The following is a 72,089-nucleotide window of genomic DNA, read 5'->3' as shown; positions in this document are numbered from 1 at the left end:
CTTAAAAATTAGAAGCAGAAGAATTTTCATTTCAATTAAGACGAATACTTAATCACTAATTACTTAAAGACAATAGGGAGGCTTCCCAAAACAAGTCCAAGGACATGAGAAGTCCACCTGAAAATCAAAGAAATTTTTCAAAGTAGGCAGCAGAAGTCTGAAGAAAAAATTCCTTTCTCTGAAGACGGTAATCAATTAAATAATTACAAAAATTAAAGGATCAATTAATTAATTCATTCATTAAATAAGAACAAAGGATTATTAAACAATTTGATAATCAACCTAAGGAACGAAACAACAAGCAACATTTGAAAGAGAAGCTGTAAACAAGTTTTGATTAAAAAAAAAAATGGCGACGCTCCTCCAACTCCGGCTAATAGCTATGGAGAAAAAGGTAAAACATAAATAAATTCAAGACGAGACAAAATTAATTAAGGCCAGTCAAGAGAAAATAAACGTTATGCGTCACGCGAAAGCCAGCGACTGCAGGAAGAAAGAGCAAGAGCTACAGGGGAGGGGGGAAGCAAGGCAACCCGTCTTGCGAGCGACGTGGCACTAACACTCAAGTCTCACAAGAGAAGTTTGGAAAATATTGTATAAAACACACAAAAGCTCCGCGCTTTGGGAAAGAAAGAAACACAATCTAAGTATCTTAAGATTGAAAAGGGAGAATAAATGCAAGATATAAAGGCCAAATTACGATAAAACGCAATTTGGACGGTGCACTTTTAATATTTGAAAACGTCTGTACATGGTGGCAGGCGAGAGGAAATGGACGCCAATTTGCGCGATTATCTTGGGGGTAGTGCGTGCATAGGGCGATGCTGCGCGCGCAGGAAGAATTGTGCGCTTCTATTGGGTGTGCAAGTTAATAGTAATGAATTAGCAAATCAAAGCAATATATCCAAGTTATTGATGGTAAATAAGAACTTGCAAAAGTAGATGGATACATCATGATTATTGAAGAAAATCAATGATTTAAAAAAAATCATAGTGCTTTAAATCGCGATTTAAATCAACATGATTTTAATCCGCCAACCCTGCTTCAAAGACCCTGAATTTTATATACATTTCTTTTTTCTCCAGTCCAACAACCTCTGCTGGAAAATTAACAGTGGGCACCGTTAAAAAAATATATATTTTGTATACAAAATAAATAGTATGTGACATCACTTACATTCTCATTCGTGTTATTGGATTGTATATCACCCATGCTGTAAGTGTTTTTATGATTAAAAGTTTTAAATGCCAAAATTTTCTTACTGTACAAGTGATTTTGATGAAATTTTTTAGTGTTATGCTTGCTTGTTGTTTGAGTTTACATGACCTCTACCCAAGCTTTTTCATACCAAGTTTCATAGGGGGGGGGGTGGTGAGTGCATCAACATAACCTCTCCTTAAAATCTCAGCTAATCAACACAAAAATTTGCATGGATTTTGAGACAGGTGTCAAGGGTGTCACAATGTAGTTTAATCACCGATCAATGTTTGTAAAGTTGCATATACGCTGAATTATGCAAATGAGAAGCATGTATTTCAATTATTATTTCCCTAAAATTAGGTGTATTCTTTCCAAAACTTACTGGAAAGCATTTTCTACATTATAGATTCCGAGAAAAAAAACCCTTAAAATGAAAACCCAGTAGCGTATTGAAGAATCTTATTTGACAGAGAAAGAGAAAATAGGAAAAACATAGTTACAGAAATACAGAAAATTGAATGTTAGGATATACTTCAACTTGGAGAATCATGAACATTGCTCATGAAAATGTACAGAATACATGGAATACATGTAAGTCTTGAAAGTTGTTATAGAATCAAACAAAGTAGGCCTATTGCCAATTCCAGCATTTTATAAAAGATCCCATACAAAGGAAAAATAATACACAATCCATATTAGGAATATGATACCATTAGCACAGGGGAATTATGAGTACAGAACTGGAAATATTTGACACACTTGATGCCAATTTCATGTAGCCATAAAAGATGTAATGGATAGTTATTTGGGATACACTTTACACTTATTAATGCACTTATCATATTATCAAGATCTAAGATATCCATTTACAGATAAAGCAACCCTCATTTCATATGCAAGTGAGTGCGAATCTTTAGCCATAATCATTAGTACTTCAAATCCCCCAAAATTTTCTTTGAAAACCTTATGGGGAAAATATGAACAGCAAAGTAAAATATGACTGAACTTATGCATACCTGAAAATGATGATTATATAAAGCAGATAATAGCTATAAAAACAGAAGACTGAAACAAAATTTGAGATAAATTTCTATAATTTAGTTCAAAATAATATTCTTACTGATTATCTATATTTCATAGATTTTTTTATATAGATTTAAGATACAATTGATCAAAAAATTTTACCTGCATCTCCTTCAAATCCAAGCACTTTCCTGTGACCACCATGGCTTAGAACTCGTAATAATGTTTGCGCTGTGAATGCCACTTGGTCCTAAACAAATAAACAGAATATTACAAATATACAACAAAAAATGTTTAAAAAGGGCAAACTACATTTTGCAACCATGCTATAAATGCAGGCCTAACTTGAAATTATTTCTCATTATAAAAATATCTTCAATTATAAACTTTCCTGCACGCTATTACATGATTAACTTTTAATATTTGGCATAATGCTGTGATTGCATGACATTAACCCTAAAAAGACTGGGCTCTTTCAACACCTACATGTAAGAAGACGGGGGATGATTCGCCCCCCTAATGATCTTGGCTGTCTATCGCATCGAAAATCGGCATGCACATTGCCCATGGCATAATTCAATGCAATTTGGTTTATTATATGAAGACATTGTAAAAACAGTCCGAAGACTGACATATTGTGAAAATACTTACCGTTATTTTCTTATTTACGACATAACTGGATATATTCATTTGATTTGCTAGTTCATTACGATTAACTTGCACACCGAATAAAAGTACACAATATTTCCTACGCGCGCGCAGCATCTCCCTACGCACGCACTATCCCAAGATCATCACGCAAATAGGCGTCCATTTCCTCTTATGAGCCTAAACGCAAGACATGTTGCCACGCAAGGTGAGGGGCCGGTGGGAGGGTTCAAATGAATATATCCAGTTATCTCGTAAATAAGAAAATAGCGGTAAGTATTTTCATAATTTACTGTCAATAAGTGGGATATATATTCATTTGATTTGCTAGACCAACATGGATTCAATGCGAAGGGAGGCATGTCTAGACTAAAGAAAAGTGCGCAAAAAAAGGGAGATGAAGACACGAAGGCCGCTGCCTTAAAGACGGAGGAGGCAAATAAGGCCTCATCCGAAGGAATGTCCTCAAGTACAAGGAAGTGAAGGAATTAAGAGAGCGTCAAAGGCGGTCCTCAAGATGTCGTCTACAACGATTCCATTGAAAAGAGCCAAAGAAGTAGCGATACTTTTGGTATCGTGGGCCCTCGGCCTAGTGTCAGAAGGAAAACATCATCACCAGCTGACTTGATCGTTTCAACAATCCAGCGTGAAATGATGTCTCGAGAAACTGCCGTTGGGAATTGTCTAAAGAATGGAAAACAAAGACAAGGGTTGAAACAGGGAACCCACATTGTTTGATCGAAACACCGTTACAAGGACCCGGACACCAGATCCTATTATTACCAGGAGTTAAGGGATCTGGAGGGAGTTAAGGAACTCCAATGGAACAAGTGCAAACGACTGGGTCTAGATAACAAGGCGTGGAAGTCACGCCTAATCTACGCCAATCCCGTCAAATGTCCGGGAGCGATGCATAAGTATGCAAAGCTACGTACTGTATATGGTTACAGATAAACGGATACAAAGAGGGATCTCGACTGATAAACAGACGAAAGATACCCTGATTACCGACCCAAGAGGGAGTTAGTCAAGCGTCAAGAACGACCGACAGGCGCCATGACGGACTAAACCAAACGAGCTCGACGTTTGAGAAGAAACTCAAGAGTTTGTAAGATTTGGATTGAGGGTATTAATCATCCATAACCGGAGGGATGATAATCGCCGATGATCAAAAAACGATCCAAATTTGTTTTAAAAAATTCGACAAGAATCGTGATCGGAAGACTGAAACTTGTAAGGTTCAGTAAATGATCAATAATCAATCCGAGAAGGCAAAGGCGGGGCTAATAAAAGCCAAGGTCGAGTCACCGGCTTAATAAAATTAAGCCAAGCCGCATCAATGCAAACGTAAGGAATGCGAGATATCTCAGATGCCCCCGCGTGGGGGAAAGCGCCCAGAAGTCGATCTCTGTCTCAAATGCGTGAGGACAGAACATCTGCGGATTCTGATAGAGAGCTGTGGCAGGACGTTTCCAGCAGCCCGATAAGGAGATGGAACGACAGAGAGTAAAGGTTGAAGTAGACCACTCGTAAGGCAATGTGTCGAGAAAAACGACCGAGTGCCATCATGTCAATAAAGAAAACTGCCACGGACCTGCTGTCTATGCGGAATAGAACAGTCTGGTCAAACAGCTCAACTGGGTGTGTCAGAGAATAAACATGGCTGGCATCACAACATAAACATGTGTGATAGACCGAGAGGTCGAGAGAGGACCCCGGATGCCATCTCTCCCGTACTAAAAATAGCACCCGCGGCAGGAGAGGTGGGAGGTGCCACCATTGGCGTGAGGGCCCATAAGGCTAGGCTGGGATAGATGTCCGCTGGACGGAGCAATCCCTAGCAGCAGCAAGTGTACGTCAGAGGTGAGCTGGCAAAAAATGCCTCTGTCATGACCTCACGTGTATGTGACAATCAAGAGATGTCGGTCAAGAAGATGCTCTGAACCAACAGACATCGCCAGACATGATACCTCAACAGTTACGTTCCCGACGGGATCGAGTGAGGTAACAACGGCCCTGTCCTTTCAAGGTTAGGGACGGAAACTGGCTAAGAGTGTCCAAGTCCTCGCTTGAAGAAACAAGCGGAGGAGAATGACGACCTGAGGAAAATAATCACCAATATTTCCCTTAGTCTGCGAAGAGAACCAGTTGTTTACAAAAAACAACAGCCACAGGGCCTGGTTTCTCTGGTGATCGCAAGGGTGAGCACCCCCGGCGCCGGTTGCGGAAGCATGGAACAGTCCGATATCGGTAAGACAAAGCGTTCCGAAAGTTGCGGGGGGCGGCAAAACTTACGCCCTAAGCAACGGAGGATGAGAATCTAAGCTTCTAAAAAGAAGAGCTCCAGTGAAGTAAATCACTTTCATGGAGGGACTCATCCAGTCAGCCCAAGAGATAGCGGGTCGCGGTGATCGTGGGTAGACAGACGTAACTATACATACATACGTGTACACGCATACACATATAAAAATATATATCTATATATACATGTATATACATATGAATACATATACATACATACACATACATGCATATATACATACATCTATCCACGATCACATCATCCTCGGTCGCGCAGTGACCATGGCCACAAACAGCATGGATGGAGGATGAAAGCGGCCTGCGAGGCGACTCAAGTGTGCCGAGTAAAAAAGCTTCTAAATAATACAACTCGTCAAACAGGTACGGTGAATGCGTTGACCGTAACCCACTGCACACAAGGAGGAAGCGGCGGAGACGCCCCCAAGCTTGACCCACATAGAGGGCAGTCTATCAGATAGACTGTTTGAGCTCGACCGATGGCCTGGTGGCGGACAGTTTGGTGTGAACTCGCCGACCCGGCACGGTGGGTGCGCCCAGGAAGCAGGCATAGAAATGCCGACAAGAAAAGCCTGGGGCTTGGAACAAGCCTGAACGCACGTACACAGATGACAATCTAATGAGATATATGGCTGTTACTTTCCTCCGAGGTGATGCTTACCCGACCGGGAAAGACTCGGGGAACAAGCTGAATGTCAACAGGAGGGGTATCTAGCATATAAATAGCTGATCCCTCCGGGTGTTCGGTGCGAGTGCAGACAAGCAGGTTAATCATAACGCACCGGGCAGTGAAGGCATAGCAATTACTAAGTATAGGAGAACTATTAATCGCTGTGACATTCAGCTCCGATATTCGTGCTTATAAGCTCGGCAGAGCTACGAGAGAGTACGCCATACCGCTGAGCGGTAATGGTGCTAATATCGGAGTCGACCTCTCTACGGCGGTGATCACTGGAGAACGGGTGTCTGTACTAGCCCTGACTCTAACCTTACAAGGAAGAGTGGGAGTTAAAAGTAAAGACAGGGCACCCTTACTTTCATATAGAAAGTGAGGTTCAAACCAAGAGCTGACGGTCCCGTCGCCTGCGCTGACGGTCCCGTCGCCTGGGCGGACGGTCCGCGGGCGTGATAGGTTGCCCTCTCGAAAACAGCCCAAAATTCTCACGAGAGAAGGAAGGCATGCAGTATGTAAGAAATGTAAGGAATAAATGCAAAGATAAATATGTCAAAAAGGACACTTTAAAAGAGCAAAGTGGGAGTGTACTTAGCAACGTCTGATCACGGCGGCAGGCAAAATTAAAAGAGGAAATGGACGCCTATTTGCGTGATGATCTTGGGATAGTGCGCGCGTAGGGAGATGCTGCGCGCGCGCGCAGGAAAAATTGTGTGCTTTTATTCGGCATGCAAGTTAATCGTAATAAACTAGCATATCAAATGATTATATCCCAGTTATTGACAGTAAATACAAAGTTTACAGAGAAAGGAAAAATACATGAAAGGAATATATACCTACGAATTAAACAAAAGATCATGAAATAAGAACATAAGAGTAAGATTAAGTATTGCACTTAACACATTAAATAGGGGAGAATTATGCTATTAAAAAATAAGGTGAATATAGAAGGGCCCAAAAAAAATATTGGGATATGTTGACTGATTTCATTGTATATTGAAAAAAAATATTGTCAAACAGCAGAAATAGATTTATGCATGAAAAGAAAATGGTCAAGATTAAACAAAGGACAATTCTCGCTACCCCAAATAGCGATTTCGCCGAGATCCGGGAAAATCCCTGTAACGCGCATTGCATTATGGGATAGCTTTTCGGTATTACAACTTCCTGTTCGGAAGTCCAATTTATTGTTTTGCCATTCAGATCAACAGTGCCGTCATGCACAACAACACAATGTCGCTTTTGCTAGGAAAGTTCGTGATGACAACTCTCTCTTTCACGATACAGTTTAACGGCCTTTTCTGCTAAAGTCACTAATTCTGCCCGACGCTTTCCATTGCACGGTATTCCTCTGTCAGTTAAGATTTTTTTAAGTTCCGAAACTGATTTTTATCCATTTTGTGGTCGACGAAAAATTGAACGGAATGAATGCTGTATGTATTTAGCGTCTAGTCGAATACGATCGTGATGTCAGGCCGGTCGCTAAATGCAAAATTTTAAGATATTCATTTTTTGTTTAATTTTTTTATTTTCCGAATAAAAACATGAATAAAAATTATTTTCACGTGAAATATATATTTTATTTTTATTTATAATTCAAATGGAATCAAAACTGAAAAAATTAAATAAAAAGTATTATAATCTGTACATATTACGCTGATTTCAGCTGGCATCGATTTCAGCGTGGTGGAAAACTCAGTATCGCAAACCTCGCGCGAGCATATGACTCTGAACCGGAAGTGGCGATGACGACCCGATGGAGTGAAAATTATCTCGTCTCGCGCATTATGAGATTTTTGTTCCTATTTGGGGTAGCGAGAATTGAAAATTACATTGAGAGTCAGCAACCACACCTGATCAAACACTCGCGGCCAGAACAATAAAGTCACTGGACCATTACATTGTTCTGGCTCTGAGTGCACATTCGAGCCCAATCAACTGTCAAACAATGAATGCTGGCTAGAATGGTAGAGTATAACATTAAACAGAAAATATATAAATAAAAAAAAATCACTAGAAACCATTAATTAACCATATGAATTTAAATGTTAAAAGTTAAGAGAGAGAGGAGAGTGGGAGGGAAGAATAATGAAATGTAAAGAGAGGCAGGAAGAGAGAGAGGAGTGAAGATAGTAGAAATAGGAATTTCAGTTGAATTTAACATACATTTCATAATTCAAATCAGCGGGTGGTCCTTAGTACATTAATTAGCAAACAAATTCAAGTTAATAATCTACAAAATAGTATGATCAGATTTCTCGAAAAATTTCATTTCTAATTCATTACGCTAATTATGTGTGAAATAAAAACTTCGGTCTAATTGACTAAAAAAAGTCCCCTAAAATGCTAATTTTTTTGTTCACAGATTCTGATCAAAGGTATATCATAATTATTTTCTTGTGTATTCTATTGTTTTTTTTAATTTCTTATGTATTTCTATTTCACTTATTGTTTTTTTTTTCATTGGAAATAGTCTGGGGCTTTATTCAGACCATAAACAAGATGAAATTTATTGAGTTTAATCAGTAAAAGGAGAAATAACTAGATTTTAATTCGTCATGAGGACGAATTAGGTGGTCTGTCGTAGAAAGATAAATACTAGTAGATAAACAGACATAATTATTTAAACAAATGAGTTGATATTAGATTGAAAGATAAATAGACAGTCAGATAGACATACATATTTAAACAGATACACATAAGAAAGATAGATAAATAGATAGATGGATGGATGGAGAGATAAATGATAAGTGGATAGATTAATAGAAGAAAGGTAGATAAATAATATCTTTAAATATAGATAGATCGATAAATAAATAGATAGAAAGATATGGAAAGATATATGAACAGATAAATACGTATTAGATAGATAGAAAGATAGACATTAGATATGTCATGTAGGTAGATAGATAGATAGACAGATAGATAGATAGATTTATAACATAGATAGCGGATAGATAAACGTATATCATTAGATAGATATAATATGAGAAAAGTAATTATAATCTGTTTTATTTTGCAATATTTTAAGTATTATTCATCGGTATTCTTATAAATTATCGTGCGCAAGATAGTAAAAAAAAAAAATCATGTTCACCCTCGGATTCGAACCCCTGCCCGCATGATTGAATGAGATGCAAGTCTGACGCCCAATATTTCCCATAGACTTTACACGTATGCAAAATACAAGAATCTCAAATCCAATTTTGCAAGTGAAATACGGGCATGATTCCGGCATCTGATCGGAAAATAAAGGCAACATTTCCGAAAGCTTAGAATCTCAGCTACAACATACTCAAAGCTCAGGGATAACTGACAAGAAAAAATGGAGATATGGCTCACTAAATAGAGGAATGTAGAATCTAGTTTTGAGAAAAAGTCATGTCCCATAGAGATTACACGCAAAATGAGTAAAAATGACATGCCTTTCTTATTTGCAATTTTTCAGGATGATCCGTTTATTAAAATGAAAAATAAAGGCAATAACTCAGAAAGAGTAAGACATAAGCTACATCATATCCATAGTTGGGCAAAAATTGACCAATATTCACGGAGTTAAGGCCAAATTTGCATAATTATTATGACGTCATAACACGCAAAATTGATATTTTGACTTCCGACGCTATTTTGATGACGTCATAATATACGTTAGGGTCCAATGAGACATGAAATCATATGTATGATTCATACTCTATCGAAAATATGCAAAAAAAATTGGGGGTCCCCGTTCGTTCTTTAGAGCTACAGTGAATTTTTAATAGGCATGTTTTTGCCCATATAGAGCCTATGGAGAGTGCTCGCGCGCATGCGTGCTGCAAATTTCAATGGGTGCTCATTCCCTCATTAATGATCGTAGAGAGCTGATCGAGGTATCAATTTGATCAGAATTATATCAATAATAGATACGCATAGAAAAAAGAGCAATTTTAGTCTGCGTTAAGGCTGTTATGCACGAAAGCGCGCGCACATAAGTGCGCACGCGCAAAATGTTGAAATGCTTAAAATGACCTGAAACGTACCCAAAAAATTTTATAAGCCATTTTGAGAATTTTTTAGCTTTGACGCACGCGTCATGACCTTTACATGACCTTTGATGACATTGACAGACGACCTTTGACCTAAAGTTTATTTGATGTAAATATGATTGATTATTGAAGATCCATTATGTTGATATGATCAAATTAAGAATTTTACAAAATGACGCGTAGATCACGTCATCATGACCAGATGACCTTCAAAAGCTTAGTATGCTGTCTCTATGATAGACTCTATATATGACAGAAAAATCAGCCAAATTGATTCAGCCAATTCGGAGAAAAGTTGGCGACAAATATAGGTGCTAAAAATAAATAAAGAAAGAAAGAAATATAGAAAATTCTGACGAAATTAGGAGGTAGCTATCGAAAATATCAATATCGACGAGCTTAGATTGCTGCTAAATGCACATTTTATGTCTATTTAATGCTTCTCCGGCCACACAGCCGTAACGGTTGCGCGAATTGCGATTGAAGCAGAAAGGCAATTACTGATAACTTAACAAGTGGAACGCCTCTGGCAGTCTCGCCTGCATTACGCGATTTTAATATCGCAGCAGTGCTAACTTTGAAAACTACTAGAAAATAATCATTCACAAAAACACCATTCATATAATGACATAATACCACGTTCATTGACCATAAATGACATTTGAACGGAGACTTGTCAACTACACCCATGTCCACATTTCATTCACTCTATCTATAAACTTGCAAATTTATGATGGCAATTCAACAATTACCCCAACATGGCCTAAGTTTATTGACCTTAACTGACCTTTGACCTTGGTTTTGTGACCTGAAACTCACAGGGGATGTTCAGTGATACTTGATTACTCTTATATCCCAAGTTTTTAAACTAGATCCATAAACTTTCAGAGTTACGATGGTAATTCAACAAATACCCCCAACACGGCCAAAGTTCATTGACCTTTAATGACCTTTGACCATGGTCATGCGACCTGAAACTCGCACAGGATATTCAGTGGGACTTAACCTAATATCCAAGTTTCATGAACTAGATCTATAACTTTTCAAAGTTATGATGGTAATTCAACAAATACCCCCAACTTGGCCAAAGTTCATTGACCCTTAATGACCTTTGACCTTGGTCATGTGACCTGAAACTCAGGCAGGATGTTCACTAATACTTGATTAACCTTATGTCCAAGTTTCATGAACTAGATCCATATACTTTCTAAGTTATGATGTCATTTCTAAAACTTAACCTTCGGTTAAGATTTGATGTTGACGCCGCCGCCGCCACCGCCGTCGGAAAAGCGGCGCCTATAGTCTCGCTCTGCTATGCAGGCGAGACAAAAATTGAAGTCAATCTCATTTTATACTTACAGTTTATAGATTATTTACATCGATAAATTAACTCCATACTTTCCAATGTTCAGATCGATATCGAGATCGATATCGCTACATCCTTAGAAAGTGCGATTAATTTTGTGAATGCGTGTTGTTTCTTATGTCAATGACCGACTGCATCTACGGACCGCATGCGTAGCCCTTTGAGCTTGCGCTGCGTCACGCCCTTACTAAATCCAAAGATTGTTCCGACTTTATACCTCGGTCACATTTGTTCTACGGCGGCCGTACGGCGAGTCGAAAACAGCAGTTTTAACATTTTTTGTACCAGCTGAATATAAGTGGTTTGAATAAAAATGAATAAAACGGCTGTTTTCGACTCGCCGTAGAGCAAATGTGACCGAGGTATTATTTGGAAGCCTCAGAAGTTTTCTTCCGAGGCTTCCAAATAATGGGCATTGGTATTCATGAGACGGGGTCCCCAACTTATATAATTTGCTTTTTTTTTTTTTTTGGTTTATTCGATACTCACTGAAACTATAACTCTCATAAGACTTCTGTTGATGATGTTTATACTAATAATTTCCAATCGAGATTCTTTTATCACTGTCAATTATTGCTGTGTTCATTTGTATTGTTCGTTACTCACCTATAAAATAATGAATGTGCTGTGCTCATCACGAGCGTGAGAAATATTTTTAGTCATTCATAATACTCTAATATTACGAATTTGTTGTTCTTAACTGCGAATTAAAATGTTTTGAAAGTATAGGTTAATTGACAGGAAATAAGATTTCTATTTTTACATAATACATTGTGTGAAAGAGAGGAAGAGGGGTGGGGTTGTAGGATGGTCGAAGGGAGAGAGCGATAGGGGAGGGGTCGTGGCGTGGACAATGACAAGGGGATGTTGAGATCATGTGTGTGGGATTGGTGAAGAAGTCAATATTCGAAGCGAATACATTTTTATAGACGTGTCTATACTTCTACCGATGATGACGCCCGAATAATCTTTCTTTACATGTATATTTTCCACCATGAGTGGGATGATCGAGGTACGTGATTCAATAAATTGCATCACAATATCACTATAGGTGTAGTTTGAAAATCACCAACAGTTTATTAAAAATGAATAAAAGAGAAAGATCTTCTTAATTTTATAGCCCCCATCCAGCGTAAACACCATGAAGAGTTTTTGAGGTCACGAAATCAGCTGATTCGCACTCAAACAACAGGTTAACAGGTCACACACGTGGGACACATTCCAAGGGCGGGAATTCGGGGAAACCCGTTTTCAAGCACAATGAGTGGCTCAACCCAGAAAGTGAATACTAATTAGATCACGTGTCATCGGCTTTGGGGCGTCTCGTTCACATTCCAACTCATTTCATAAATATCATCCACTCGCAGTATAATTAGGCTAACGACGTTGTCAAGATATAACTCATATATTAAAAGCACAATTCCAATATAAAACATAAAGACATAAGTGAACTTGAAAAATTCATCCAACGATACTCAAATTATACTAGCAACTCATTGTGGGCGTGAAAAAACGATATACATATCCGATATCCTCTAAAACGTTCACACATATCAACTTCAATAATTTGTACTTGAAACGAATATCTGTGAATGAATTGCCAATTCCACTTTGTTGAATGTGTACTTCTATCGAAATCTATTGAATCACGTACCCCTCCCGACCCAAGGTGGATTTTCCAATCGCCATAAAGATTATGCAGCCGCAATCACAGTAGACACATCCATAAATTAATATCAATTTCATTCGCTATGAACAATCCCCTCCCCACAAAGTCACAAACATCCCATCATTTTCATCTACATTGCCCACGGCCACCCCCCATTATTCTCTTTTTTTCCTTAACACAAATTAATTTCAAATGATATTTTATTTTAAATCGTAGTTAAGCAATTGTACAACAAATTCATGAAGCATTCACTGTGATGACTAAAAACATTTCTCAGGCCCGTGACAGGTGCGCTCATTATTTAATTGGCAGGCAAAGAGTAATAAAGAACAATACAAATGAAAATACACTGTAGGTTACGTATAACTCACATTCAAAAATGAGTCGTAATGATAAAAAAATGTGAATAATATTAATAAAGATTATTAATCATGAAAATTATAGCAGATTCAATGAATATATGAAAAAAATCAAATTAAGTTAGTTTTGGATCCCATCTAATTTTGGAAGACTATCGGATCCCCGGATCAAGGATTTTGATGCCATGTGCGATTTGTATTATGAATGTGACCGTTGCGAGCGCAAGTGCAGTGGCACAGAACTTGGTAGACACACCGTCGCGAAATTAATCAACAGTTTCAAATGATCGATGTAGAGATCAAGACTTTGGAAATAATGGAGTAAAATCGGAATTTAAATGTGAATAAATCATTTTGATGTAAGTAAATGAGTTGGACATTATATCAATCCATTCCATTGGCTTTGTCATTATTAACGTGATCTTTGAATAGTTTTCTCAATTCGCTCTACGGCAGTGTCATCAGAAATGCATTCAATGAATTTAGGGACAGTGATTTTCCGCGATCGCGGAAAACGGACGGAATTCACGGAAAGGGCCTTTTGAAACGGAAAGTGGCATTTCAAACGGAAAATCACGGAAAACGTATTTTCCCTCAAAATACACAGAATAGCAACAGAAATTACTCCAAAATCACAACAAAATGAGAATATTAAATGGCCACAAAACCCCATAAAACACGATCTAACTTCGCTACTATCATGACAATTCACACATCGTGACTGCACTCGACATCAGCACACTCGATTGTACCCCGCACCCGGGCCCGTACCCGGCGCGGCCGGCCGGGTTGGGCTTCATGCACACATATATATCGTTCAACTACACGGTCGTGTGTTGCTGCCCTCTACGTTTGAAGATGTAACAGCACGATATCGTGATCTTAAAATCCAAGATGGCAGATTGGCAAAAGCCGTTGACTGATGATAACGATGTCCAAAAAAACCCAAAATTATCGATGAAATATCATTTCACCGTGGAATAATGCTAATAATGTGAAAGGTGAGGATGTATGCATGCTAAATGGGTTTGTAAAAATATTTTATGCACCCGCATAGATCCGATTAGAACGGATTTTATTGTGTTGTTGGTACAGTAGCAGATACAAATTTTGACCAGTGCGATTCAATGTGTAAACGGAATTGTCACTTTTCCGTGTGTACAAAGTCTATGGGGAAACGGAATTTCCGTTTTCTGACATGCTGAAACGGAATTTGAGATTTTCTGAAACGGAAAAGGCAATTTTTTGAAACGGAAAATCACTGTCCCTATGAATTCATGTAGATGTAGCTATAAAGGCTGGGGCCTGGGACGAGATGAAACTATATTTTCGATCGAATTTTGATAGTAATTTTGACACACTTTATTTTTGACATAATAAGTGACAATATCAACTGAAATTCGTAATAATCTAAATTACATTGCCCAAGCCAGTAACCCACGATACCCCTCTCCCCTCACTTGTTTTTGAGCGTATTTACTACCATTTTAAAGATGTATATAATGTGAGCAATGCGATACGCAAATGCGAGGTAAACATCTTCGGGCTTCCCACAAAAGAGCTAGATTGGGCCTCGAGTCGAGGTCGTATCGTATATAGCGCACTAGTAGTAGTGAGTGAGTGAGTCAAAGAAATCCCGAGAAGAAATCGTGGACGAAATAATCGACAAGTTTATTTTAGGATCTGAAAAGCAGATTATTTCTTAACTATATTATTCAGTTTTTGTGTAGATCTAGGCCTGCTTTACAGTTGTCGGCCACGGTTGTCGGGGAAGTTCACGGTTGGCGGATTTGCCCTAAAAATGTTCAGGGTTGGCGGCGCCCACCAACCGTGACGCGTGGTAGCGAGAACGTTGGATCCACTGTCATTTCCTTTTTCCAATAGATTGGGCACAATTACACAAGAGTCCCATCATATGTAAAAGCAAATGGGGAACCATATCATTTTAATTGCAAATATTGTACTCATCATTAAGGCTCATTTTATTTTGAAGAGTTTTGTGAAACATACATGAAAGAGAAAATACAATGGAGCTAAGACGGATCAAATGGGCAGAAAATAACAAGAGAAAAGAAAATGTAATAATACTAGTGAAAAAAAAGGAAAATAGTAATACAAGAAAAGTAAGACAAGTACATGTAAAATAATAAAGAATAACAATGTACATGTATATTCACAACAGATGATAGAGAAAAGTAGTGCTGCAAGTCAGGTGGCATGTTCAGGTTCAGTTCGGTTTGGCTGAGTTTTGGAGAGAAAAAATTCCAAACTTGAGTTCGGTACGGTAACGTATGACTAAAAAAATTACAAAGACATTAAAAGAGGATCTCTAGCTCTGAACCATGTAACATTCATAATGACCAACGTCTGTCATATACTTGAAACAAATTTTTTTTTTTTAAAGAATCGTCGTTATACAATTAAAAATAGCTAAAGTCCTTTTTATTTTCATTGTTATATATTTAAGAAGAATTGTAAGAGAAATTGTCATTTTTTCTCTAAGGAAGTTCCTTGCATAATAATAAGAACATTCCAGAATGTCTCAGATAAACTTTGCTAGGCATGCATATTAAATGAGGCACTGCAATGTCTGGTATTTTTGTAATTTACAATTAGTCAGGGTTATAATTAAATAAGTAGGGACAGTGATTTTCCGTGATCGCGGAAAACGGACGGAATTCAAGGAATCGGCCTTTTGAAACGGAAAGTGGCTTTTCAAACTACACTCGAGTCCCTCCATCACACGATCGTATCTAAATTAGTTTACACTCACGTCCGCATATAAGGCAGAATACGGCCGTGTGTTGCTGCCCTCTGCGTTCGGTCATAATATAATGATCACGGTGATTCAACAAATCCAAAATGGCGGATAGGCGGAAGTCGTCGACTGCTCAAAACGATGTCCGAAAAGTCCCCAAATCAGCGATAAAATCCCATGTAACCATAAAATAATGGTAATAATATGAAAGGTGAGAATGTATTCATGTCGATTATGTTTCCCTAGTTTTTGAGCTCGAATCTCTTCGATTAAAAAGGATTTTAAAGCGATGTTAGTACATTGGTAGATGCAAATTTTGACCAGCGCTAGCATTTTGACATCGCTACTCATTGCATATTGGTTTTCTATGTAAACGGAATTGTCACTTTTTCATGTACACAAAGTCTATGGGGAAACGGAATTTCCGTTTTCAGACGTGCTGAAACGGAATTTGAGATTTTCTGAAACGGAAAAGGCAATTTTTAGAAACGGAAAATCACTGTCCCTAAGTAAGGTTCCACACAGAAAAGGAGAAATTTTCATATAGTGCTTCTAGACCAGTTTTTTATGCTGAATATGAATACATGAGATAACCAGGCTGTATCCTGAAAATTAACCTGTGAGGGCACTTTTTTCAAAATGGCCGCCAAATTTTCAGAACATTTGAATTTTCATACATAGATTTTGACATAAACATTCAATTGCCACAAAACTAGTGTCAGAATATGAAAGACAAATAAATTTCCTACATTTTGGTACTTTTTATAGGGGATAAGTAGGTCATTTGGATGAGATTTTAAGTGGAAAACTGCATATTTTGTGATTTTTTCCTAAAAATTGAAAATTTTGCAAATACATGATTTTACATAATTCTAAGAAAAAATAATCAATTACCGTGAAATGATCCAGAAAACTTTATTGATATACTATTATTATGTTGATGAAATTCCAACTCTGTATCATTCTTTTTAGCAAATTTATAAGGTATCAAACTTGAATACTCAAATTTCAGAAATTTCGCTTTTTGTATACTTTTCCATATAATACGTATATCATGTATAATGTATAGTTAAAAAATAAATGCAATTATCTCCGATTGTTAATCACTTAAGAATAGGGTTTTCTCTATCAGCTACAAGTACATAAAACTAAATGTTGGCACATCGAGGCCTAACCCTCTCAGGGGGTGGGGGTGTCGAAGTTACCCCCCCCCCCCGCCCTTGGCTATATCATTTCGTTGTATATTGTCTATTTATTGGAAAATCACTATTTTTTGGAGCACCCATTGAGGCAAGATGTAAATTCTGCTATACAAAAAAAAAAAATAAATAAAAAAAAATTCTGCTATACAGTACAGCCACTTTAATTACTTTGAAACCACTTGGAGAGGAAAAGAGTAGGCTTTCTTCTACCATTGGCAGCTACATCAAAAGAAGTGGCACATCGAAGCCTACCCCTCTCGGGGGGATGTGGAAGTCACCCCTTCCCCCCTTTGCTTATTGCCAATTCATTACACATTACTACACATTTATGTTGTTTACTCATTAATCAGTAATGAATATTCTAATACTTGATCTATTATTGGATTTTTGCTGACCTCCTGAATATGATTTTCCTTTATTTTGCATTTTTCTGTCTATTTATGCAATATTTGATTTAATGCGATTTATTATTTCACTTACACTTAGAACTCCTTTATGTAATTAGATCCGTCATAATGAAAATCTTTGTGTAATTTAATCTACTATGTATTGAATGAATTTTTTTTATCTATTCATGTACTCTTTGTAAAATATTTTTGTATGTTCTTATATTTTGTAAACATGTATATTTCAGCCGCTGGCTGCCAATCATGTATTGCCAATAAACCATTACTATACTATACTACAGTGCGTCCCCCCAAAAAACTATACACTTTTGAAATGGCTGCCAAATAAAAAATATATCTCTTTGGGGAAAAACACTTAAGGAAGCCAATTAAGTCATCTTTCAAATGACACCAAAAAGTTGGAAAACTATTCATGCTTGAGTGAGCACTGCCCACTGAAACAAAGGGTATGAAAATTAGGGTGGGCAGGAATTAGCCTTCCAATTTCTTTCAGTTTTTGAGATGCGAGTCCCTTGGAACTTGCAAAGTTGAGGGTGTTTTGATAAATCAATGATCAAGCATTATCAATTTAGGTTTTTAGAGCAAATTTCAAGAATGATTTAATTGAAATTTAATGCATGAGTGAACATGAAATACAATTTTTCACTTTTTCAAGTGGATCTCAGCAACGTGTTCATGGAAGTCAGAATAGGGATAGGACTTAGGTGGGGGAAGTAGGTTGACGGGATATGGGTCAACAGAACACTTAACCCCCCCCCTCTCTCTCTCTCTACCCCTTTCACCCCTCCTGAGAGACTTGCCTTTGCTAGGGTGAGCAGGAATTAGCCTTCCAGTGTTTTTTTTAGAGGTGAGTCCTTTGGAACTTGCAAAGTTAAGGGTGTTATGCTAAATTACTGATGAATTGAGATCAGTTTTGGTTTTTTAAGCAAATTTCCTGAGTTACTAAATTGAAACGTAATGCATGAGTAAACAGGAATTGGAATTTTAGTGTAGCATTTTTAGTTTATTATGCGGATCTTAGCAAGTGTGCTTGTCAATGTGAGAGTCAGAGTAATGTGATGGTACATATTACATGCAAGGGGTGAGATAGGGTAAGACTGGGTTAAAGGGGCATTCTCCTTTGTGTTCTCTCACAAATTACATGTCATGTACTCACCCCCCGCCCTCCACCCCCTTTCTTTCTCCTGGATGGTATTTTAAGCTTAACTTAAACTTAAGCTTTTGAAAAGGGTCAGAAAGACTGACTTATTTTGAATCAGCATAAAATTCTACACAAGATACACCTTACATGCTTTCCCATCTTATAAGGGAAGAAAATAATACACACTAAAGACCTCAAATTCCTTCCTAGTTAGAGCAGTTTATTACGCAAAACTGTGCAAATGGTCAGTAATGTCTAAAGTACTCAAAATGACCCTCATAGGTCAAAACTGACGGGATAAGTTACATGAGGTCAAAATACTTTTGAGGTGTTCAATTTAAAGAATTAAGAAACCAAAAATATTTAGTGTCACAGCACATCCTTGTAACAATTCTGGTAATCTTCGAAGTATTTATTGATAAATTGAACTGATGTTATTTGTCATTTTGAGGGCCATAAGTGGCCAAAATGACCATGAGCTGTTATATAGAGTCATTTACAGTGATACATTTGGAAACAGCATAAGATTCTACACAAGATGGACCTTTGAATTCATTCCCATTTAGAAGATATACGCTGAAGACCTAAAATTCCTGTGATTTGCAGTTTATTATGCAAAATTGCGCGAATGGTCAGTTATGTCTAAAGTAACCAATAGGACCCTCATAGGTCAAAACTGATGAAATGAGTTACATGAGGTCAAAATACTTTTGAGATGTTCAATTTAAAGGATTAATACACCAATGTTAGGTGTCACAGCACACCCTCGTAACGATTCTGGTAACATTTGAAGTATTTTTGGATAAATTTAACTTGTATTATTGGTCATTTTGAGGGACATAAATGACCAAAATGACCATAAGCTGTTGAATAGGGTCATTAAGACTGATATATTTGGAATCAGCATGAAATTCTACACAAGAAGGACCTTTGAATGTATTCCCATTTAAAAAGGGAAGAAGATAATACATGCTTAAGTCCTTAATTTCCTGCCTATTTGAACAGTTTATAATGCATATAAACTGCGCGAATGGTCAGTTTATGTCTTAAGTACCCAAAATGACCCCCATAGGTAAAAACTGACAGAATAAATTATATGAGGTTGATCGTGATGATCCAGTGCACATTTTGAAAAATAAATATGGATTTCTAAAGGCATCCAATGTTTGTTCTGATCAATACTTGTAAAACATTTCGGACAAAAAAATCATGAAAATTGTAATTTTTTGTCAAAATATGGCCAAAATGACCACTTCTACTGTGATTTGGCAGATGAAACCACTTGGAATCTGGGTGCATTTTTACTTAGGACAGACCCTTTTAATTGGATGTGGATACAAAAGCACTCTGTTAAGGCACCATTTTCCAAAGAGTGGTCAAAATTGTCATTTTTGGTCAAAAATTGCTAAAATGTCGTGAGAACGGTCAATAAGACTGACATTTTTGGAATCATGCAGCACACAATTTTACCCCGGACAAGCCTGTCAAACCTTCCCCACCAAAAATTCTGAATAAAGCCCCCTATCTCCTAGACCAGGGATTCTCAAATGGTGGCGCGCGCGCCACTTGTGGCGCACCGAGCCTTGCGGGGTGACGCTTGGGAGCTGGTATAAAAAATAAGGAAACATTGGGGAGAAAAAATGTATCTACCAGTAACCTGGAAATAAGGATTTGGTTATCATTTTAATACAAAGAAAAACAAAAACTCTTTACTTGACACTTAATTGCTAATTTATTTCCTCATTTTTTTCCCAATTTAGCACTCGATAACCCCCATTATAGAGGATCGATGGTGTTCTCCTTTTTATTCATTCTATGCTGTACAAAGTTTATGTGCCACACAAGTGATTTGAAAACCCCGTTTGTAGGATTTCTATTTCAACGGCGAGAAATTTTGCATTTCCAGAGTATACGTCTTGGTTAAGAGTTAAACATCAAATAATGTGATATTCAAAGAACATCCAGATCATAAAAAAAATTATGAATTTGAGACATAACAAGCAGAAACTTTGTTTCCGGAGCCGATTAAAATCTGAAGTTGTAAAAGTAAAATACTATGCTCAGATGTATTGCCTGCCGAGCTTGCCTGCATGCACATGGATGATAACTGCACGTGAGTTGTAGAGAGAAAGGGGCAGTTTGGAGCGCTAGTGCAGTGCAACGCCTAATTTTCAGCCCTTGCAAATCGGGGTATGTAACTTCAGCCACTGGCGTACAGATGGGGGTGGGGATTGGGGGGCCAAATGTTTCACGGCCGAGATATAAAAAAAAAAAGGAGAAAAGGAAAGAAAAGGAAAGGGAAAGAGTGGAATATTGTATTATTATCTTAATATTATGTCAAAATATAGATTTTTATATTGAAAAGTTCAATATTTTTGCTTCAGCTGCCATATCTAGCCCCCTCATTTTTTTTACTCATTACGCCACTTGCTTCAGCCAATAGATCTGGTGCAGAACAGTCTGAACTAGTGGTATAATTGTATGTTGTGAAAAAGTCACTGGTCATTTTTCTTTTAATATTAATATTGTACAGTTTGTTGGCATTTGTATTTCTTCTGTTGATATTAATTAGAGCCCCTCTGGCCAATTTAAAAGGCCTCATATTCCAAAACTTCTGGGGGCTCTGCCCCCTCGACCTCCACCAGGGGCCTCTGGACCCCCTCCGCTGATACATTGCTGGTTTGCGTAATGGATAGTGGAGCATTACAGATTCTCGACAAGAAATGTGGCGCTTCCAAAAAAGTAATTGAGAAAGGCTGTCCTAGACTATTTGGAGAGGAAAGAGTAGGCTACATATTAAGAAGTGGCTCTACTATATACCAGAAACACCTTTTTTGCCTCAATGGCGGTTCCAAAATGGAGAGTTTTCCAATTATTATTTCCAATTATTAGATTTAAAAACATTTTGTATGGAATTTTTTGTGCTTAATCACTAACCAATAAAAATGTTTGTTTCATATTTAAACAAGTGGAACACCTCTGGCAGTCTCGCCTGCATTATGCCATTCAATAGCTTAGTAGTGCTGACTTTGAAAAACAAATATTTAATACTAGTGGTTATTAAAAAAGAAAACACAATTTATATAATAAAATAATACATTCATTGACCCTAAATGACCTCTGACCTTGGTAACGTGACCTGAAACTTGAACAGGATGTTCACTGATACTTGATTGCTCTTATATCAAAGTTTCATTAAATAGATCTATAAACTTTCAAAGTTATGATGGCAATTCAACAAATTCCCCCAACATGGGCAAAGTTCATTGACCCTATAATGACCTTCGACCTTAATCATGTGACCTGAAACTTGCACAGGATGTTTGCTGATACTTGATTGCTCTTATATCCAAGTTTCATTTAACTAAATCCATAAACTTTTAAAGTTATGATGACAATTCCACAAATACCCCCAACATTACCAAAGTTTGTTGACCCTAAATGACATTTGACCTTGGTAATCGCACAGGATGTTTGGTGATACTCGATCACTCTTATATCCAGGTTTCATGAGCTAGATCTACTTTAAAAATTATGAACGCAATTCAACAAATACCACAGAATAGCCAAAGTTTGTTGACCCAAATTGACCTTTGACCTTAGTCATGTGACTTGATACTGAGACAGGATGTTCAGTGTTATACCATTACCCTCATTTTCAAATTTCATGAACCAGATCCATAAACTTTCAAAGTTATGATGACATTTTAAAAAACTTAACCTTGGTTAAATTTTGATGTTGATTCCCCTAACATGGTCTAAGTTTATTGACCCTAAATGACCTTTGTCCTTGGACATGAGACCTGACACTCCAGCAGGATGTTCAGGAACATTTGGTTACCCTTATGCCTAAGTTTCACTAACTGGGTCCACATACTTTTTAAGTTATGATGACATTTCAAAAACTTAACCTTGGTTAAGAATTCATCAGAAAACTGGCAGCTTTAGTCGGCGAGACAATATATGGAGTCCACGTTGAAATCAATTTGTGATCAATGGCACTTTATAAATGCGCCTGGCATTTTATACCGAACCAAGCATTTATGTTTGGTTTGGTTCAGTCCGGTTCAAAGTGCCAAGTTCAGCAAACCTCCTGTTCGGTGCGGCGGTTCGGCTGCAGCACTAGTGAAAAGCTCATCAATATTTAAGTTTTACAAAACTGCAAGTTGTGGTCAGCGGAATTAAATTATTAACAACATAGGTCTAGGTGGCAGTGGTCAAAAGTCCAATCCCAAGGCTAAGACATAAATTTTTAAAGAGTGCTTTAGTTTTTTGTCATAGGAAAAGCACAGTAATCATGACTATAGATTGAGCTAGTTAAAAGCTATGGAGGCAACACTCAGTAATTTTATAGAAAACAACTCCAGGCTTCATTAAAATGCTAAGGCTGAGAATAAGAAAAAAGAAATATCAGTCATGACAGACTCTGGGAGATGAATATACCGATAGGTTTGTATGATGAAAGTAGATAAGGAGGACAGAATTAAATACTTCCATTCAAATGATACTCGTGCTGACAATATGCATGCATGCTCACATTCTTCAATAATACAATCTAGCCATCATTAGTGTCCTGCTTGATATTCAAAAATTTTCATCAAATTTTGTGAGGACCTTTAATGCTTATTGTAATTGAGATGCTGAGAAAGTTATAAGAATCTTCTGTGTAAAGAGATCTACATGTATAAGTCTCATACAATATTCATGTAGAGAAAAGCTTCAAATATTCATAAGGGCTTATCAGTGATTCCCAAGGATGGTGTATATAAGAATACTAACAGGTAACAACAATAGAAGGAAGAGTCTCCCCCTTTTTACCCTCTCATCCCATCACATGTGCATTAAATCAACTGTGTGTTTCTTCCCTTTTTCCCCTTTTAATTTTTTTTTTTTCAGATTGTATGTTTATATAAATCTACATCGTATATAATTTGATGATTACAACTATGAAGCATTGGTACATTTAAAGTAAATCTACCCTCCCTTTTTATATATTTTTGAAGTATCTGTTTGCCTTTGGCCTATTTGCCAAAACTGAAACTGAACTTACGTTTAAGCCCGAGTCGAATCGATTTTGCAAAATCGGTGCATCGAAAAAAGAAAAAAAAATACGTCGGCCGGTCGATTCATTTGGTTCACACAATGAAACATCAAAATAAACAGTAATATCCAACTTGACTACTACTTACTGCATTTATATTGCTCCCAAAATGAAACCGATTGTGTTATTATGATGCCTATTCACCATTAATTTGAAGTTTATTTCAATCATAGTTCGAGTCTTACTCGTCTGCTCGTGCCGAGATAATCTATGCACGATGAATTCATGAATGGAAGTCGCCATTGATCGTGCATGCGCAGTACTGTGCTTTAATCAAATCAGAAAATGGCAGGAAAATTGACGCGATCAACGTAAAGTAAATCTTGCTTTCATGAACAATATTAATATCATCACCATAGAACATGATTTAATCGTAATATTTAACAATAATTTGCATCATTAATATGAATTTAGAGCTTGATGTGAAACGTTTGTATTTCGTTTCAATTTTCAATGGCGGACATCACATGACGATTGATTTGAGTGAGTGCACTTGTCTAAAAAAAAATAATTATCACGTCAGTGTTGATTATCGAACATTGTCAACATGTAGAAACTCTTTTGAAGATCGTAATATCACCATATAATAATATTTTACATGACAAAACAGAGAAAAATTACGTTTTATATTTTTTCCCATCAATTTGAAGCTTGTTTGTGCCCAACTTTGGGCTCTGATTTCATGAATGGAAAATATGTCAGACGTAATCGAACGCGCATGTGCATTGTGCTTCTTTTCTCGGAGCTCGGGGATGTCCAGAGATGGAATAAAAAATAAAAATAATGCCAGTATAATACTAATAATTCTTCCATATGAACATAACATACTTTGCTGACATCGTCAATATTTTTAGTATGGCCATAAAATCTTATTAAAATTGTAATTATTTAATATCCAATAATAATTTATATGAATTTAGAGCTCGATCCGAGACATTCGTATTTATTTTGATCACAAGCTCTTGTGTCTAAAAAAAATGGATTATCATTATCAGGATTAAGTCTCAAACATCGTCAGAACTCATATTCCACAATCTTTCCTCACAATCGTTATATCAGCATTGAATACCAATTCAAATGACCATCCAGAGAAAATTACGTATTTATTCCCATCAATTTATTTGGAGCTAATTTTGGATCCAACTACCCCGCCAACTACACAATCTCAGGCAAGTTACAGCGCTCTCCCCGCTGTTTGCACTTGTTAAAGATGGCGCTGGCAAGCATGCACGCCTGTCGTTTCGGGAGAGTGAGTGTACGGGGCTGCGGACGGGGTTGGTGTGTGCGAGTCTGGACCGCGAATGCTAGTTGACCGAAAATCATGATCGACTCTGCGTGATTCATGTCTTTCATATTGTTTCATTTTAAACTTATATGTTATCATCTGCAAATATCATTGTTGAAGATATTTTGAGAAGAATTCTGCATTGCTCCCCGGCCTTTTTTTGTGTTTTGTGATCATGGAAAATACAAACGAACTTTGCTCTGTCATCTGCTTTTGCAACGCTCACCCGGCCAGCGCAGACCGTCAGTGCATGTACAGTGCGTCCCAAAAAAAACTATACACTTTTGAAATGGCTGCCAAATAAAAATGTAGCACTTTGGGGGAAAAGACTTAAAGATATGGAAAGCCAATAAAGTCAACTTTCAAATGACACCAAAAAGTTGGAAAACTATTCATGCTTGAGCGAGCACTGCCCACTGAAACAAAGGGTATGAAAATTAGGGTGGGCCGGAATTAGCCTTCCAATTTATTTCAGGTTTGTTTGTTTGGTACTTGCAAAGTTGAGGGTTATTTTGGTGAATTAAAGATCAGTTGTGATCAGTCTGTGGTTTGTGAAAATTTAATGCGTTATTAAATTGAAGTTTAATGCATGAGTGATCATGAATTGCAATTTTTAGTGTAGCATTTTGTCTTTATCATGTGGATCTCAACAATGTGTTCACGACAGTCAGGAGAAGAGGGGGTAATATGACTTAGGTAGGTGAAGTACATTGATGGGATAAAGGTCAATAGAACATTTACCAACCTAGCAACCCCTCTCTCCATCTCAACCCCCCCCCCCCCCCCCCCCCGCTTCTCTTCTCCTGAGAGAGTAAGCTCGGCTAGGCTGGGCAGGAATTAGCCTTACAGTTTTTTTTTTGAGTGGTTAGTCCTTTGAAACTTGCTAAGCTAAATTAATGAGATAATTTTTGGTTTCCTAGGCAAATTTCATGAGTTACTAAATTGAAATTTAATGCATGAGTGAACAGGACTTGTAATTTTAGTGTAGCATATTCATCTTGTGGACCTCAGAAGTGTGTTCGTGGGAGTCAGAGTAATGTGATGGTACCTGTTACGAGCAAGAGGGCGAGATATGCTAAGACTTGGTTAAAGGGGCGTTCCTCTTCTTTTTGTCCTTTTACAAATTAAAAGTCATATGAACCCTCCCCTCTCCACCTCCATTTCCCAGCCCCCCCCCCCCCCCTCCCCCTCTCTCTGTCTCACTTCCTGGATTGTAGCCTATTCAAAACTTAACTGCCAAGTGACCGGTGGCTGATGGTCAGTTTTTTTATTGAATAATTACCAAGAAATTTAATGATTAAGATTAAGTTATTGAAGAAAACTGAATGTTTGATTGATCACATTGCTCATTGAAAGAGTTGATTTACTGATAAATTATTGATTAAATGATAGGAAAAAGTTGATGCCCCAATTCAGAATTAATCATTAAATCAACATTTTGCTCTGGACTTTGCGTACATGACAATAGCCATCAGTCTCTCAACAGGAGGGGAGGGCGGGAAAGAGGGAGGGGCGGGGGCTGAATGTTCTGTTGACCCTTATTCCATCAACCTACTTCTCCCACTTAAGTCCTATCTCACCCCCTATTCTCCCGACTACCATGAACACATTGCTGAGATCCACATGATAAAGTTGAAATGCTGCCCCAAGAGAGATCCAAATGATAAAGTTGAAATGCTGCCAAAAAAGTGTAATTTGTGTTCGCTCATGCATTAAGGTTCAATTTAATAATTCATAAAATTTGCTTAAGCAACCAAACTGGTCACGGTTGATCATTAATTTCTCACAACGCCCTTAACTTTGCAAGTTCAAAAGGATTCGCCTCTCAAAAACTGACATAAATTGGATGGCTAATTCCAGCCCACCCTAATTTTCATACCCTTTTTTTCAGTGGGCAGTGCTCGCCCAAGCATGAATAGTTTTCCAACTTTTTGGTATCATTTGAAAGTTGACTTTATTGGCTTTCCATATCTATAAGTCTTTTCCCCCAAAGTGCTACATTTTTTTTTTGGCAGCCATTTCAAAAGTGTATAGTTTTTTTTTGGACGCACTGTAGTGCATGCATAGCGCGCGCATGCATCGACGGCCGGCCGGAGCAAAAAAAATGACTCGATTTTCCCCGCCTTCAAATTTCGATGCATCGATGTTCGATCGAATTAGAGCTGTCGAACACCGGTTTTCAAAATAATCGATATGACTCAGGCTTACTTACATTGTACGTTACAAAAGTTAAACTTAGTCGTAGGAAAATACATGTAGTAGGAGAGTTATTGCTCTGTCAGTAGGAATAAAAATTACGTGATCATACATGTTTGTCCTGTTTAACCCTAAAACTGCCAGGGTGGGGGTTGAATCAACCCTCCCCCTCCACATTTTCCACAATTCTGCTGTGCAAAATTTTTTGACAGCGCTGCTCGCTGACTTTTCACTCCGAAGTCTTGCGTATCTTTTGAGACCAAATTTACGATGCCCGGGAATGTGATGAAAAATTACGCATCATAATGTAAGTGCATGTCAGACCAAAAATTGCTCAAAATGTGATTTTGTGTACAAAGTCAATGTAAATTGAGATTTCTCATCTTATTCATAAAGGTATGATTATTTATACTTTCATCTGCTGAAATCAATTGATTTTAGCATAATTACGCTTCAAAAAGGTTCTGCTATAAATCTGGTGAAAAAACAAAGAAAAACAAATGGTCGGAAAACAAAAAAATACATAGGAAATTCATAAAACAATAAAATACATAGGAAAATTATTTTCAAACCAAGTTTTTATTTGTAATTGTTAGCAATTGTACATGTATGAAGGATATTTACACAAAAATTAGCATTCAATTTTTTTTTGTGAATTATAGCAAAAAGTATAATTTACACATATATTAGCATAATTAATCAAAATGAAAAAATTGAAAATTTAACTATAGAGCCCTGTAGATTACATTCAACACTATCATCATGCCAATTTTCATGGTCTTTGCGCGATCGGCGGCCGAGATCTCAACCCCACCCCAAGTCATGTTACACCCAAAAAAGCCCGGCCTGGTTAGGGTTAAAATAGGGATCCTAATCAAATCAAATGATTGGCTGAGAGTCAATCACAAGACATGTATCATTTCTACTTTTGCGCTGACCATGCATTTTTTCCTTTCAAGTGTTCATCAGGAATGTTGATTTGTATGCATATATGTTTCTTCCCCCTGGATGTACAGGGACATGTAAATGCTGCAGTGGGTCAGCTTGACTTTATTCCTAGCTCAACCCATGTTCATTTTGTGCTTCTTTAGTGCGCATGTAGATCAGAGCATGTAACTGTAACAAAACATAACTCTCCGAGTGTGTGATTTCCAATCTTATTTATGGTACTGTACATTTCTTTGTGAAGAATAGCAACTGCTTAGAACTTTCGAAAAAGCACTGTACATTTCTTTGTGAAGAATAGCAACTGCTTAGAACTTTCAAAAAAGCACTGTACATTTCTTTGTGAAGAATAGCAACTGCTTAGAACTTTCGAAAAAGCAATGTTTTTTGGATTTTTATTCATCAAGTTTTAATATTGCCAGCATTTTTAGTCTTAGACTACCAAATATAGATTTAGGTTTGTCGATCTAACATCTACACAACATTTTTAAAGATTCCAATTGTTTTATAATGATATGTCCATTTATAATAAAGCACAGTTACTATGGGCATATACTCAACTGCGCTTTGATACTTGGAATCATATTATAACCCTGGCTGTAGCTGAGCCGCCATATTAATAGGCGCTAAAGCGTTCAGGGAATAAATCCTACCGGGTACCTATTCACCTCACCTGGGTCAAGTGCAGCACAATGTGGATAAATTTCTTGTCGAAGGAATTTACGCCATGGCTGGGATTTGAACCCACGACACTGTTTAAAAAACCAGAGACTATTCCACTGGGCCACAACGCTCCATGCTTATCAAACAACAAGGATTCCTACATCTCATTTCATAATACAAATGTGTTATTCTCGTTCATACATAGGTTTGGATAAGCCTATCTTATATGCTAATTTGACAAAAGACACAGCAGCGCAGTGTGTATCAAGGCCATTCCAAGCAAAAGCAGACATTTTCCAAAATTTCATATTCGTTTTATTTCAAATCTAGATAAAAATTTTCAATTAAAACTCATATGGAAGTTCATAAATACAAAGAGGAATTATAATTAGTAGGCCTGAGTAATGTCAGAATTTCTTGTTCCGGAATCCGCCAGTGTTGCACCGGTCAGAATCCGGTATCCCGATAAATGAATTCACGAACAGGGAAGTACAAAGACGTCTTCTTCTGAATATCTTAACATAACTATTGAAAATGTTTTAGTCAGTCTTGCCAATCAATAACCAAGGTTTTTTTGTTACATTCCAGGTGACCACTGAGAAAAATATGATGAGAAGACGGGGGAAAAAATTGCCAATGTTTACGTGGCCATCTTGTTCTCTTTGTTAGTAGCACTTAAGCTACGAGACACATATAGAGGGCGGCAGACTCTATATGCGTCTCGTAGCTTAGCTACTAACAAAGATGGCCACGTAAACATCAGCAAGGTTTTTCCTATCTACTCATATTATTCTTGGTGGTCACCTGAAATGTAACAAAGAAACCTGGGTTATATGATTGGTAAGACTGAATAAAACATACTAGATAATTATGTTAACATATTCAGAAGAAGAAAATGTTAAACCATTTGTTATGTATCACAGGCCTCCACAAATTTTTTTTTCGTCACTTGCCCTGTTGGGCAAGTGATGAAAAAATTTGCTTGCCTGATAGAAAAAACTGCTTGCCCTATTTTTTTATTATGACGGCACCACTCTTATTTTGAAAGGTCATACAAAATAACAGCAATTAAGAATCATGTACAGTATAAAAGAACACACATTTAAAAGTTTATTTTCAGCCATGTAGGCCTGAGTCATTACGTTTATTTCGATTTTTTTTCGCTATTTATAAATGGGGCTTAATTTAAGGTTTAAAAAAAAACCTTCACCAAAAGTTGCTAAAATTTCATATTTTGCATCTTTAAATCCACGAAATGGTTATCTGTTTGCCATATTTCCTTAGAATTGTTTTGATTTAGTTGGAAACTATAAAGAAAGCCAGTGAAAAATATTCAGCTCTTTATTGACTCTGAAAAAGATCATTTTATGATGTTAAAAATAAAAAATAAAAAAAAGTGGAGTGGCTTAAATTTCACATTTTGCATCTTTAAATCCATGAAATGGTCATTTATTTTCCATATTTCCTTGAATTTTTTTTTTAATTAGTTGGAAACTATCAAGAAAATTAAGAATATTCACCTCTCTCTTGTCTTTTTTCATCATTTTATGATGTTACACTCGGCCAATAATTTTTTATTGTAGTCCCGCATGTAGACTTTCCTGGGTTTTTTTTTCATGGTGTTGCAGCATTGATCGTTGATCGTATCGTTTGATCGTTTTACGCTTGGTCAACATGAAAGTCTACATGTGGGACCACAATAATAAAAAATATTTTCCGAGTGTAACATCATCATAAATCAGAGTAAAGAAAGAGAGTCAAGAAAGAGCTGAATATTCCTCTTTTTTCAGTAGTTTCCAACTAAATCAAAACAATTTCAAGGTAATATGGAAAACAGATGGCCATTTCATGGATTTTTGAAAAATGTGAAATTTTAGCCACTTATGGTGGGGGTTTTTTTTGGGTGTGCATTGGCAAATTGTTCAAGTAGCGCATGTGCAGTCATTGCACACATAGAACGTAAGATGCGATCGATGGCACAGTTTTTCAAACGAGGTACCTGGCGATAAATTATTGGTAATTGGCGCTGATTTACATCAGTGAAAAAAAAAAATCAACGCAACGGTCGGGAAACGGTTGCATGTATAGGGGTCCATTATGACTACCACCATGTGCAAAGTCTAATGCACATTTTCCCATACAGATATCACAATTCTGTGATAAAATAATTCGAATTACTGTAAGTAACGGTCTATTAACCGCACCTTTTTCTCGGCGGGATAGAAGCAAAAGTCGGGGGTGCGGTTTATCCACGGTGACGGGTCTGAGCCAGCCCGCCGTAACCCCTCCCGAACATGTAAGACGTCTGCCAGTTCACAACACATCGAGTGGCCGGGCGTAGCCGCCCAGGGCAATGTCGTTTAGAGGGGAATGAGCCGCGGGTAATGGGAAGCAATTATTACGATCTTAATCAAATATTGTCAATAAAAAACGCACCCACCTTCATGACACTAATTTCGACTATATTTTCGATTCAAAGCAGCAAATTACCCTGGCTAAGTTCAAAGAGAAACCAAGCATACTCGGTAATATTTTGTCACAGCTGAGCGAGAGTTAAGTGAGCTGCGCTGAGAGCTAGCTTGCGTTGTATTGTGGTTATATAGTGCGACTTAAGCTGGCGCTGTTCATTTTAACCCCTCCCCGGCCGCGAAAGTCCCGTTTCGCGCCAGCTAATTTTTTCTTTCTCGTTTGCTTTTCATAAGATACCATGTACACCACGCACGAGAGAGAAAAGAGACGGCACGAAGCCGTAAAAACAATTGGAAAAAATGTCAATTTCTTTGTTTCTTGAACCTCTATGTAATCCCGTATCCAAAATTCATGCTAAGACATCGAATGCTAGACAAATTCTGAAAGTGATTGTGAGGTTGTGATGCAAGAAATGTGAATGTTTCTTCCTCCTACGCCGGGAAAGAAACATCATAATTTGATAAGATGTACTGCTGGTACCGTATCGTAGTTTGCAATGTAAGAACGGCAGTGCTGTGTGTGTGTATACTGTGACTGTGAGGTGAGTGAGTGTGTAAGTGGCCAATATTGTCGGGACTTTTCTTTCTTGCTAACATTTAGATGAATTGATCAAGAACAGCAGATTTCCGCATACCGGTAATCTCTTTGGATACCTTGAAATCTTTAACTCAAATATGCAAATGTGAGAAGGATTTTTTTTTTTTTTTTAGTCCAAAGTTGGGGGTGCGGTTAATCCACGGGTGCGGTTTATAGTCCATTACATACGGTACACAGGAAATAAATCCCAGAGTCTAGTAACCTCGCATTGGTGAGTTGTCATTCGGTTTTGCTTTTCAAAACGGCCTAGTAACATCCAAAATAACTTATCTTATTTGCTTATTATTACTTAAAAATCATTTGTTTTAATTTTCTAGGGGATGAGGTAAATATCAGACAATAAATCATCAAACAAAGCTCCATCTATTTTACAAGGCCGGCGGGAGGTTCACGTACGTACGCATTGGCGCTTGTACTAGCCTGAGCTCTGTCTCTCTGCCAGAGCTCTGGGGGACAATTCGCTCAGTAAAGGCCTCAATGATGGTGATTTTCTGTTTCAGACAGAGTTTACATTTCGGGTATATCATTCAAAACTGTTAATAAAGTTTGATGATTTCTTCATTGTCATGTATATTTAAGTTATTAATGAGTTCATTCTCACCAAATTAAGACTCCCCCATAGAGAAATGCAATTTTCGTGGAGATCTGCGTTTTCAAAGAACTTCAGGAAAAGTTAGGGTATGTGGGCCTTTATTACATGGCCGAGTACAAGTTATTGTACTGGAATAGATGGAGTAGAAATTAGATATTGAATTCATTTATATATAAGTTCAACTCACAGTCACACCCACATCCAAGATTCTAAGCATGAAGAAAATAACTATTAAAATCCTACAATATTAAACATAGGCAGCGGAAGCGGGGGGGGGGGGGGGGGGGGGTGAGGGAATGTGTCCCCCCTATAAATTTTTTGTTGTTAACCTTTTTTTTTTTTTCCATGCGTCCCCCCTATAATTTGTGGTTGATAATATTTTGACAAGCCCCCCCCCAAAAAAAAAAAGGTTATGTGGTGGAGCCCCCCTAAAATTTTTGGCTTCCGCCGCCAATTATATTAAACAGTAAGTAATAATTCATTAATAAGTGGCAGGTATTCCTCAAAATACAAAAACGTAGCATTTGAAAAGAGCCCCCGAAATGCAAAAAGTAGCCCTCGAAAGGTCGAAATGGAGCCCCCGAAATTTTACAAAAAATTGAAAATGGAGCCCCCGAAAAAAAAAAAAAAAATTTCCCTGTTTAGTCTAAGCACTTGTAGTCATTGTAATCTTGATTAACATACACATCTCACTAAACAAATATTGCGAGCGCGAGCTGAAAATTTAGGAAATTCAGACCTGAAGAGGGGCATTTTAAGGCTTGTTTGTAGAAATTAACAAATACCATATGTATTTCTTTAATCAAACGATGCGAGTGTGATGCGCGAGCTGAAATTTTTGTATATTGACTCCAAACAAGGGATATTTTAAGGACTATTTTTTAAGGAATACAGTAAGAGTATACATATCTCACCATAGTCGTCTAATGCGAGTGGCAAGTGCTTGCTGATTTTGTTAGAATTGCATCTATTGACACAAGTCATGAAGCTCTTTTTGTAGTCATTGAAATCATGATTATCATACCCATCTCACTAATCAAATATTGCGAGCGCGAGCTGAAGATTTAAGAAATTCAGACCTGAATAGGAGCATTCTAAGGCTAGTTTATAGGAATTCACCAAGATCATACGTATTTCACTAACCAAATGATGCGAGCGCGAAGTGCGAGCTGAAAATTTTTTATATTCAGGTCAGAAAAAGGGTCATTTTAAGGACTGATTTTAGTTAGGAATTTATGAAGAGCAGACATATCTCACCAATCCACAAATGCGAACATAAGCACGGACAGGAAATGTTTTATGTTAAGACCTTAAAATCGGGCAATCACTATAAGTAGTCATGAAAACGAAGCATATGTCACTACATAAAACAATAATAACTCGAAGTGAGAGGAAATATATTTGGTGTATATTGATTTGATTTGACGTCAGGTCTCTCAAATATACTTGAAAACTATAGTGTTCCGAAAAAAAATATTTGATCTATTATATCTAGTTAAACTGACAATGCAAGCACCAGGAACAATGAAGACATGAGCAAATCATGTTTCATGTTATGAAAATAATGTTTCTTATGTAATATATTGTAACATAACATAATTATAATATAACATTATAAAGAACAATAATTTATTCTTTCCCATTACGTTTCTTTTCCTTTCTCCCTCTTTTTCTCATTTTCCCAGTTTTTTTTGCCAGCCGATTGGGGGGGCACGTAGTTACGCCACTGGTTTCAAACACACTTTTGAAGGAAGGAACAAGCAGAGAGAAGAAAGAAGCAGAGTCTGAACGAAAACACACCTGATGTTCTACAGACCATAAAGAATGGATTCTTCACGGCCTCCTTCAAATGAGTTAATAACCCCAACGGATCTTGGAAGATAGTAACCACGAGAGAGAAGAAACAAGCAGCATCTGAACATAAACTTACCTGATGTTCTAGAGACAATGAAGTATGGATTCTTACTCCACCTCCTTCACACGGGTCAATTATCCCTACAGATCTAGGAAGGAAGAAACCAGCAGAGAGAAGAGACAAGCAGCGTCTGAACGCAATGCTTATCTGAAGAGGAGCATGGGATGGGTTGTTCATTACACAATAGTGAGCCTGTAAAAAGAACAAACGTAAACAAAATATAATAAACAGTTAACAGATCAAGTATGTTTGCTTATACACATGCTTTTTTAATAAATAGGTACGATACAGAGTAAAGGTTTCCATCACTATTCTAGAGATTTGGATATTGCACAATCTGTCAGTATTATCAACTTTATGTGACTAATTTACATTAGTTTCGTGTACCTCTCAAAACAAAGATGGACATACCATGTATTTCCATGATTATTTGTATATTGAGTGAGATAGCACATATCATTGGTAATTCACTAATTGGGTACAATATTCTTTATCACTGATAACTAAATTGATTCTATGACCATTGTAGATGTTATCTTTTTTCTTATTTCTGTTGTCTGTTTATCTGACCATGATATTTTTAAAATCTGGATATATAATTGATTTTTTTTATAGATTTCCCAGAAATTTAAATATATTTAGGTTTGTATCATTAGAGCTTTAGAAGCCACACAACCTCACTCTGAAGGGATACAAATTTTAACAATAATATTAAGACAAGTAAGAAGGGAGGGGGAAGACAAAAAGGGGGAGGAGAGAAAGGAAGAGAGAGGAAGAGAGAGGGAGAGAGATAATGTGCAAGATAAAGAGCAAAAAGACAGAGAAAGAGACAGATTGGGAAAGAAAATGCAACATGGAGCTTTCAAAATGGAAAAGAGAAATGCTCCAGCAGATCATATCGTGCATGAAGAGTGGACCCAACGACTTGAGGGGGTACTTATGGAAATGGAGTGTCTAGGATTGATGGATAACAACCCTACTTTATACTTGATCCGGAAAGTCAACCACCTAGAGACCCATTATGGGCCATAGACTGTGAAGATATAGCTTGCTTTTTCCTTTTTAATACCTTCATGGAAAAATATCACATGCCTAAAAGTGTAGAGCATAGCGATTTTTTTGTGTGTGCATATTTATGAGTAATGGGAAGTGATGTGAATGGAGGCTGAAGATATTGAAGGGTAGTTTTCATGGGTAGGTTACTCACCAAAAGGTCTATCATCCAAGGATTAAGTGGCTCAAAACCATTGAAGCGTGTCTTCAGGTACTTCAAAATCCTGATCAAAACTTTGACCCTACAACGAAATTAAAGAGAAAAGGGAAAGGTGAAATAATAGATGGATCAAATTCTAATAATAATAAGTATCGGAACACTTTGGAAAAAAGACAAAAAAAATCCTTTGTGAAGTTGAAGATACTACCCTGGGACTGAAATTTGCCCATGAAGGGAGTTCTTAGCAAATTATAAGAAACTTATGACCAATGAAAATATACAAATATGGAATTGATCTTTCCCAATTTGCAACAACAAAGGTTGGTATAAAGCTATAAATCCACATCAGCCTACAAAGAATATATGGAAAATTAGAGACAGAAAAGGTAATAAGAGATAAATACAAAGTATTGTGAAAGAAAATTTAAAAAATGTATAATAATAAACTATATGATGCAAACTATCTGTAATTCTCTTGGGCATATTAATTCTCCTCCAATAAACGTGCCCTTTTTGCTTTATACTTTGTATTTAATCACAGAATAGAGCAAAATCAATAAAAATAATCAACATATTCTTTTATCATTCATTATGCAAAATGTACACAATCTCTAGTAACACTAACAGGAGAAAAATGTTCATCATCCAAGGCCAAGATTGTAGAATCTCCCCCCCCCCCTCATGACAATTCATGCAATATGTTTGCAACGTGAAAATCAGTCGCCACATTGTTTCATGAATATTTTTCTTTCTAGTCTCCCTAACCTTCCAGACCAAACTTGTGACATCTGCGCAAGCGATACTGGAGTTATACAATATTTTGTAAGGGCATGTTAGACCCAAAATTAAAACATGATACTATGTACAAATCCAATACAAATTTTGTTTCTCGCAAAACTTCATATATGAATTATCAATGTTTTGATCTTCAATAGGTAAAATCAATAAATTTCATGTTATTCATGACTGAAAGTGTCTTGGTGATTTTTGTTTAAAAAATTACATAAAACTTTCAGCAAAATTTTTTTTTTTAACCCAATCATATTTCAAAAAAAAAAGGTGATCAGAATTCCACAAAATGTCACTATAAAAAAATTCAAATTTGGGGCCATATCAAATTATCAGAGCATACCTTTGATTAATATGCATAAATTAGAAAATTATGTTCGATATTTTTAGGAGAATCCGACTGTAAAGTTTCATAGAGTAATGGAAGTGACATGCATGTTGATTTTAATTGTGAATGTGCAGTGGACAAATGAGATCTTGGGACAGATTTCTTGGGGTTGGAATCTGCACCCTCTTACTGTGAGATAGGCAATTAAAAAAGATTGATTGCCAATATCACCAGTTTTTAACTTGTAGATCAAACCTAAAAATATCTGTTCAAACTAAGCTTTTTTGGTATTGATATTTTCAATACCGGTATTACTAATTGCTTCAATACTGGTATACCGACTAATACCGGTGTAAATTCCCAATTTATTGTGCAAACAGTGTCCAATGTTTGTTTAGCCCTGATATGGCCTCGGATAAAGAGTGGATGCTTGCGGTCAGCTGAGGAATGCTCAGCATGGTCCGTTCTTATTGACAGAAACTTTCTCAAACATATTTTCATAGATTAAAAAAATTTGAATATGACAAAGTTGAGACTTGTCTTGAGCCTTGCAAGTCACCACTAACCTTAGATTTTCAAATGGAAAAAATCATAATTTGTTTATTAAAGAGAGATTAGAAAATGAGAAATTATCGTATTTCAAGTCCCAACTATTAAAGACCTAATCAAAAAGTTATACGATCATGCTCTCTCCCGGCCCCACCGAGACGGCGAGAGGGAGTTACCTGTGCACGTGCGCGAAATTATCTAAGCAAGCACATGGTACAATTAATCCTATCTCCATGCTGAAATGAATTAGATGTAGCCAAGTTACCAAATGCTATACCGCACCTACTCACTGCTACTTTGCTAAACGTGTGTACATGCCCCAAGTTCCAAGCACCAAATTCCCTGCTGAAACAGTCAAGGAGATTTGCGTGATTTTCCCTTCACCGCTTTGGCCCCACTCATTCACATTCAGATTCGCCCCTTTTTTTACCACTCACATCAACACGTGTTCGTCGAAGGTTCAAAGTTTGTTGACCTCAAATTTTGACGTCTCGTAAATAACTTTTCTTATGTCTATTATGTTGAACCCCCCCTCTTAGCTAACTCCCTTCAGGCCATGTTTTCTCCCTGTTGTGAATCTCCACATGTTGTCTAAAAAGTAAAAACCTCCCCCTTGACTTCTTATCCCGCGGCTGCCTCTTTCTCACTCTTTTTTCTTGATTTTGTTTTTCTTTATCTCCCCAGCCCCTTAATTCCTCACTCTCTCTTTCCCATCGGCCCATCCTCTCCCCGTCACCACCCCTCTCTTACCACAAACAATCAACATCCTCCTCTTCTCCAAGTCTTGATCTTCCCCCTTTTTTTCTATTTCTCTCTTCTCTCGTCCCCCCCCCCCCCCAAGTCCTGGTCATCATTTATACTTTTTCATTTTAATGTCAATTCTATCTTTCACACATGCCAAAATTGAGTTGATCATCATCTTATCACGCCACCAGTCCATCATAAATTTAAATTACAATCAATCCAATAGTTTATTTCATTTTATTCATGACCGCACATGCACAAAAAGGATACAGCACCCATCACAAATCACACAAATATTCCAGCCATTTTCTTCCTTCCATTCACGATCACTTCACAGATCATTTTCAAAATAAACCAAGAGGGATGGCGCAACATTTTTTTCCTGTTGTTAACATTTTTTTTGGGGGGGTGTCAAACGACTTTTATAGCAGGATGTATAAAAGTAAACTTGTCATAATTGAAACAAGTTAAGAGCAGTCCGAGAAAAAAAAAACTTGCATAAAGAAAAAAACAAGTGTTAATCCCTGTGGTTTGTCAGTCAACGCCCCAAGGTTGATACTTTGTTGAAGACACCACGTGGTCAAAAGGCAGACTGGGGAGTGTTTCAAAAAGAGTTTTGTCTGTGATTTTGTTTATTTATAGAGGAATGTTACAAGCTATGACAAACCCTCGCATGTGATTGGCGGAAAGCAAATCTGTTGTTGAAACCACTGAAAAAATCTTCATGAAATGCTCCCCATCTCGATCGGCTTCGTTTGTTTTCTGTAGCTGTGTGCACAAGTGCATGGAGCCGACATGCACCCCATGTAGGCCTACGTAGCGGTGGGGCCGAGGCCTTATGCAGCGGCTAGCGGAGCTCAGACATTAGTTCAGGGGCGATGTATTCATTTCGAGGTTAGATTATCGGATTCTGATTTCATTAAATACGTTGAGAGAGCCGAACAACTTATTGCTTTGGCTTAATTTTACTGTAAAAATACCCATAGACGACAATACAGAAGAAAATACCGGTATGATATTTTCAACATTTGGTATGACGGTATTTCGGTATTGAAATTTTAACGGCGGTATCCATAACGGTATGACGTTCATACCGAACGGTATTACTAATACCGGTTTACCGAAAAAGCTTAGTTCAAACCACATCAACAATAAAGAAATGAATTACCTTTTTATCGATTACAAGATCTGATAATAACCTATGCGGTCCCTGAAGTATCACAGGAAATCAACAAACAGAGAAGCTTTTTTGCCATTCTTTAAAAAATGCACAGTGTCTACAAGAATTATTTGTACACTACATACAGCAATACAAAATTAGAAAATGAACTATGAACTATGTAACAAAAAAAATCATATCTTGGCTATCATGAAATATTATACAGATATTGCCTACCTAGAGTTTGAATATAACATTTCCTCTCCCCGACGGAGTTATATTTTTCCCAAGGGATTATATTTTGCCAGAAGCGCGCAGCGCTGAGTGAAAATATTACCCCGAGGGGAAAATATAGCGTCGGAGGGGAGTTGAAATGTTATTTATTAAAACGATAGACCAGGCAATATCTGTTATATTATATAGTATATGTGGATTCGCCATCAGAAATTGCATTCATCATCTGGCTCAAACCCGAAATTCTTGTTACAGCTCTGATCCATCTACGTCATAATTTTTTTAATACATCAAACGCGTTTTTCATGCGATCGACGCGTTAACATTAGCGCGTACATCAAATAAACTACCTTGTTACGCAACTTGTATGCAGCGAGTGACGTCACCTTAGTGAATATAACGCCGCAATTGAAAATACAACGCAGTATATTCCCTGAGGTGACGTCAAAACCTAGAATATAACAAATGCGATCCTTGCAGCTATGGTCACGTGATGGCGTATTGACCTATCACTGATTCAAATCTACATAACCTATGTAATATAATGAATTATATATCATAAGAAAGAGGGAAGTATAGCCATTGTTTGACATATAATTAAAGATTACGATCGGTCATGCATGAATGATTATGGTTTATAAAATTAAATATTTACAGACCTTGCTGTGATCATTAAAGCATAAACGCAATGCTTCAGTGGTGATGACTTATTTCCTATTTTTCTGAGAGATGAGATGAGATGCTTTCATTTGATATACAATTCTTAATATTTCAGTTGGTATTTACAGATTTCATAAACAATTTTAAATGAATTAATGTCTGATTAACAGAGTGATGTAAACTTGTTTGTTCTGTTTGTTTGTTTTTCTTTGTAATATTGATGATATTTTAATTGTACATTTATTTCGTATTATGTATCTTAATTGTATATACATGTAATGTGATTTTAATATGTATGCACGGACGTTCAGAAGAACAGCCATTGTCTGGAGTTCGTTTACCGTGTTGAAATAAAATAAATGAATGAATGACTGCTGTTGCCTCATTGACGTTTGTTAATGGGTATGATTAGATTTATTAATCATATTTCATTTCCTGTCAAAATGAATGTGTAAAAATGAAAAAGGATGGCCTTTGTTTTGCACCTACTTCCAAATAGTGATCAGTCATGCATGAGTGATTATGAATTATATGAGACAATGCATATTTTCAGACCTTGTGGTTATTGAAGTGTAGCGCGCAGTGCTTCACTGATCATGACTTTTTTCATATTTTTCCAAGAGATGAGATGATATGCTTTCATTTGATACACAATTTTTAATATTTCAGTCAGTATTAAGGATTTCATAAAGGATTTTAAACGAAGTGATGTCTGACTGCTGTTGCCACATTGGCTTCATGGACCAATCAATTTTCCCAAGCCAAGTCAGTCATAGTCTACAATAATCTGTCCTAACATCAGTGACATCCACAGGGTGACTCTTAGTAATACCTTGGTCACATTTGTTCTACGGCGGCCGTACGGCGAGTCGAAAACAGCCGTTTTAACATTTTTTTGTACCAGCTACATATAGGTGCTTTAAATAGAAATGAATAAAACGGCTGTTTTCGACTCGCCGTACGGCCGCCGTAGAACAAATGTGACCAAGGTATAAAGGAGGAATACTTTGTGGGGATGTGGAGATAGGCAGGGGCAATCCAGGGTAAATACCCCTTCATTAACTGGTATATAAGGTCTTGCTACTACCATATCAGGGTTGTGTGGTCTAGTGGTTAGAGCATTGGACCCATAATCGCAAGGTTGTGAGTTTAAATCCCCACTCTGCCATTGTCTCCACTCCAACTTTAGCCACTATGACTGAATAACCTAGACGTTAATGTTTCCTAGGTTATTGGTTATATACCAGCTTGGAATTTACCAGCAAAAAGCTGTCCTGCCAAGTTCAAACAGAAAATCCTAGCTCGGCCATTATCTCCACTTTTACTAAATAGCCCCAAGAGTAAGTTTCGTTGTCAATAGAATTAGCCACTATGACTGATTAGACGTAAAATGTTTCCTATGTAATTGGTTATATACCAGCTTGTTGTTGATGTGGCGGGAAGCTGCTTTACAGAGGTCCAACAGGAGTTACTTCAACAGAAATTATACCCACAATATTACAAATACAATTTATAACCTTATGACCACTACCAATTTATCATATTCCAATATACCATAGCTCCAGCAATGAAGCAAGCATGAAGTCACACAATAGTGACAAAATAGCTTTGTGGCACCTTGCTCAATTATAACCCGGACTAAAAGGGAACACAGATTTTTTTTTAATTTGGAAATAGAATGAGAGAAAAAACTAGCACATCAATGATGTGGAGCTCATCCAGCATCTCGCAAAGAAATTGAACACAATATTTAATTTCAGCCCATTTGACACTGTAGTGAATTATATTGGTGACATAAATTGAAGAAACAGAATTGAAATTGATGAAGAAATGACAGAGAAGCATTTTTTGTAATCTATGAATAAATTTCATATAAATAATCATAAATAATTTTCTAGTCAAAATTTCTAAATTCTGTGTAGAACCTTGGTTAACCTCATGTAGCTCTTAAAATGGAACAAAAAAAATCAAAATCAGTCAACAAATACAGAAAAAGAGGAATTTTCTGTGAATTTTTAAAAATACACATAAATTAATTTTGCATAAATTAGTATATAATTTTTCTAATCAAAATTTCAAAATTCTGTGTAGAAGTTTGGTGATCTTCATGAAGCTCTACCAGAAGGAAGAAAAAAAATCAAAATCAGTCAACAAATAAAGAAGCATTTTTTGTGAATTTTGAAAAATGCGCATGACTTAGCATTTTTAATGAGATTCAAAATTTTATGTAGACTATTTGAATCCCCACCAAGAGCTATCGTATAAAGCAAACAGAATTGAAATCGGACTTAAAATGACGAAAATGAAGCATTTTGAAATTCGGTCAACAAATAAAGAAGAGGCATTTTTTGTGATTTATGAATTTTGCATAAATTAGCATAAATAATTTGCTACTAAAGATTTCAAAATTCTTTTCAGAAGCTTAGTGAATCTCAATGATGCTCTACCAGATGGAAGAAAAATCAAAATCGGTCAACAAATAAAGAAGAAGCATTTTATCTGAATTTTTGAAACATGAAGTTAGTTTCGCATAAATTAGCATAAAAATTTTTCTAGTCAAAATTTCAAAATTCTGTGTAGAAATTTAGTGGACCTCTAAATGAAGCTCTACCAGGTGGAAGCAAAAAAATCAAAATCTGTCAACAAATAAAGAAGGAGAAGCATTTTTTGTGTATTTAGACAAATGTGCATAAATTAGCATATTTGATGAGTTTCAAAATTCTGTGTAGAAATTTTGAATCCCCCACCTAATGCTATCATATATATCATATAAAGCAAACAGAATTGAAATCTGACATGAAATGAAGAAGAAAAATCATTTTGAAATTGTGGATGGCCGACAGACAACGGACAACACGCCACGGCATAAGGGCATTTTCACCACAGATGGACACAGAGGCAAAAAAAGTTGATATTCATGTAAAATGCTTTATGTTTTTTAATAAAACAAGACCTGAAGTTTCTGAGACAATTTTTTTTTCCAACTCTGGCAGCCATTTTATATTTCAAAATGGCTGCCAAAGTATGGATACAAATTAGTGTTGAAAATAGTATATTGATACATATTTTGTTTTGACAGATTTTTAAAGAACAGGTTTGATCATGATGGTTTCGCCTGTGATTTAGCTTGCTATTATAACACTTTTTAAAATCCCACAGAAAGAAACACCAGTAATTCATTCATCTGATAAAAAAACATTGATGAAGTATGTGATATGGTATGTAATGTCAGTTACCGAAAACATGAACTTTTTTTTCTCATTTCCTGGAAAAGAGGATATATTATATGAAACTTGGTAGATTTCCTCTCTAGGTAACACCCCTCCCTTCTATACCAAAATTAAAGATTACCAATTAACAATGAAGCCATAGGGTACCATTAAATATATGTAATGTCAGTTACCAAGTGGAAAATGTAATGTCAGTTACCGAGATGTAATGTCAGTTACCATGATAAAACGTTGGTTACCAATATTGAAATGCAAATATGTGGTCAATTTTATGGTGAAGAAATATTGTATACTTGTTATTTAAGTCAAGTCACACCAGAAGGAGCTTGCTATTGACTTTTAAAAGGTATAGTTCACAAGGAATACTATATGAAATTATGAAGGAAGTTGCATTCCCATCGTGCAAAAAAAAATTACTATGAAATTGTTTTGTACATGCACTTACCAAGTAAATAATTGTTTGTATCAGACACTTTTTTGTTTGGTTTTCGGGGGGGGGGTAGGGGGTACTTTTCCCAACCTATTGCCTAAATCTGCAACATTTTTAAAGCTTAACATTGTGATGAAGGGGATTTTCAGGGTCCCCTTTTTTAGTTTCTAGGATTCTTTTGAGCATTGCCTCACTAAAAGTGAATTCCTGGTTTTTATACCTGTTAGTAGTGTGGATGTGTGATACAATTTTGTTTTTGGTTTACAAGTATAGATGAAAAGTGAAATTTGACAGTTCTGATCAATGTTGCATGGATCTACTAAAACTGGTGTGTTTTTCTCTAATTTACAAATAGTTTATTTTTTGTTGACAGCTTATAAAAGAAATTAGCAAAGAAAATGATTAAACAAATTATGAAGAGAATTGAAATCCGACAGATATGAACAAGCATTGCTTGCACTGACCAGAATAGAAATCAATAAAACTACATGGCTGCATGAGATTCGGGGGAGGGGTACATGTAGCCTAGGGGAGGAAACCCTTATTCATTTTTGCCTTTTTTGAGGGGAGGGGGAGGTTGGAGAAGGAATAGGTTTAAAAAGTCAATATAAAACTGATGAATATATTATGGGTGTATAGTCAGAAAAATCCATGCGTACAGTCAATGCAATATCAAAATACTATAGGAAAACATGTAGCTGCTATGACCCCCCCCCCCCCCCGAGTAAGTAAAACATACATTTCTTATCTTTTGATAATTAAAAATGTGAAGTATTATGAAACTTTTATGATTTTAAAAAGCCTTACATATAAGTACATGTACCAAGAAAATTATGCCTTTGAAAATCATATAGCACTGGTAAATGTTAATGTGTATTGTCAGTTACCGACAAGTAATGATAAAAATGTTCAAATCAAAGAAAGGAATTGAGAAAAAGAAAAAGTTTTTCATTGAAATGTTCCTAAAAACTTGGGTATACTTCCACATCAAGCTCACTTTCATGTGAAGCCCTGCACAGAAGATACAATGCAATGATTCCACACATTTGACTTCCATGTGTTATCTCTATGGCAAATTAAGTGTAATGTCAGTTACCAGCATGGTTGTCGAAAAATTATCATAGTCCCCAAAAGACAAAAACAAATTTTTTAATATTTTGACACATCTTAACCTAGTAACGGAGGTATATTTACATATTCAAATTATTACTCTATCTACTCAGGGACATGAGATATTTCAATTTTAATGGACACCCTGAAATTGCATGTCCTTTTGCGTAATGTCAGCTACCGACACATTTTTGCTTGCTGATGCGTAAAAAAATGTGGTTACATAGGAAAACTTAGTATCAGAGTATACAGCAAGGTTCCCTTTATTAACTCTATCAAAAGCAAACTCCCATCATTTGTTGTTTTAGAGATACACACAATGAAAGGTGTGAAAACATTGTGCCGTGTAATGTCAGTTACCGTGAAAATGCCCATAAGCTCATCTGGCCCTTCAGGCCGCATGAGCTAAAAACCTGAAATTGCAGACAGCCAAAAAAAATAAGGAACAGTTAATTTCTGCTAAATATTGGAGATTCAGAAGCTTAAAATTTATCATTATGTGAAACCTGACAATAGAAACTTACACTGAATTTGTTGCATTTTCTTCAAACCATCGAGCATGCCGGACAGCTGCAAGGGCACTTTGCATGGTCTTGAGAGGTACTGGAAATATGGAGGATAAAACTTGTAATGACTTGTCATATTATGAAAATCACATTTCATAAAACTAATTTTCTTAATACAACAGGAAATAACAAACTGATACCTTTATGTATTTTCATTTGAACAATGAACCAAATAGAGTGGATAAACAATTGTGGCCTTTCATTGTAAAAAATGAAAGTCATAATGTGTGTTGTAATGTAAAAAAAGAAATACCAACAGAAATACCTACTACATTTGGTATAACCAATCCTAAATCTGGGGAAGAAGGGTTATACATGTATCATGAGGCAGAAACAGATTCTCTTTCTTTTTTTATTCCACTAGAACTGTCTAGTAATCACATTAATACAATTTTAGACTTACAAAATTGAACAGGAACAAGTGATTGTGCAATTCTGGGACAACTTTTCATCTTATTCCAATAATCCTAAGGAATCATGATTTTATTTTTATGGATATGAGGTGAACATGAATCTCCTTGTCTAAGTGGTACCCTTCGTTTCCTAACATTATCCCCTTTTATTGCATAAGTTAATATGAAGGGCTATTACACTTGTTACTGCACATTTTGGTAATAAACAAAATATGTAATTAACCAAAATGCACCATCACAAGGGTCTTGGTATGTCAAGAAGATATTGAATTCAAGTCGATTCAAATTCAAATGTGTGTGGCCTACCATTCAGCGCCCATGGATGATAGAAAACTTCTTAATCTCAATTACTTTACTCACAGTGGATTGATGCATCAAGTTTCTTCATGTTTGGAGGAATGGTGGTGACAAGAATCTTGACAGTGGCATCAGAACTACTGATCTCACATCCAGCTTCATTAGCTAACATGGTAAGTACTTCTTTAGGGTCTGTCTCTTTCACTCCTTCTACTACCTTGTTGCCTAAAGCCATCACTGCTTCCGCTGAAATATTTAAAAAAGCAATATGATGGATAATCATAGTACTTTGAATATGTGGCATCGGAACTACCAATCTCACACAAAAATGCAGGGTCCCTTGATCCTTTAAAGGAGAAATATATTGATTATGAATATGGCCTTATTATATATCATTGGAGAGGTAATGATGTGAGGATTACCATTAGGTCATTCAAAAATAACGAAAATAATACATAAGGTGGAAATCGCCAATTAAAAAGCGCTAAAATGCCTCTCCGAAATATGCCTCGCATCGGTCTCTGAATTGACTCGAATTTGATGACGTCACTGTCTGTACGAGAGGCGTGATTGGCTCTCCCACGTCAAGCTCCACAAGCTCCACTTGCATGCAAAACCTGTTGCGAGGGTACGTTTTTTCCACACTGACACTGAATACTTCGATCATGAAATGAAAGAAAACCCAGAAGTTTATCTAGATTTGGATTTTCAAATTGATGATTATGCAGATGAAGAGAATGATGATAAAGTTTCTAACTCTAGAAAAACAAAGTGACGTGGATGGTGGTAAATTAAGGGAATTACGGCGGTGATGATGAGTAGGACAATTCAACTTGCAAGCCGATTCGCTACCAACGCATGCAGCTGCTAGCTGCACCGCGGGTCAAATCCATGAAAATGAATTCCATGCAGCATGACCACATCCAGACAGAGTCTCTTTCCTCTATCAACAACATAATGAGAAGGAAAATAGTAAAATAACTGTACTTACAAATAAGTGAATACATCCGAACCTAGGCTGAAGGTAAATCAACTCAAGGAATAGCAGCAGACGATATGCACCGACGATGAATTTCACGTGGCTGGAATAGATTGTCACTCGTTCTGTTAGATAAAATGTATATCTCATTATTTTGACTAAATTACGAAACTCGGATAATTAGTATTCTACATGAAAATTAAGTAACACCTGGTACTATTTTTTGAATTACGATAAAATATTTTTGAAGCAAGGAAATTGAGGTAAATTAAAATAAGATATAAAGGATCATCCACTTAGCCGCATGCGATTGTAAACAAACAATCAAAAGCACATGGCCAGCTTGCTCCACTGAACTGAAAATACGTATTTTCAGTTCAGTGGCTTGCTCGCCCATAGAGTTGGATAAAGCGTAGCTTTATCTAACTCTATGTGCTCGCCTTGCTGATTGTTTACAATCGAATGCGAGCTAGCCGGATGATCTTTTATATCTAATTTTAATTCACCTCGTTTTCTTTGCTTCAAAAAGGTTTTATCGTAGTTCAAAAAATATAGTACCAGGTGTTACTTAATTTTTATGTAGAATACTAATTCTCAGAGTTTCGTAATTTAGTCAAAATAATGAGATATACATTTTATCTAACAGAACGAGTGACAATCTCCCAGCCATGTGAAATTCATCGTCGGTGCATATCGTCTGCTGTTATTCCTTGAGTTGATTTACCTTCAGCCTACATGTAGGTTCGGATATATTCACTTGTTTGTAAGTACAGTTATATCATTATTTTCATTCTCATTATGTTGTTGATAGAAGAAAGAGACTCTGTCTGGATGTGGTCGTGATGGAATTCATTTTCATGGATTTGACCCGCGGAGCAGCTATCAGCTGCATGTGTTGGTAGCGAATCGGCATGCAAGTTGAATTATCCGACTCATAATCACCGGCGTAATTCCCCTAATGTATACCTCTATCCACGTCACTTTGTTTTTCTAGAGCTAGAAACTTCATCATCATTCTCTTCATCTTCATAATCATCAATTTGAAAATCCAAATCTAGATAAACTTCTGGGTTTTCTTTCATTTCGGGATCGAAGTATTCAGTGACAATGTAGAGAAAACGTACCCTCGGAACAGGTTTTGCATGCAAGTGGAGCTTCACGTTGGAGAGCCAATCACGCCTCTCGTACAGAAAGTGATGTCATAAAAAATCCCCAATTTCGCGGACGTAATTCTGCGTGTTTGAAGCATTCAGAGAGAGAACTTTAAACTATCAATTAACTGAGTTCCATCGGTCTCCATGATAAATGATTTACACCATCGTGTTCTCCTTATTTTCTCCTTTAATTTGATATATGATTCTCCATTTTTACGATTTTCAATATAGTTCTACTTGAAGAGTAATCCCTTTCAGTAGCTTCAAAGCTACCCCGGGATGAAAACATTACGTGTATCAGTGCAAGGTGCCATGGTGAAGTAATTTGACATTTCACTTATATACAGTAAAAATGAGTGTGCACCATGCAAGTAGAAAATGCCTCTTGATTTAAATACAGGATAAGACACCCAACAGGAGGCTGCATCGCAAGGATGAATTCCTATTACAACAGATCCTGGTAGGTGATTCCAAATTTTGACAGTTAGTGGGAAGAAGGAGAACTTGTAAACATCTTTCAGGATAGCATATTTAAGGCTGTGATCATGTCGTCCAATATATATGGCAGGACCAATGGTAGGAGGAAGAGGTACAGCAACTAGATGATGATGAATTTTATGGAAGAGGGTACACTGAGCAAGAAGACGGCGTGTATAGAGACTATCCCATCCGAATGCAGACACAAAGGCTGAGGAAGGTATTGAGGTCCTGTAGTCACCATGTACAAAGCAAGCAGCTGATCTTTGCACTTTTTCAATTGAGCTAACAATTGTAGCTGTATGCGGGTTCCATGCCTCTGATGCATATTCCAGTTGTGGATGAACCAAATGCAGTGTAGGCTCTGGCTTTCACCTCTTCGGGACATAGTGATAGGGTTCTTCGGATAAGTTCTAAAGTATGACTTCATTTGCGTCTGATGTTCTGGCAATGCATATTCCAACATAAATCAGTAGTGATCTTCACACCAAGGTATTTGTATTCACTTGCTCTTGGCATAAGATCATTGCAGAGAGAGTAGTCATAGAAGTCAGGCACATGTTTTTGAGTTATTGATAGAACTGCACACTTCTTCACTGCGACATTGTGTAGAACCACATTTAATACAGTTCCAGGCAAAGCCGTTTGATGTATTTGTGAGGTGTTGATATGACTGCAAAGAGATACCTAAGCATGAAATATGACACCAGTGATTGCAGATAACACATAATATTGCATGGTCATTTTCTTGAACATCATTGCTACACATAGCACATAGATATTTCTGCACTGAAGGACCTGGATTCATTTTCACTTGACCACTGAAGAGAACAGCAAGATGACCCAGCAATGTTGAATGGAAGGTCAGCATGGTAAGGTTATGTTGGAAGACCCTCAGTCTATGGTATGTAAGTAGGCCTGAGTAATGTCAGAATTTCTTGTTCCGGAATCCGCCAGTGTTGCACCGGTCAGAATCCGGTATCCCGATAAATTAATTCACGAACGAGGAAGTACAAAGAAGTCTTCTTCTGAATATCTAACATAATTATCGAGTATGTTTAAGTCAGTCTTACCAATCATAACCCAGTTTTCATTGTTACATTTCAGGTGACCACTGAGAAAAATATGAGAAGACGGGAAAAAACTTGCTGATGTTTACGTGACCATCTTGTTCTCTTTGTTAGTATCAGTTAAGCTACGAGACACATATAGAGGGAGGCAGACTCTATATGCATCTCATAGCTTAGCTACATGTACTAATAAAAAGAACAAGATGGCCACGTAAATATCGGCAAGTTTTTTCCAGTCTTCTCATATTTTTCTCAGTGGTCACCTGAAATGTAACAAAGAAACCTGGGTTATGATTGGTAAGACTGAATAACAAATACTTATGTTAACATATTCAGAAGATGAAAAATTAATGTTTAACTCTTTGCTATGCATCACATTGTTTTATCGGAATACCGGAACGGAAAAAACAAAACCGGAACCCGCACACATCGGATGGATTCCGGTATTCCATCTGTTCAACCCAGGCCTACTATGCAGACAATACAAGCATGGTTGGACCGTCAATGCTTGAAACTATAGATGACCTTCAAGTTGACTGCATAGAGGGACAGTTTTGTTAAGAGCCAGGTGTACAATACAAAATGCTATGGAGAAAGCAAAAAACATTGGGTGGGATTTTCTATGCTGATCTATGCTGACACTCTAATCGCAAAATGCATACAATAAAAGAAGACCTATTTGAAAAGTTACGATTAACATTAGTAAGAATGCATACTAATACATCGCCATCAACAATATGAAGAGTAGATCTGAAGTAAACCATGACAAGCCAATAACAAATCAAAATATCAAAATATGACTGACGCATACTCTCTATGTCCAAATCCAGCTCAATTCAAAGTTCAAATAACTTGGCAATGCATGTAGATGCATGTAGAGCTCCACACTCCAAAATACTGCTCCAAATTTCAGATTCAAAGTTAAGACAAAATGCAATGAAAATCCAGCTTCCTGCACCTATGCATGTTGGTAGTCCAAAATATGACAAATACAATATGGAATGTCACAATAAAAAGACTACATTTGAAGGAAATTTTTGAGCCCCCAGCTCACACATGTCACCTCCACTGACACACAGATGTTCCCGTTGTTACAATGTATATTGACATTGCCATCCAATCGTAACTACCATGGTAAAAATGCAACGCATCCAATTAGAATCAAGGATTTCAAAGGAGTTAAGATTGGATAACAAAGTTTCCATTAATAGTAACTTTTCTGGAATGGCCCCCAGATTTGTCTCTGTCACTCCTTCTGGTACCTTGTTCCCCAGAGCCATCACTGCTTCACCTGAAATAGAAGAAAGCCTTGACGAAGAAAAGATTACATAACAATAGAAATCTTTCAATGTGGAATCAGACCTCAAACCTAGCCCCATCAGTTATCATGGAGAGTACTTATATAAGGTATCTTTCCCGTTGCTAAAATAACTAATAAATAAAAAACACATTTTACCACATATTTTGCATTACTGCAGCGCTAAAATGAATCATCGAAAAATCAAAATCAAAATTCACTTGTTCATCCTGTCAAATAAGGTCACATCACTGGCGTACCTAGGATTTTCCAGAAGGGGGGCAAATTTTTTGGAGGATATTACGTCCGCGAAAAGATTTGACAAGCAAAAAAAAATGGTCTTCAACCACAAATAAAGGATTTCTTACCACAAAAAAATTTGACAAGCAAAAAAAAAAGAAAAAAAAAAGGTCTTCAGGTTCAAAAGAGGGGGTGCACGTCTGTTTTGATTGCATTTTTACATTACAAATTAATTTGGCTTCTCAAAAGGGGGGGAAGTCCCCTGTATCAGTTGTGACTCGTCAGGGGGGCAGTCTGCCCCCCCCCCCTTAGGTATGCTAGTGGGTCACATGAATAAATGTCAATTGTTTCAGATCTGTTATCATTCTATGACAAACTCAGAAAGACTGCAGCCAAAAAATCAGACGCAGTTACAGTAAGCACACTGTGATCCTTAAGGACGCTGGTCATGTGTAGATAAGTGTTATAGCAAATCTGTAACAAACCATTTTAGAGGTCCTTAAACCTACCAAATCTATCCAAAGCTTCAGAATTTTAACACTGAAATAACTTACTTGTTGGAAGGGTCTTGAAAATAACAACGAGATCAGCTACTGGGCTATTGGCCATGATGGTTGCTTTCTTGAATGAACCAACCTGTCTCACTTCCTCTATACTCTGCAATGATATTTCAACAAAACAACAAACAAAATGTGTTATGAAATACAACTGGTCTATCACATATACATGATATTCAGGAAATTTCATTATACAAAAAAATTACACTGGTAAGAGTGTGTTGGTGACTATACAGCACCGCATAGAAAGGTTTGTTGGGTTTTTTACTCTTTGAATACAATTACATAAAACTTTTTTTTTTAATCATTATTTTTATAAATATACTTATGGTCTTTGTGCACAATAAGACTTAGGAGAAATTATAATTATGCAATATTTCAAAGTATTACTAAGGTAATGTTTTGGTAACAGGATCTTCACATCATGACACAAATCTGCATTGTAGAAAAATTCTTTTTGTCACTAATATTCTTGTGATAAACTCCAGAAAACAGACTCACCACTTCAAAATTTGCTGGAGGGGAAACCATAAGATTGTCAAGGACAGAGCTGATTTTGGTGACAAGATTCAGGACAGCTGTCTGTTCATTGGTTCCTGGGGTCAATTCTGTATTCTTCTCCAATAAACTCTATATGACCATTCATGTTGTAAAAATAAAATACAATTAACAATGATTTCTTGAACAAAATCATGAATGATACTAAGAAAATATTTAATAATAATAATAGGCATTTATATAGCGCCATCCATCTAGAAATATTCTATTCCGAGGCGCACAAGAAAAGAATGAGAAAGTTTGGATGAGTGTCAAAGTGCCAATACTGTTTAAAAAAATGAATGAACACACTCTCAGCTCTGTAAGTTATACCATGAACTGGAAACGTTGGATGTATTTCTGCATCTGTAATCTTTTTTTAAATTTAAAATGAAAAAATATCAAACAGCCATTTCATGTACCAAGAATATTTGAAACCTTTCAATCATTGCAACCAAGTTTGAAATAATTTTCAATCCTATATACATGTAGATTACTTATAATTCATCAGTGAAACCTGATTACCCTTACATGTATGTCCAAGACCCCTGTTACATCTAGAAAATTGCTTATCCTGGGCCAGTTGCAACCTTAAAGAAATTTAAGTGGATTAGCTTCTGTTTTCTTTTTCAATTTTCCAGACGTAACAGGGCCCATGTTTCTTGATATAGGTTCTTAAACATTTTTATGACGTTTCAAAGACTTAACCCTGGCAAACATATGGTGTTGACATATGATCCAGATTTTTTATATGACATGAAGTGTAAGAACAGTCAAGTGATGAAAAATATTTCTTATGGTTGCTTATTAATATTCATCATATCCCTCTTTATGAATATTCATAAGTATTCTAGATACATGATTCGTCAATTCATGATCATGTGACAAAGTATAATTTCAATAGGAAAAACACATTGCTTCAAATAGCTCTGTATTGTTTTCGTATAGCTCCGTATAGTTTTGCTTCGCTCGATACATTCTCGCAAGGGAGAACTGCGCACACTCCCTGACTTGTCCGGATCCATACCACATATCTGCTGAAAAAGGTGAATCTGCGCACGCCAAGTGAGCAGGTCATGTTTTACTAGGGCTTGAACTTTTTAGCTTTTAATTTCATCTTTTTACTTGATATCTTGTACAAATTTCATCAAAAAAAAACAAAAAAAATCAATAATGATGATCTACAGAGTGAAGTTTTCTACATTATTCAGCGTAAAATCTGAGGATTGTGTAGATTTATCCTGATTGTTGATTATTGCAACTGGGTATTTGAGTTTTTATGTCTACAGCACCATAGACAGAACAGGCACATCACGTGTACAGCATAGCAGGAAGTTGCCATCTTGGATGTTCAACCCTTCCTTTACCTAATATAACATCATAAACATCAAGTAAGACTATTTATAACTTTACTTATTGCTGGTGAATGATTGCTGAATGCAATTGCTGATTTCGGCTGTCCTGAACTGATAATCTTAGGACTGACATACTCAGGAGTCCCCATTTCTTATACTGGTTGCAGAGTTGAACGTTTTAATGATTTTCACCCTTCATCAATTGTATTTATGACTTTGGAATGCTGTTAAACTTGATGAATAAATGTTGAACAAATTACTGTTTGATTGTCCTGGCTTGTGATTGAGGCTGGTACTATTAGATCTAAAAGAACGATGATGGGAATTCTTCTGCAGTTTGAACTCATTGTAGCCCATATACAAAGTTTGTTATCATATTTCAATTGTATTTACATGTCATCAACCTGGAACTTAGACCCCAAACTTAAAGAAATTTGCAATATAACGTTTTTGGTCTAAGTAACAGTCATTACAGTTGTTACAAACATTACAGTTACAAACAACGCACTGGTGAATCTAGCAATGCTAATTTACCAGTAGTAGATCTACATGTATACTCTAGTTTTTATGAAACATTTTGTTATACTCTTCAGTACTTTTGTTTGAAGTTTTTTAAAGATTAGGAGCCCTACTATATTTAATTCAAGGTAAAGTAACTCCATTTGTGTAAAATAAACTAGAATTAGATTGTAAAAATAGTGATTTTTTGCAGTCTGTAGTAAAGTTTGTGCAATATTAACTCAATTTGATACAAACTTTAACTTAAAATTCAAGATACTCCTGGATAAATATGATTATTTTCACTCAACATAACAATGTACCAATGGATAGAATCTGTGCCGTTTGCCATAGAGTAGGGACCAAGACAAGGAGATTTGTATATTTACATAATCTGAATAACGGCTCTTGTGACTTTCAACAAGTGGAGTGCCTTTGGCAGTCTCACCTGCATCATGCGATTCAATACAGCAGCAGTGCTGACTTTGAAAACTACTATAAAATAATCATTCACAAAAAACACCATTTATATAAAGATACAATACTACCTTCATCGACAATAAATGACATTTGACCTTGATCATGCGACCTAAGACTTGTCAGTGATACTTGATTACCCTTATATCCACATTTTATAAACTATATATAAACTTTGAAAGTTATGACAGCAATCTAATAATTACCTACAAAATGGCCAAAGTTCAATGACCTTCAAATGACCTTTAACTCGCATGAGATGTTCAGTGATACTTAAAGGTCAAGTCCACCCCAGGAAAATGCTGACTTGAATAAATAGAGAAAAATCAAACTAGCATAGTGCTGAAAATTTCATCAAAATCGGATGTAAAATAAGAAAGTTGTGACATTTTAAAGTTTCGCTTATTTTTCACAAAACAGTGATATGCACAACTAGGTGAGTCAGTCGATGATGTCCATCACTCACTATTTCTTTTGTGTTTTATTGTTTAAATTATACAATATTTCATTTTTTATAGATTTAACAATAAGGACCAACTTGACTGAACCATATAGTATTAAACAATGCTAATTCTACATGTTCAGGGAGTAATTAATCGTTGTATCACTTGACAATGAGGAGAAAATTAGAATATATCATATTTCATATAATAAAATACAAAAGAAATAGTGAGTGGATGACGTCATAGTCTCCTCATTTGCATACCAGCCAGGATGTGCATATAACTGTTTTGTGAAATTAAGCAAAACTTTAAAATGTCAGAACTTTCTTATTTTACATCCGATTTTGATGAAATTTTCAGTGTTATGGTTGTTGGATTTTTCTCTTTTTATACAAATCAGCTTCTTGTTGGGGTGGACTTGTCCTTTAATTACCATACTCCAAGCATGTCAAAGTTTTGTGAACTTTATCCATACACTTTCAGAGTTATGATGGTTATTCAACAAATACTCCAAACATGGCCAAAGTTCATTGACCTTTGACCTTGGTCATGTGACCTGAAATGTGCACAGGATGTTCAGTGATACTTGATTACTCTTATGTCCAAGTTTTATTAACTAGACCAATAAAATTTCAAAGTTATGATGGCAATTCAACAAATACCCCCAACTTGGCCAAAGTTCATGGACCTTAAATGACCTTTGACCTTGATCGTGTGACCTGAAACTCACACATGATGTCCAGTGATACTTGATTACTTTTATGTCCAAGTTTCATGAATCAGATCCATAAACATTCAAAGTTATGATGGTAATTCAACAGATACCCCCAACTTGGCCAAAGCTCATTGACCCTAAATGACCTTTGACCTTGGTCATGTGACTTGAAACTCAGGCAGGATGTTCAGTAATAATTGATTAACCTTATGTCCAAGTTTCATGAACTAGGTCAATATATTTTCTCAAGTTCATTGACCCTAAATGACCTTTGACAGTCCTTCACGTTTATATTTTCATGGAGCTCCATAAATCGCTCTCCTTATTTTTTTGAGGAGCTCAATTTCCTCAGAATCGCTCTCCTTGAGGAGCTAAAATCAATTCAATACAATACATGTATGATAAATTGTAGATTTTTTTAACATCGTATATATGCAATAGCTGTGAAGCTATTAATTAATCTGTGGTGAAACTAGGCCTGGAATACGTTTACAAAATATGATGCTCCTGCTAAAAAATACAAAATGCTAAAATTTCACATTTTACATCTTTAAATCCATGAAATGGCCATCTATTTTCCATTATTCCTTGAAATTATTTTTATTTAGTTGAAAACTATCAGAAAAATGAACAATATTCAACTCTTTCCCGACTCTGATTTGAACTTACACTCGGTAAATATTGTAGTCCCACATGTAGACTTCCATGGCGCGATTTTTTGCTCTCATTTTTTTTTAGGAGCGCGGTAGGAGCGCTGGCGCAATCGCGCTCCTCAAAAATGAAGGTCTGCTTTGACCTTGGTCATGTGACCTGAAACTAAGGCAGGATGTTTAGTAATACTTGATTAACCTTATGGCCAAGTTTAAGTTATATTGTCATTTCAAAAACTTAACCTTTGGTTAAGATTTGGTGTTGACGCTGCCGCCGCCGCTGCCGTCGGAAAAGCGGCGCCTGTAGTCTCACTCTGCTATGCAGGTGAGACAAAAATAGTCATTCTTAATTCAATCTTTGATTACTCATGCATAACCTATCTGATTAATCTAATTTTTCCCCAAAAGTTGCTTAATGAGTGTATATTATATCTCAAAATTATTCCATTCAAAAGTTACAGCATTTTGATTTAGGGGGGAATTACTTTTTTTGTTGTGTATATATCAGGCGTTTCCTTCAAAAGCATAAATAGTGGGAATTATCAATCCTCAGTTGGACTGGCAATAAAACTATTTTTCCCTCGGTGCAGGCTTTGCCCCTCTGAAAAATAGTAATTGCCAGACCAAACTCGGATAAATAATTCCCACTAAACTTTCTCAAAGCCTGATATAATTGTATAATATCTCAAAATGAACTCTTGAAAATTCTGAGTAAATGCAGTCAGTCGGCAAGCCCTCAAAAAGTAGCTTCTTTTATCCAAGTGATATTCATGACTAGAGGGTTTTTGCATTGTTAATGAGCTTGGTGCGGACGAAAACACCTTTTTTTGTTCGGCCATTGCTGCTCTAAATATTGACCAAATTTCATGTTTTTGGTATCTTTATAAAGAAGAAATATCATTCTTTCAGGTCATGTGTCTGGATTTTTAAAAAGATTTTGTAGCATAGGTGAAACTTTTGATCTAAAACATGAAACAAAATAATTATTTTCATGCAACAAAACTTGTTGTTTTTACACTTAATTTTTGGTTGGGCCCAAATATTTTTTAGAGTATGATAAAGCTGAAGATCTAAGCTTTAATATGATATAATTTTTATAAGAAGAGGTATCTTAGATGGGTCAGCAGCCAGCTTTTCATAGGCCAAGTACATTTAGCAGTTTAACAAGAATACTGCACTCTGATTGGTCATAGAGACCACACACCCACGCAAACTCCAATGTTCCCACACTGGGCCTCTGCAGGGTCACATTCACCATGTGGTAATCTCTTCAAATTACCTGCGCCTGTTGTTTTGAAAACACTATTCAACCAATCAGAACTCTGGATTTTATAATACTCAGAAATCTTGTCTTGCATTTTGGTGGAAAAAGCTGGCTGCTGACCCATCGAAAAGGTGCCACATATCAAGAGTGACATTGTAAAGAAAGTATAGAGTTTGAGCTTTCTGATGATATAAATACATGTAATGTTTGTGCCTAAAACACAAAATTTTGCACAATTTGCAAGAGAAAAAAAAAGAGGAAGAAAATTCTGTTTGAGGCATCTTTTCATGCCTAAAATTCACTTATTTATCAAAATATTTTATTCAAAAGAAATAATCAGTATGAAAGAGTAACGTTTACTCTTTCATATGGTACGTTACTCTTTCATATGGTACAAAAATAATCAATTTTACTCAAGGAGAAAGGGATTAAATTCTTTGAGAAACTAAGTCTCACAATTCACGAGATATTGCAGGGACATGAATTCAGCCATGAGAGGACTTGGATAAATCTTGCTCATTAACACAGTGGCTTGCAGACTGACTGGGGGGCCAATACTATGTATCTGACGAAAAATCAAGTCAAGAACAGTAATGTCAGTAATCTTCAATAGTGTCACACCACAAGTGTCAATGAACAAATGTTCAAATATTCAACAAGCACAACTACACATATCTTGGATGAAATATATTTAATTTCAAATAATGAAATTATCAGGAGAATCGGTAAAAAACCTTGACCATTAGTATCTGCTGAAATAATTGGATTGAATTTTTGTCTTCTCACCATTTGAAGAGGTGTATCCTCGCTTGGGGGAGCTGGCTTTGTCCTCTGAAAAGCACTTTCACACTGAAATGCAAATGACCAAATATATAGTATGTATTATTATGATCATGTGCTGTGTTTACTGGCTGCGCTGGCGTAGGCATAGCTTAGCTTGAAAAATAATTTTAGCTGTCAGGCTGTGATGCATTCAATATTTCATAGAATAATTTTCAAGTGAGTTTTTATCAAAAAGTAATTCTGAAAAGGATTTCTCTGAATACAAATTCTGTTCAAATTTGATAAACTTCATCCTAGATTCAATTTGATGGACAAAATTGTATAAATTAGAATGTCCATTTATTTAATATACGAGATACAAACAATAAACAATCGATCTACATGTACATGAACAACAATAAATTAAATAATAATTTTAATAACAATTAATAACAATGAAGAAAAATAAAATAGCAATTTAATAAACAATGTTTATTAAATGAATTTGTAAACAAGCAGGACAAACTGCGATGCGAATGCATGCACTGAATCATGAAAAAAAATGGCTCTGGTCAAATAAAAAAGGGCTCTCATTTTTTTCAAAATGGCTCCCTAAAAATAAAAAGCAATTTCAACACTATTCCATGTATCATAGAGAATATTCACTACAAATAGACACTTTATGAAAACTGTAAAACAGGCATAATAGATTTCAAAATGGGTATAATAATACATGTACCTCACCTGTACTATATCAAATGGAATGTGTGGCATAAAAGCTGGTGCTCTCCACCTAAGAAAAAAAAAAGAATGTGACCAGACTCTGAATATGTCTATAATATCAGATTATGCTGATAGAGCTCAACTATTGCTTCCTGTCACTTTTTTTAAAGTCATTAAGAATAACGTAGAGGTGTTGTGGCTCAGTGGATACGTCTCCAGACTGAGATTCAAATACCATTATAGCACTCTTATGGCAAGGATTTTCTCATTCGCCACTCTACACCAAGGTGCACCTATCCGGTAGACTACTACCCGGTATGAAGAAACCTTGAATGTTTGATCGCCGATAAGATTAGCCATGCTAAAGCCACTGTAATAGCATGTAGTGCTTAGACATATTGTATTATTGCTAACTACGTCTATATTATTAAGTTATAAGTTATGATGACATTTCAAAAACTTAACCTTAGGTTAAGATTTTGATGTTGATTCCCCCAACATGGTCTAAGTTCATTGACCCTAAATGACCTTTGACCTTTGTCATGTGACCTGAAATTCAGGCAGGATGATCAGGAATACTTGATTAACCTTATGGCCAAGTTTCATGAACTAGGTCCACATACTTTCTAAGTTATGCTGTCATTTCAAAAATTTAACCTTCAGTTAAGATTTGGTGTTGACGCGGCCACCGTCGGAAAAGCGGCGCCTATAGTCTCACTCTGCTATGCAGGTGAGACAAAAATGGGGCAGACTGACAACTCAGAAACATAAGCTTATAATAAAACATATACATACATCCCTCTCGGGCCTCCTTGTCCCCTCATAGGACCCCTGGGTCCTTGTCCACCTCTGCGATCCCGTCGATTCCCCACTTTTGTCTGCTTTGGCCTGAAAGAAAATAATCAACACCATACATATTATTCAAGGCATACCATTGACAAAGAACGACTTTCAAGTTCGTACAAAGCGGGTGGAATTTGTTACACTCTGTCAATATTGTAGTGCCACATGTAGACTTTCATGGTGTTGCAAGAGTGTATCATAACACAATCTTTCAGAATCAAGAAAGAGGTGAATATTCTTCATTTACTAGATAGTTTCCACTAAAATCAAACCGATTTCAAGGAAATATGGAAATCAGATGGCTGTTTCATGAATATAAAGATGCAAAATGTGAAACTTCAGCAATTTTTTAAGGATGTTTTTCCCCCTAGATCTACATGTACATGTACATGTATATACGATTAAACGGTTGTCAAAATAGGTAAAACGTTTATTGTTTTTAATGGTCATTTAAACAGCGTTTTAAACATTTTGACTTACATATAGCCTTAAAAACATTATCAAGAAGATATATACCGTAAGTAACGGACTATAAACCACACCCGTGGATTAACCGCACCCCCAACTTTGGACTTTAAAAAAAAAAAATCCTTCTCACATTTACATGCATATTTGAGGTACGAAGAAACAAAAACTAAGTTAAAGATTTCAAAGTATCCAAAGAGATTACCGGTATGCGGAAATCTGCTGTTCTTGATCAATTCATCAACAAATGTAAGCAAGAAAGAAAGGTCCCGACAATATTGGCAACTTACACACTCACTCACCTCACAGTCACAGTGCACACACACAGCACTGCCGTTCTTGTACATTGCAAACTACGATATGGTACCAGTACATCTTATGAAGAAACATTCACATTTCTTGCATCACAACCTCACAATCACTTTCAGAATTTGTCTAGCATTCGATGTCTTAGCATGAATTTTGGATATGGGATTACAAGAAGGTTCAAGAAACAAAGAAATTTGCATTTTTTCCAGTTGTTTTTACGGCTTCGTGCCATCTCTCTCGTGCGTGGTGTACATGGTATCTTATGAAAAGCAAACGGGAAAGAAAAAATAAGCTGGCGCGAAACGGGACTTTGGAGGGGTTAAAATGAATAGCGCCAGCTTAAGTCGCACTATAACCATAATACAAGGCAAGCTAGCTCAGCTCGCGCTCACTCAACTCTCGCTCAGCTGTGACAAAATATTACCGAGTATGCTTGGCGTCTCTTTGAACTTAGCCAGGGAACTTCGCTGCTTTAAATCGAGAATAAAGTCGAAATTAGTGTCATGAAGGTGGGTGCGCTTGTTATGGACAATATTTGATTAAGATCGTAATAATCGCTTCTCATTACCCGCGGCTCATACCCCTTTAAACGACGTTGCCCTGGGCGGCTACGCCCGGCCGCTCGAAGTGTTGTGAACTGGCAGACGTCTTACGTGTTCGGGAGGGGTTACGACGGGCTGGCTCAGACCCGTCACCGTGGATAAACCGCACCCCCGACTTTTGCTTCTATCCCACCGAGAAAAAGGTGCGGTTAATAGACCGTTACTTACGGTATTCAATAGGAAATTTCTCACGATTCATACAAAATAAACTACAATCATATGGATCTATGTGGCGATCGACTCGTACGCGCTGAGCTGAAAAAGATTTATAAAAAGTGTGAACTTAATTTACACACGATAGTTTTGCAGAGGTAAAATTTATTGTTATCATAGTTTACTTTCTAGTTTGAAGACCTCTGTTTGCAAAATGGCGATTTCTTTCACATAATTAGCATTATTTTAGGTTTGAATGAGATTTTATCGATAATTTGGGGACTTTTTTACATTGATTTAAGCAATCAGCAATTTTTGCTTATCCGCCATTTTATATTTGAGGATTAGCCTATACACGTATGGACCGATCAGTGCTGTTATTATAACGATTATAACAGCAATGATCGGTACATGGCTGTATGCATCCATGTATCAATTGCTGACTTCATCATATTAACCCCAGAATGCATTGCATAGCCAGCTGTTTCTTGTTTCCTGTCAAATTTTGCAACCATTATAATGCATGGTGTATTTAGAGGAAAAAATGTGATTCCATGATTTTCCATTTGGTCAATTCCATTGTGACTTATGGGACCTTTTTTTCCACGTAACTGAAGTGCATATCTGGAATAGTAGCTGCACAAACATGGATTTACTTTATTAAACTGTAAGAATGCTGAAACTTACTATATACAAAAATGTATACTTTCAGCTTGGTTGCATAGGGTGCTAGATCTTCAGAAATGTCACTGTGACTTATGGGACGTCGATGGACCACACAAATTGAGCTCTTTTGTTCAAAGTGTCATAACTATCTCAGTTTTATGACAATGTTTTTAGATTTGGGCTTGGAGATTAACCAGTGATAGGGCTCACTAACAGTACTTGAATTGGACTTGATTCATTTCATTTGTTTCAGTAGTTGTGTGCAATCGTGTGTGACTTATGGGACAAGTGAATGTGACTGATGGGACCCTATCTCATTTCATGGAATTTACATTTCCTCTCAATGACTTTTTAAGTCAAACTTAATTTCAGCATGAAAAAATATTCCCTAATAAGATGACACCTTTAATAATTCATGCCATTGTGCCAGAAATAAATTCAACAAAGGGCAGAAACTTCTTTTCATGCACTTCATGTATATAAAGGGAACATTAACCCCCCCCCAAAAAAAAAAAAAAAAAGACTTTAAGAACTGTAATCAAACAAGTACAAAATAATCAATAAACAATTACAATCATAAATATTTAGCAAAGAGATGAACAATGAACAATTAGAATAAGAATGTACACACTTTCCATTGTGACTGATGGGACATAATGATAGCCAGATAGGACATAATTGTTACAGATGGGACAAATAAATGTTGCTTTTCTCTATCCGTCTCATACAGTATGGTAAGAAAGTTACCTTTTCAGTGTGTTACATGTAAGCAAATTAACACATTATTACTGCCATGAAGCATATCAATATTCTCATTAATATATTCTCTTTCGTGTCGATTGCTGATATTTTTCATTAGTTGTTGATGTTTATGATAAAACAGATATCAGTGCACATGCAAATTTTTGACAAAAACATGAAAATTTTGGCATAAATTCTTACCTTTTTTTTTAATTATTAACTGAACTGTCTAGAAACAATTGCAATTGATTTCTTCTATCTATACTTGTATAGTAAAAAGCGTATTCATTTACATGGAAGATTTTACCATTGTCTGTGCAAAAAATATGAAAATAATTGATTTTCATTAAATTCAAAGATGGCCACCAAAAATTGCCAATTTGGAACCCCATGGGACACGGTTTGGCAAAGGGAACATCAAGATTCATTAACTATACACTTCAGACAATACAAAAAAGTTGGTTAAAAAATATATCATGGGGGTGCATGTGAACCCTATCAAAAATTCTTTTTTGCGAGCTGCTTGGGTTGATATGTCATCTCTTTCATAGAAATTCAGAATGCCTGTAAGGACATCATCATTTATAGAGTACTGAAGCAATGACGTCAGTTGCCATGGTGTCATGGCGGCCTGGTTCTAAACAAAAGAACCCAAGGGCCATGGTGTCATGACGGCCTGGTTCTAAACAAAAGAACCCAGGGGCCGTTTCATAAAGCTGTTCGTAAGTTAGGAACAACTTTAAGAATGACTGGTGATCCTTTCTTTATATACGCTAAAACATTGCCAATTTATGATAACATTTACCACAAGGATCACCAGTCGTTCTTAAAGTCGCTCTTAAGTTACGAATAGCTTTATGAAACGGTGCCCTGTTACGACTCTCAGAATGATGGTAACAACCAGGGACACACATCACCATTTTTGCAAATACAAATGTGTATAGACAATTGTGCAGCTGCGACTCAGTTTAGAACCGGCCGATTCGATGTCATGACATCGTGACGTCACACTTCGGTACTCTATATGCGCATGTTCCTTTCTATTGACAGGCGGCAGGAATGATTCTGAGAAAACTTGATTGCAAGCTTCTGAACAACTTTTTGGCATTTACAGGGGCTGGTAGGGAGTGCTGTATGTGCCTTTTTAACAGCTCTGTTCATGGTAGCCTTATGCATCTGAGGACTGGTGCTCTTATTTTGACAGGATCCAAAGGGTCCCTCAACTACAAAATATTTTTTCATCGGATATGCCTTCGTAGTGAACGGACGTGTCACTGGAGAGCTCCTGCCCGCGAATTTTAAACCTACATGAGAAATGCTTTAATCTACACTTGAAATGCAACTGTTATCTACATTTTGGTAGCACGTTTATTTATTGTGATGAGTAATCATCTATCGTCTAAGAAGTCTGCCTACAATTTACGAAAAACAAACAAACCTAAAGCCAAACGTAAAGGGAAAAACCAACCCAAAACTTCTCAACCTTCAATACCAGTTTCATCACTCGATATGTCAAGCGACTCTGAAAGTGAAATTCCCGGCTTGTCGGCCGACCCGGGCTCAGACCAGGTCCACCGCTCCATGGCCGATATGAGGAGCATGCTCTCTGGTAAACTTGATGATGTCGAGTCAGTTAACGGTTATCAAGATCGAGCTAGAACAGACGAAAAAAACTTTTTTGAATTAGAAGCAAATGTCAACTTTGCTTTGGATAAAGTAACGGCTTTAGAGAAGGATGAAATTCCAGTGTTAAAGGAGAAGATTAAGCGACAAGAAGAAGAGATAGACGGGAGGCTGACACTTATGGAAATACACAACCGAAAACAAAATCTACTGGTATACGGAATTCCAGATAAGCAAAACGAGGATATCGTCGTGACCGTAATGGAGATTTTTTGCTACTTTCTACGAATTACGCGAGAGGAAGCCCGGCAAATCCAACTGGTGAATGCGCATCGATCGCCTGTACCCCAGCACGCGAAGCAACCTGTCGGACACCCCGCCGAGCCCGGACCCAAGCCTATCATAATTCGTTTTGCATCTATGTTTGACCGTGACCGACTTCTCCGAGCATTCGAATCACAGCCGCGTCTTCAGCGCACGGGATCAGCAGCAACCGCCTCTTCGGACCCGGGAACAAACCCCATCCAGCAGCAAAACTGGGACCCAGCTTACGCCCGAGTAACTATCAGGAGTGATCTTCCCCCGAAGCTTAAGAGGGAACGTGGGCGACTGGCTGCGGAAGCTTACCGGCTCCGACATGAAGAAAAGGTCTCCACAAGGATCAGACTTGCTGGATCAAAGATAATTCTTCAAACTCGTCACAACTCGTCCGTTGGATCGCAGAACAACGCCTGGTCTACCTGGTCGGGATGACAGCTTTATTAGGCAAGTCTCACTAAAATTGAGTTCTGGCTGAATTTTATGTACTGTGCTGAAATCATAGAGATAATATGGCTGTAGCTATCGGTATGAACTAAATTGATCTATCTACAACTTTTACATGTTTTATTCTTGAACCTTGCAAAAGTGAATAGTAACTCGTAAAAAAAAAAAAAAAAAAGAAGAAATTAATATAGGTTTTCAAAGTCAAATGCTAAATAAGTCTGTCTGGAGACATACTGACAATACCATTTCATTTATAATTTTTTTTTTCTGTCTGATGTGTCAAAAAATGTAAAAGGAAATCCTGTACCTTTTGTTTCTAAACTACAATGTGTGCAAAAACTTAAGTACCGTCTTGGAAAAAACACCTTTTACGGTCTGATTGAAAAAAAAAAGAAATCTATTTTAGTTTTTGCTCACCAGGCCTACCTTTGGCCTCTGTTATTCATACGGAGGAACATGCTAAAGGTTCATATATATTCTAATCAATTCCTCTCTTTTAGTACATGGTACTTTATTATGCTATATGATCTAGAGGCCAAAGACAAAGAGAATGATAAGAAAATGAAATTGTAATGATAGTTACTTACTTAAAGCTACCACACAACTTTTTTATGTTTCATTTATAATTAGTCTCATTGAGTGTATTGCAATCACTATTTTTAGGGCATCTCGCCAGGAACTTGTAAAGATGCTCCCCCTTTTCTTTTGTTCATTTGTTCGTTCGTTCGCTCAGCCTACGAAGACTTTAGTTGGATGTTATTGTTACTTGTGCGTTCATGTGATTTTTTGTTTTGTCTTGTGTCACTGTCATTTTTCTTTTTCATGTCAATTTTTTGTTCCTCCTGTTCATTTATTCATGTATCTGTTTCTCTGTAAACCCACTCCATATGTTTTAAGCAGGACTCGACACTTTATTTTTCCGAGCACCGTGAAGCCGAAATTCAATTATGAGATTCTGATCAATCTTTCACGTCTGATTTAGCAGATGAGCCATTCTTTTCTTTGAATGATGATGACCTTTTTGATTTACTCCAATCTTCGCCAACTAGTCATACAAATTCTAACACTGATGCTGCATATAACCGTTTTGTTGCAAGCACCTTAAATTTAGAAACCGAAACTTTTGATTTGCACCCTGATGAAGACGAAATTCTAAGTCCTTCATCTGAATATATAACTCAGTCTCAATTTAAAGAAATTACCAAACAATTCTCCATAGATACGTTTTCTCTTTTACACTTTAACATTAGAAGCATAAGTAAGCATTTTGAGGAATTCCAATTGTTATTAGATAATCCTTCCAAACTTCCCTTTTCTATAATTGGACTTTCGGAAACTTGGTTATCCAGCGAGTCTAACCTTCCATTTGCATTGGATGGCTATGACTTTATCGTTAATAACAGGCAAAATAGGTCTGGTGGAGGGGTTGCCCTCTACGTTTCTCAAAATTACGATTACATAACTCATAAAGAATTTATCAAATCAAACGAAATTGTAGAGTCTCTTTTTATAGAAATAAATATTCCCACTACTAAAAATATAATCATAGGCATTATGTATAGACCTCCAAATTCTAATTCAAATGATTTTCTCCTTCAGATTTATTAAAAGATCCACTCTTTGTAAACAAAGACGTCTTTATAATGGGAGACTTTAATATTGATATTTTGAAACATGAAAATAATAACATATCCCATGAATTCCTCGATATAGACTGCCTCATTCCTGCCTTTGATATCGAAACCCACTCGTATGGCGACTCATTCCGCCACACTTATATCCTTCGCCGGATTCTTCTGTAGTCATATCCCACATAACCGATCATTTTCCAATTATGTCACATTTCACCCTTAGGCGCCCACTGAACAATCTACACCGGCCATCAAGGCGAAGACCAACTCATGAAAACATAGCCCGACTTGACGCTTCTTTAGAATCTTCAGACTGGTCGCGTGTTTACAATACAGATGATGTTAATGCATCATTTGAAAACTTCCTTGATATATTTTGTAATAAATTAGATACTTACATTCCAAAAGTAAAAGACAAAGAAACGGCGTACAAAAAAACACCAAGACTTCCATGGATCTCCAAATCAATTTTACGTTCTATTAACAGAAAAATTAATTTGTACTATAAATTTAAGACAAAAGGTACCGAGCAAGCTAAAATTAAGTATTCCAGATACAAAAATATTTTGACTAAAACAATACGACTAGCAAAGAAAAAATACTTCACGAAACAATTACATTTATATAAGAACGACATGCAAGGTACATGGAAGATTTTAAAACAAGCCATGAATTTATCAAATAACAAAACAAGCATAACTAAAATAAGGGATAATGATGAAATTGTTGAAGACTCTGAAATTATTGCCAATATTTTTAACAACTATTTTTCCTCTATAGGGGTAAACTTAGCTCATGAAGTCCCTCCTTCAAACAAGCATTTTCTGATTATCTGGGCATACCTAATCCAAATTCTATATTCTTTACGCCTGTTGTTGAACAAGAAATTATCGATATTGTGTCTAGTTTGAATAACAAAAAAAGTCCTGGCTATGATGATATCAACAATTTTATTTTGAAGGGTGTAATTTCCTCTATTGTTAATCCTTTGGTGTATATTTTAAACCTTTCATTACAAAATGGTCAAGTTCCCGACAACATGAAAATTGGCAAAGTAATACCTCTTTTCAAAAAAGGTGATAAGTTTAATGTCAATAATTACAGACCTATTTCCTTATTGTCCTCCATATCAAACATTTTAGAAAAGGTTGTTTACAGTAGAACTATTAACTTTTTGAAAGCACACAATATTTTCTCCGAATACCAGTTTGGCTTTAGAAAAAAACATAATACTGAACATGCCTTATTAAATTTCATTGACAAAGTGGCACATGCTCTCGACAACTCTTCACACATGGTTGGTATCTTCCTGGACTTCTCCAAGGCCTTCGACACAATCAATCACAATATATTATTACGTAAACTCGCTCACTATGGGGTGCGTGGGAAGGCCTTGGAGTGGTTCAGGAGCTACTTATCCAATAGACGTCAGTACGCAACATTAAACGACTTTACATCCAACATGCGAAATATAAATTGCGGAGTCCCACAGGGTAGTCTGTTAGGTCCTTTATTATTTATCATTTACATTAATGATTTTTGTAAATCATCCGATATTCTTTCGTTCATATTTTTTGCCGACGATTCTAATCTTTTCTATTCTCATAAAAATCCAAACACACTACTAAATATAGTAAATTCTGAGCTAGAAAAGGTTACTCAGTGGATAAGAGCGAACAAATTATCCCTTAATCTAAAAACAACCAAATACATGTTATTTAGTAACTCCATAGACACACTGCCCGCAAACATTGTGTTTGATGATACCCCTTTAGAAGTTGTTTCGTTTATAAAGTTCCTTGGCATAACTGTCGATAACAAACTTTCGTGGAAATATCACATTGAAAATATTTGTAAAGCGATTTCACGCAACATCGGCATAATAAATAAACTGAAATTTCATTTTCCTCCACGAACCTTATTAATGCTTTATTCTTCTTTAATCTTACCATATTTGAACTACGGCATTCTTGTTTGGGGCAATACCCACCAAGTTATATTAAACAGACTTCTTTTATTACAAAAGAAATCTCTCCGTATAATTAACCATTCTTCATTTCTTTCACACACAGACCCATTGTTTGCTGAAAACAAGCTGCTAAAAATAAATGATCTATATCTGTTTCACTTAGGCCAATTTATGTATAAATATAATAACAATTCACTTCCTCACGTATTTGATTCAATGTTCCCTCAAAATCGTTCATTTCATCATTACCCTATGAGACAGTCTAATGAGTTCCATTTACCTCTTTTAAGAACACTGTTAGCTAAAAAAACATTTATATACGATGGCCCGAGATTCTGGAACTCCCTTAGTGAAGATATCATTAAAGCCCATCCCTCTGTTCTTTTAAAATGAAACTTAAAAATAATTTTCTGAAATCATACAGGTCATCATTTCCTCAATTTTAAATAATTATATCATTAAATTCACCATTTCATGCCTCCTTAACTTATTTTTATTTTTTTGTTATTATCCACGCTCTATTATCTTTCTTTATCTCTTTTCCCTTTTTATTTTCATTTCCCTTGTGTGTGCTTCCATGTTTTCTTGTTTCTTGTTCTTTGTTTTTTTGTTTTGCTGTTCCCTGTTTTGTCATCTTCGTGTCTGTCTTCGTAGGCAATTCTAAAATAATTATTTAGAGGGGTCCACACAATACAAGCACTGCTTTTTAGTGGATCCCTCCTTTTTCTCAGAATTTTATTTTAAAATGGTTATGATATTTTTCTTATATATAATACTCTGTTTTTGTTTTGCTTTTACTTATAGATAAATATCATATACTGTACATGCCTGAATTTATTTTGTCTGTATAAGTTCACTGTAACTATTTTGACCACATTACTTTGTTCTGTTGAAAATGAAAAAAAAAAATTGAAAAAAAAAGAATGAAAAATTTGTGACTGATGGGACATTGCAATAGGTCAAGTTTCCATGGGACTATATACCAAGTTCACATCATATGTAAAACAGGGGATGCATACTCTAAGGGACAAGAAAACCAAGAGATTGATCTGGACCTAAAAAATGAATAAAAGCTAGGGTGAAACAAACCTAATTCACCTGTACTCAGCTTTGCATTTTAGCAATCATATTCAGTTTTCTCCTTCTTTCTGGGCTGTGCACACATTGCAAGTTTTTTTTTTTGTTCCCATGCACTGCCTATGATATTCTGACTGTTTTTTTTTCTGACAGTCAGCAGACTGCCCTCCAGCTTTTAAGCATTCTTGTCTCTCTCTTTGCTGTCATGGACAGCTTTAAGGTGGCATGGTTTACGAACTGTATATATGTGACTTATGGGACTTGTGACTTATGGGACTTAAATGTATGTCCCCCCCCCCAGTAGAGCTATTTCAAGTCCAATGCAGATGCAGCTTGATTTGTTGATGCAAGCATGTACTGTAGTAGATAAAAAAGTCCAATGCTTGTCTGCAGGAGTCTATGGCAGCATATGAGGTAAACTTAATGCTCAAAACTGTGACTTATGGGACATCGAATATACACACATTGAAATGTATTTTGTGCCTCACCGTTTCACTGCAGCATGTAAAACAATACAGCTAATGGTAAATTACTGCTTGGAGGTCAAATGGACAGTGGAATTTTTCATCAGCACCCTTTGCATGCCAGGAGCCAGAGATGGGTGAAAGTTGTACACTTTCTATGAAATCTTAGTACCAAAGTGCAACAGAGTGCACATTGTGTATTTTATGAATGAATCAGGGTATAGTAAATATAAATGTGCTTTTGTAAACCTTAAACTGTATACTTATAAACAGTATAAACAAAATTGCTCAGAAAAGAAATTTAAAAAAATGGAACAATGCAACTTTTGGCTGGAATTGACCATTTACAATGTAAAAAGTCACTTTCCGTTTCAAAAGGCCGTTTCCGTGAATTCCATCCGTTTTCCGCAATCACAGAAAATCACTGTCCCCAGCATGTCAATAATAGCCTAGAGGACTCTGTGATGATATTTTTTGCATATTTTTCTGTCTTATCATCACAGAGCCTAGTAGACAGGCGCACGGTGCCTATACGTGTCAAACGAGTTAAACAATGATGAATTTCCCTCGAAAATCCACTCACCACATTCATTTTAGAAACAAGTGGAGCACATCTGGCAATCTCACCAGCATTACGTGATTCAATATAGCAGCAGTGCTGACTTTGAAAACTACTATAATAAAATAAACTATCCACACAAAAAAAATCATTCATATAATGATACAATACTATGTTCATTGACCCTAAATGATATTTGACCTTGATCATGTGACCTAAGATACTTGATTACCCCTATGTCTAAAATTCATTAACTATATCCATAAACTTTGAAAGTTATGACAGCAGCTTAATCATTACATGTACACTGTACCTCCAACATTGCCAAAGTTCATTGACCTTAATGACCTAGGTCATGTGACCTGAAACTTGCACAGGATGTTCAGTGATACTTGATTACTCTTGTGTCCAAGTTTTATGAACTAGACCAATACAATTTCAGAGTTATGATGGTAATTCAACAAATACCCCCAACTTGGCCAAAGCTCATTGACCTTAAATGACCTTGGACCTTGGACATGTGACCAGAAACTCACACAGGATGTTCACTGATACTTGATTACTCTTATGTCTAAGTTTCATGAATCAGATCCATAAACATTCAAAGTTATGATGGTAATTCAACAACTACTACAAACTAGGCCAAAGTTCATTGACCCTAAATGACCTTGGTCATGTGACTTGAAACTCTGGCAGGATATTCAATAATACTTGATCAACCTTATGTCCAAGTTTCATGAACTAGGTC

General features: G+C 36.4%; 1 protein-coding gene across 1 annotated transcript; it reads right to left on the bottom strand.

Moving 5' to 3' along the window:
- Nucleotides 1-32,158: 32,158 nt before the first annotated feature.
- Nucleotides 32,159-60,369, bottom strand: LOC129255362 (interleukin enhancer-binding factor 2-like). Its single transcript, XM_064097663.1, has 9 exons — nt 60,270-60,369; nt 59,496-59,544; nt 58,776-58,838; nt 52,552-52,680; nt 52,048-52,150; nt 46,340-46,522; nt 45,525-45,603; nt 35,762-35,849; nt 32,159-34,746 (listed from the first exon to the last, which is right to left on the bottom strand). The coding sequence occupies exons 1-9, from the start codon at nt 60,296-60,298 to the stop codon at nt 34,372-34,374; spliced, it is 1,098 nt and encodes a 365-aa protein (XP_063953733.1). The 5' UTR covers nt 60,299-60,369; the 3' UTR covers nt 32,159-34,371.
- Nucleotides 60,370-72,089: the final 11,720 nt, after the last annotated feature.

The sequence above is a fragment of the Lytechinus pictus genome, chromosome 3 (genome assembly GCF_037042905.1).
Source record: "Lytechinus pictus isolate F3 Inbred chromosome 3, Lp3.0, whole genome shotgun sequence".
Lineage (NCBI taxonomy): Eukaryota > Metazoa > Echinodermata > Echinoidea > Temnopleuroida > Toxopneustidae > Lytechinus > Lytechinus pictus.
This window is presented reverse-complemented; position numbering and strand designations above follow the sequence as displayed.

Coding starts and splice junctions, on each gene's coding strand:
- LOC129255362 (XM_064097663.1), bottom strand. CDS start 60,298: ATGAGGGGACAAGGAGGCCCGAGAGGGAT. Junction 52,681..58,775: donor AGGATACACCTCTTCAAATG/GTGAGAAGACAA, acceptor ATGGTCATATAG/AGTTTATTGGAGAAGAATAC. Junction 52,151..52,551: donor CTCCAGCAAATTTTGAAGTG/GTGAGTCTGTTT, acceptor ATATCATTGCAG/AGTATAGAGGAAGTGAGACA.